We start from the raw sequence: 72,089 nt of genomic DNA, 5'->3' as shown, positions 1-72,089 counted from the left end.
TTCAAAATTCCTAGTTTCAAAATTCAATATTAATCAGGGGAGGGAAGTAAGCAAAATAACCACACGCACAAAAAGGAAAGAAAAAGGCAAGGCATTCACTGACAAAGAACTGGCCGTAAAGTACACGAAACTATAAAGGCGGGGGGGGGGGGAGGGGAGAATGCAGAACATAGGATTATACAGGAAGGGGTGCAAGCAATGTAATTGCCAGTCTTACACACCGACAACAAACCACTTCCTTTTACTTCCTGCAATTGCTCGATTGATGGTCCCCTTTATGCAATAAAGGAATGGCCATTTGTTGGAAATACACCTTCACCACCATCTCCTCCTCCTCCTCCTTCTCCTCCTCCTCCTCCTCCTCCTCCTCCTCCTCCTCCTCCTCCTCCTCCTCCTCCTCCTTCTTCTTCTTCTTCTTCTTCTTCTTCTTCTTCTCTGTTGTTCTCCTACATAGCAAGAGGAGGCTTTGTTGCTAGCCACCCTAACCCTCTAAGCTACCTCAGGGCAGATCTAAGCCAGGAAAGGGCCGCAGCTCAGTGGAAGGACACAGACTTTGAATGCAAAAAGTCCCAGGTTCAACCCAGAGAGGACTGTAAAGAGCCTTGTCTGAAACACTGGAGAGCCATTGCCAGTCAATGCATAGACAATTCTGAGCTAGAATGACCGACTTGGAATAAGGCACTCTCCCATGTCCCCAAACACACCACTGGCTCTTACGCTGGCTTTTGCCACAGCAAACATACACGTCTTTATACATGTCTTTAAACCAGGGGTGTTTAACCTCTTCCAGCCTGAGGGCCAAATTCCATTTTGGAGACATTTTCAGGGTGCACATTCCAGTGGTGTGCAAGGTTGAAGGCAAAGGGGGGGGGAGCAAAAGGGGTTGAGCCAAAAATAGCTCCTCCCCAAAAAAAATAGCACATTGTAACTTCTTCTCTTTTTTTTTGGTAACTTAAAGCTCTTACTAACTGTAAGAAGTGGGGGAAATACCAAAAAATAGAAGCATATGTTAGGTTAAAGCTCTTACTGACAGTAACTAAGCCTTAGGAGAGTCATGTCAACTTTATAGAAGGGAGGTGGGAGAATGGCAAAAGCTGGGAAAGTGGCAAACTATTGGTGGTCAGGGGGGATGGGGCGGGGCCTGGAAAAGGGTGTGTGGTCATCGGGGGGAATCCCAGAAGGCTGGATTTAGGTCCCAGGCCTGAGGTTCTCCACCCCTCTTTCAAATGTATTTGGAAACCCTTACCTAGTTATATTTACAGTTTCTGCATATTTTCTGCAGGGCCAGATCTACACCAAGCAGGATATGACGCTTTGAAAACAGTTTGAAATCTGTATATGGAGTGTGTCCTGGGCCCCAGCAGTTGTCACTACAGTTATAAACTGTTTCAATGCAGTAGTGTAGATCCTGCCCAAGAAACATCAGTATACAGTCAACACCTTTGCCATGTAAAGTCTGTGCTGCTCCTAAAAGCAGAGATGGCCTTAGGATAAATTGCACCCTGGGCGAGGCCTGCTGCTGGTGCCCCCCGCAGCACAGCTTAGCTTGGTTCCCCCTCAGCTCCTCCTGGCATCCTACCCTCAGCTCAGCACCCAGGCAACCACCCAGCTCACCCACCCCTAAGGCCTAAAAGTGTTCTTTATAAGCAAGACTTCTACTCTACTAGCCACCCTCATTCTGGCCTGATCATCTTATATCATGTAGCACAGAGTTCCAACTCCTCAGGATGCACCTGGTATTGCAACTGCTTCTTTATCTTATGTGGGAATCTTCATGTTGAATCTCAGAAGATAAACAATATGCTGGCTCTTCATTCTCTAAAGCTGTATAGGTCCCAGGCTATAGAGGCTATAGAGGGCAAATGGCAAAACCTGAGGTTTTGCCATTTGTTCTGCAAAAGATACTTTGGGAGGGGGAAATCTGGAACACAGAAACGCAGTCAAGGTGCTGGATTGGATGGCCTTCTCCCCTAAAACTAGCCCACCATGTGGCGAGCTCCTCCCTGCCCACCTGGCACACCATCCACACATCTTCCGCTATCCCCACAGGCACATGTGCGGACAGAATGTCTGAATGTGTACAGTTCAATGCATATAGGTGAAAACCATGTGGCTAATTAGTTCACCAACTATGCTGTTTTTACCTGTACACATGTGGGTGGCATTCAGATCTTCTCATACTGAGCATCCAGACAGGGCTGGTTGATATGGGGCTGATGTGCTGAGTGGGTAGGGAAGAACTGAGCATAATTCCTCCTCTCCATGGTCTGAGTCAGATTGGGGGAGACATCTAATCTGATAAGGCCCCAGGAAGAGTAAGTATGCCCACTCTCACCATTTCTCCAAACCAAACTACCCCTTATATTTTAGGGCAGCAAAGATCACCTGGCTTCAATTACACACGGGGTCAGCTTTTACCCAGGAGCTTCACATAAATAGGAATGGTGCAAAACATCTAAACAAGCTAACAACGACAATGTCTGATGGCAAAAACAATGGGACACCTGCTCTGCAGACTGCAGTCCTGCCGTGGTCTACACACTTAGTCATATGCAGTGTTTTCCTCAGGAATCAAAATGGCAGGGGGGAGTTGAATTTTCAGGAGGGGTGAGACTTGTCTCCCTTGGTAAATGTAGATTTGGACTGTCTAACACAATACAGGGCTGGTGATAAGGGTAGGCATGGTTGGATACTTGCCCAGGGCCCACATCCCAGTAAAGGGCCTACTGACAAGAGCCTTCTGGAGTTGCGCCTATTCATCACCATGGCAACCTGCTTGTCCACCTGCCAGTCGCTTTGGCCCAAACTGCGGTAGTGAGGAGGGGTAGCCTACAGGCTCAATGGCTCTCTGCCTGTAAAAAAACTAGGGGTAGCAATGATGGGTAAAAGGGTCAGGAGCAAAAGCAGCTGGTGACAATGGTGGTGAGAAGGAAGATTCACTGAGGGAGGGGACCAAGCACCCTCAAAAGCCTGGAGCTGTCACTGATCACATAGCAATAAAAAATGGGGGGTAATTATGACCATTGCATTTTATTTAATTTCAGTGTTGATAAAAGTTACTTCTATATTTACATCCGTCTTGTAATGTTGCATGATGCACAACTCTGTTAATGAACTTCTCAAATGCAGTATGTTTATTCTGAACATCTTCTTGGGTGTCCAGCAGCTCTAGTCTTTCAACTGATATACTGATTACTTGGTTCACATGATCAGGCAGATGTCAGTGTCTTTCAGAACATCTGCTTCTCTTCAAATCATGGGGGAAAAAGAACTCTGAACTGAAATTGTGCTTGGAAATAACCAGAGATTAGTTCCTTCTTAACTCATTCCAAGAAACATAGTAGTACAAGTGGGTTGGAACAACAACAAATTCAGCTAGAAAATGACAACACTGCATCTGACGAGTTGATCTCAGGCTTAAGGAGAGGAGGTCAGAAAATTCAGGAGGGGTATAAGGAATTCCTTGAACATGTGTACAGGTGGGGAGCCCGTGTTGGTCACAACCCCGGTACATGCATAGTCTTTACAAGGGGGCATGCAGGACAAATACCTGGCACTGCATTTTATTATATATAATTCTTTCTTCCAAAAAGCAAACATTAAAAAACAAATCATGTTTAGTATACTCATCTAGAGTATCTAAGTATTATGAAATCTGCTCAATAAGGCCAAAGCTAGTAAAAGGAAAACCAACACTGCCATGTGCACAGTATTTGCTTCCATCGATCAAAGGGCTTTTCTCACCAGAAGTCTGGGGGATTCTCAGCAGGACACCACATGATGAGCTTGGAAGAGGAACTTGGACTTCCTCACATCCACCCACATGAAAGATGACTGAGGGCTGTGGCATTTCCACGGGCATTGGTGTTTGCCTTACTCATGCAGATATCAGCCTCTAATTCTCACCCTGTCTGACAGTTACCCACAGTGGCATGACCACGTTTTGTAATCTAAAAATTACAAAGAAGAGTTTGAGATAGAGGTTTTCATAAATGTACCTAAATGTCACTACCTCTGAGGGAAAGGGGTGGGTGCAAACATCAACCTCACTTCAACTAATTTCTCGGTTTTGAACCCACAAAATCCATTCTCTGGCGTGTGTAATATGAAGCCAATAGTCTTTCCTTTAGAACAGTTTGCACTGAAGATAGACTGTTTGGGCCATCCATTTGTATGGCCATTGTTTAGTTCTGTCAGTTCTTCACAGAACAACACCAGTGATTGGGAAAGTCAGGATGTTGCCAGGGCCCAGACCTATTGAGAGGCCCCAGAACTGAGAACTAACACAACCCATTCTCATCAGGTTGGTGGGAGAGCTCCCTGGGTCTGACCTGTCCAGGCACTGCAGCTGGCACCAGAGACTAACCCTCAGAATCCCTTGCCAAGGGTGCAAGACACTGTGGGACCATTTCTCAGTTCATACGTCACACTCCTTTTATCTTCCCACCCCCAGAGAGTGAAACAGGCCTAAACCCCTCCCCCAAATAAGTTTCCTTTTTTTCATGGGACCCAGAAATAGGGATGGTGAGGAGAGGAAGAAGTCTGAGTCACTTACCCTTCTTTTCCCACTGCATCTATGGACGTAGCTCCCTCCAGTTGCTCTATAAAGCAATTATCAGGCAGATTTTGAGCTCTCGTCCTTGAGTAGATGTGGACAACGCCCAAATCCAAGCTGCCAAAGTTGAGACCACTGTCGCTCCTTTTTTCACCAACTGCCTTCATTTTCCTACTGGCAGCAGAGGCCACTGGCAAGAAGTCTGAATGCTGCAAGGGAGGAGCACAAGGCCAGCCCTGTCACAGCGTGAAGCCAACCAAGTGCCTGCAGTGCCAAATTCCAGAGATGCCTGCCCCAGCCATGTGAGCAGTTAGGAGAGAGCAACCACCTGGAGGCATTTGGAGGCAGCAGACAGAGGCGGCATAGCAGTTTAACAACAGGGCATTCCAGGGGACACAACTGAAAGCCTTCTGTCCTCCACCGGTCCATCAGGACATAGACGCAATAGCAGAGGGTAAGAAATAAAGAAGTTGCAGGCCTTAGAAAGGGCAGTGAGAAAATAGCATCTTGGGCCTAATCTGCACCAAGCAGGATATTACACTGTGAAACGGTATGAAAGCAGTATATGGTAGGTGTCAATGGGCCCCAACAGTAGGGTGACCAACTGTCAGGATTTCCCCGGATTTGTCCTGGTTTTTGTTCTTTCCATAGTGTCAGGGGGGATTTTTTATAATTTTCAATAATGTCCTGGAATGACACACCTTCCCCTTTAAGGCTGCCATTAGCATGGCAGGAGGGAATGACATGCTTTCTTGAGGCACATCATTCCCCCACCCCGAGCTCCAATTGAGGTCTTAAAGGGGAAAGTGGGTCATTCGTGGACATTATAGAAAAGGCCCCAATTGGAGTGGATGGTGGTGGTGCAGAATGAAATCCTTTCCCCTCCTCCACTCCAATCGGGTTCTTTAAGGTGGCGGGGGAATAAAGTACTTTCTGCAGGACTCAGAAAGCTGCTTCCCCACACACACACACTCGGTGTCCTCTTTTTTGGTTTCCCAAATATGGTCACCCTACCCAACAGTTGTCAGTGCACTTCCATACTGCTACATACTGCTATAAAGCAGTAGTGTGGCTCCTGCCTTTTATATACTGCTTTCATAGTGCAATATCCTGCTTGGTGTAGATTAGGCCTAGTCAACGTTTGTTCAAGCAATGCGCTACTGTTGAGTTGCCAGCATATGATAAGACAGAAGAGGAACGGAATAACAAAAGGTTAATTCAACTAAGGCAGAAGCAACAATCATAACAGCAGCAACAGCAAACGAAAACCTCTGGCTAGGCCTGGAGAAGCATTCACGGTCTAGCACTTGAGCCTGGGCAAGTGCCTAATCTGGGCACCAGGTTAGACTCCAGCTAAGAAAGACTCCAGCTAAGAAAGATACTATGGGTGTCATGGAGTGTTGTCATGGACTCAGGGTGCACAGGGATGCAGCACGGTCCCTTTTTGTTATTAACAGGGACAGTGATGTCATCACCCAGCCCCTTCAGCGTGAGGAACTGGATGTGGCAAATGAGTCAGTTCTGGAGAAAAAGGGATGGCATTTGCAGTCTAAAATTCACCTGACAACAAGGCCAGGAAGCTTCAGGTAGCTCAATTTGTAGCCCTCCTGTGTTTTCCTCACCTCTTCCATCTTTCTTCTTACTGGAAAAAATCTGTTAACGAGGGGAAAGATAATAATAGCTGCACAATACCTCTTGGTGGCTAGGGCTAGGAGCCCCCCATCTGGAAGCACCCGTTTTTAAATGTTTGGATTTGAACCCAAGAAATAACAACTCCCCTGCCTTCTCGTTCTCAGAAACAAAACAGGCATTGCCACTAATTGAAAGGGCAGAGAAGTGACTCATTCCAAACCAAACAGTGCTTTGCATAAATTAAGGAAATAATTATCCAGTTACCCACTGAACTAATACCGTTGCACATTTCCCTTTGGAGAGTGACACGGAAGGCTAAATGCCAGCTGTCATTTGATGATATATTCTAACACCTTTATGTAAAATGTCACTCACTGTATTTTTATTAAGCAAGAGAGAGAGAGAGAGAACTCACAAAGATAATTATAATAGTAGGCATGGAACAGGGGTAAATCATGAGGACAAACAAGGAGTAATCTGTTGCCAAGGATGAACTATACCATTAGTGAAAGAAAATCTGACTTCCTTCTCCCAGAAACAAATGTATCACATGATAGGCATAGGAGAAAGGGTTTGAAGGAAATGCATGTTGATCTTTTAAATTTCCTTGACCTGAGATGCGATCGGAGCAAAAGAATATGGAGCATGGCATAGGTCTGGCACAGCCTGTGTACTACCTGTGGGCGCAGCTAGTACAAGTGGAGGTGGATCAAATCACTACATGGGGCGTTTTGCTCCCCTGTCACTTTGCCTTTCATACCAAGCTGGTCTCAGAGGGTTCCCACCCCACAGCAGGTGGGAGTGACCATGAGGAGAAGTGAGGTGGACTGGAGCAGGTAGGGTGGATAGGGCCTTCCCTAAGACATCCACAACCAGTGCCTGCTCCAGGTTTGGGGGTAGAGTGGCCATCTGTCCTACTTTTCAGAGGATAGTTCTCTATTTGAAGGCATCCTTTATTTCAGTCTTCCCCAACCTAACGTTCTCCAGATGTTCTGGGTGACAACTCCCATCAGCCTCAGGCAGCCATGGCCAATTATCAGGGATTATGGGTGTGGAAGACAAAAACATCTGGAGTTCACACAGATGAAGTTCACTGGAGTTGGTGAAGGCTGCTCTATTTGAAGGGCTGCATCCATGCTCAGTTCAAAGAGAAAGAGCCACCAGAAAGGAGAGCCTTGAAGTTGCCTGCCAAACAACCAAGCCATCATTTCAAGTAGTGGTCAATGAACAGCCCGACAAGTAAAAGAAACACATAAAACACTTAGATTAAATTAGAACATACAGTGGGATATGTATGGCAGGCCTACCCAGTGAAATTTTAGAATGTTTTAAGGATGTTTTAAAGATGTTTTCATCATGTGTGATATGTTTTTAATCACTTTTTAACGTGTATTTTATATCATGTTTTTATACTGTTTGTTTTATACTTTGAATGGTTGTAGTTTTTGTGAAACTAAACCAGGGAGCTTCTGCTATTGCGCGGTATAAAAATACAAATACAAATAATAATAATAATAATAATAATAATAATAATAACAACAACAACAACAACAACAACAACAACAACATGGAGAGAAAAATAGGCCAACAATAAAGTTTATGATCATATTGCGAACTTCCAAGAAGAATAACAGAGTCTCTGAGGTAAGTTCCTGGCAAAGTTTACATGCTGCAGATTTGGAAACACTAAGAGTGGTGGATGCATTTTTCTCCCTCTCTCATAATACTAGTACCTGGGGTCATCCCATGAAACTGGTTGATGGGAGATTCAGGACAAATAAAAGGAAGTACTTCACACACACAGTGCATAGTTAAACCATGGAATTCACTACCACAAGATGTGGTGATGGCCACCAATTTAGATGGCTTTAAAGGGGGAGGTTGGATAAATTCGTGGAGAAGACCATCAATAGCTATTAGCCCTGATGGTTATGTGCTACCTCCAGTATCAGAGACAGTAAGCCTATGTATACCAGTTGTTAGGGAACATGGGTGGGAGGGTGCTGTTGCACCATGAACTGCTTGTGGATCCCTGGACAACAGCTTGTTGGCCACTGTGTGAACAGAGTTCTGGACTATATTTATTTATTTATTTATTTATTACATTTTTATACCGCCCAATAGCCGAAGCTCTCTGTGCGGTTCACAAAAATCAAAACCATAATAAAACAACCAACAGGTTAAAAGCACAAACACGAAATACAGTATAAAAAGCACATTTATTTATTTATTATTATTATTATTATTATTATTTATTTATATAGCACCATCAATGTACATTTATTTATTTATTTATTTATAATAAATAATTATATTTATTTATTGCATTTTTATACCACCCAATAGCCGAAGCTCTCTGGGTGGTTCACAAAAATTAAAACCATTCAAAGTATAAAACAATAGTATAAAAACATAATATAAAATACAATATAAAAGTACAACCAGGATAACATGGCGAGCGCGGAGCTCTTCTGTCTGAGGCGGCGGCAGTGAGGTGAGGGTGATGACAACAACACCGTGTGTGTGTGTGTGTGTATGTGCGACTAGATGGACCTGTGGTCTGATCCAGCATGACTTTTCTTACGTTCTCATGCTAATGAGAAAAAAATGAGAAGGCATAAGCATCTGATTGGGCCTGGTGGTTTTAATAAAAGAGATTCAATTAAAAAAATGTGTAAGTCGTGATAGTCGTTCAGAAGAACATGAGTCTCCAATTCTACCTTTCCAGAGTCACTGGGGCACTTGCATTCATAGTAGGGTTTTTTGCAATATCTTCTCCTCCAGAACTGCTGAGTGGAGAACATTGAAGTGTGCTGGCATAAATGCTCATCAACAGCAGCATCTAGACAGCAGACTAAGCAAGGCCCACAGGTCACCTGGTCAGCCTATGCGGCAGGGTCTTGCTATTTACTGTTTTACTCTGTTACAGCACCATGTACATTGATGGTGCTATATAAATAAATAATAATAATAATAATAATAATAGTCTCCCCTACTATGATGAAATGTGTTGCATTATTATTTAAATTATTGTAATGACTTCCCAATTTACATCTATACATACAAATCCTTTTATGCAAAACCATGTCCTCTTTTGTCCCCCTTTTGTGGGCCATCCAATTTGGGGTCACCCTGGGCAAGACACTGTCAGTGAGGGCAGGGGGGTTCCTTCCAAAGGGTGCCAACCTCCACCTTGCAACTGTTGCTACTGCCCTTTTTTTTTTTGGTTCTCTTTCTGGGCCCAACTTGCACCATCTCTAGGAGGGACAGGTGTGAAGAGGTTCCTGCTCATCATTGTTCCTCTCGCTGATCCCTTGCTTCAAAAGGATTTTTGGCCTTCAACTCCCAACATCTCTCACCATTGGCTATGATGGCTAGGACTTATGGGAGTTGTAGGCCAAAAGATATGGAGGGTTGCAAGTTGTCTACTCCTGACCTAGGTGGACCAATAATCCAGGGACAATTCTCAATAAGTTGCACTTCTTGTTTCTTTCCCTCCAATCTCAGTTTTCAGGCCTGGATTTTCACAGCCAGTTGTAATAATAAATAGTCTGACTTTTGGAAGATATCTGGTGTGTGCTGTTGCTCTCTACAGTAATGACTTTTCCCCCAATGAACAATACTTGGACATTGAATCCTTCCAGTACATAGCTGTGGGGAGTTGTATCATTGAACAAACATGTGAAGGAGCTTCTTAGAAATAGGTTTTCATAAACAATTCGTAAACAATTCAAGCTGTGAAAGAGCATGTCACTGTATGAGTAGAAATGCCAGAGCCACATTTTTAAATGGTTACAAAACGCTAAGAACTACAATGCCCCATGTTAAAGAGATGCCTGGCCTGTCATATATGTAGAGGTCACTTGCTGAAAGATAACCTTCCCCAATCTCGTGACCTTCAGATGTATTGGACTACAACTCCCATTATCCCGAAGACATTGAGCTGCCTGAAGCAAAGAACAAGATGGCGCACCCTCTCCCATTCCATGTATGAAAGCTGAAAGGCCTGCTAGATGAATCTGCCTTCAACACTGACGATCGCACTGCAACTTCTAATTGTACATGTTTTAATCTTTAACTGTAGAGGACTGGGGAAAAGGCAGGACTGAGTCATCTCGGGGGGCTCAAATCTCGCCTCGGCTTTGGTGCCGAGGTGAAGCAGGCAACCCCCAAAGCACCCCGAGGTGAATCGGGGCCGTTTTGGGTGCTCTGAATCGGCCTCCAAGGCGAACCGGGGTGACCATGGACAGCCCTATTATTAATCATCATCAACATCATCATCTTCCACTGCCTCTGAAGGAACCAGGCTTACTTAAGGGGTACAGAACAGGCTGCATGGCACACAGGGTTTTCCTCCAACACTCTGTTGCCACCTCCCAAGCTCTGCTGCCTGAGGCGATTGCCTCAGTCTGCCTAATGGTATGGCCATCCCTGTCCCCAGCCAGACATCTGTAAGAGGTATGCCCCTTGCTTTACCATTACCTTTATTTTATCAGTACTGAAGGAAAGGTGATCATTGCATTCACATTTCCTAGCTTTCACCATGATGTTGAAACATAGGTTAAGGCCCAGGGCTCTACTGAATCCTTCAGCTGTGTTAGAAATGCTAAACCTAAACATGCCGCATTCATCTTGACCTCCCACTGTGATGTAGGAAAAAAGGATGTGAGGGGAGAAAGCCCACTATTATTAAGACTTCCACTAATGAATGTTTGATGTAACAATGATTCTGGATTTCATTAAGGAAGTTTAGGAAGTGACCTGAGGCCAAACTCTTGGGCTTATTGATGCAAGTATGGGGAATAAATAGGTCAAATCACCCACTGTCTCAGGATGCTGTGTAAAACTGAAACACAGGAAGTGAGACAAAAATGTGCAGTACAATGTTGCCTCATGGCCAAAAGGCACCTTACGTGAAGTGTGTTGTTTGCGCTCCTATTGATGTGTCACCATCACATGAGTTCAGTGTGTCACTGCAGCTCCCACAGGTGGGCATGAATGCCAGCTTTTTTTTTCAACCAACCCTTGCTCCTATGCTTCTAATAGCAGCTTGATCTGCAGATATTGGATAATGCTCATTTCCATGCCATGAAAAGCATCACCTGCTAATTTCACTTCTCTGGCTGCTGTTAACTGCACAAGAGCAGAACAGGGCAGGGCTTTTTCAGGGTGAATTAACACAATGGCTGGGTTCAGACAACAAGGTAACCAACGGTGGTTTATATAGTCAATGGATGGTTACTTAACCCACCGTGGGTTGTCGTGTTGTGCAGCGGGAGTTTTTTAACCAACGGTTGATTGTTTGGACGAAATAACCAGCACAAATAACCAACACTATGTGGAGTTGGCTATTTGAACCACAATTGTTTATCGTGTGGTGTGGAGGGCACCGTTGGTTAGGGTGACCATATGAAAAGGAGGGCAGGGCTCCTGTATCTTTAACAGTAAAGTGGAAAAGAGAATTTCAGCAGGTGTCAATTGAAGAGGGTGAAATTCCCTCTTCATCACAGCAGTTAAAGCTACACTCTCTCATCTCACACTATTGCCCCACTCGTGCTCTTCGCTCCTCTGATGCCATGTTTCTCGCCTGCCCAAGGGCCTCTACTTCCCTTGCTCGGCTTCGTCCATTTTCTTCTGCTGCCCCTTACGCCTGGAACGCTCTTCCAGAACATTTGAGAACTACAAGTTCAATCGCAGCTTTTAAAGCTCAACTAAAAACTTTTCTTTTTCCTAAAGCTTTTAAAACTTGATGTTGTGCGGACTTTATACTGTTAGTTTTACCCTACCCTGTGCCTGCTTACCCTACCCTGTGCCTGTTGGCATTCTCTTCCCCTCCTTATTGTTTTACTATGATTTTATTTGATTGTAAGCCTATGCGGCAGGGCCTTGCTATTTACTGTTTTACTCTGTACAGCACCATGTACACTGATGGTGCTATATAAATTAATAATAATAATAATAATAATAATAATAACTAGCTATAGTAGAGTGGCCAGATACAAAAGAGGGCAGGGCTTCTGCAGCTTTAACTGTTGTGATGAAGAGGGAATTTCACCCTCTTCGATTGACACCTGCTGAAATTCCCTTTTCTATATTACTGTTAAAGATACAGGAGCCCTGTCCTCCTTTTCATATGGTCACCCTGCCATTGGTTATTTCCTTGGCCACTGTTGGTTATTTTGTCAGCCACAGAATCACAAGGCAAGAGTGCTCTAGTCCAGCTGGCAGGATAGATTTTTGATTCAAAAAAGAGGGAAAAGAGCAGCACCGAACTCAGGGGGGGGGGAAAGGGAGCCAAGGATCAACCAGAGACAAGACCATTAAGGTTGCTGGCTGTTTGTGGATAAACTTAAATTGCTCCCAAGTGACCTTGGCTTCCGAGCAGAAGGAGGAGAGCTTTTTGAGATACTACAGAGCTTGGCAGGGACACCCAACAAGCCAAGAACTGCTTTTTTTGCATATAGGTTTTATTGTTTTAATATTGTGTTAAGGTTTTTGAAATCACAGTCAAGTGCTTTTTTCCTCAAGTTAGTTCATTCGTTGTGTTTCTAGGTGAATAGGTAAAATGTTTAGTTCTAGTGTTTGATTTTAAAAGGGATTTTTAAAAGGTCATTCATTATCTCATATGGGTGTTGTTCAGTGTTTAATCTTAAGCTGTTTAACGTTTTATCTTTAAGTTGTTGCTTGTCTAATTTGTAGTTATACTTGATTTACATGTAGCTCCTGATGAAGGATGTGTTTCCGAAACACGTAGAGCAGACTGAAAAAATCATTAAAGAAAAAGATATTTTCATAGCACCAGAGATTGGCTCTCTTTTTTCCCTAGGATAGATTTTCAGCAGCAATGGCTGATGGGATACTAGCAGGAGGACTAAAGGGGAGAGAGAGCAGGGGATAAGTGAGTCAATTCAGCATGGACTAATAGTCAACTCAATGCTGATCCTAATCCACACCACAGCTGGTTATTATCATATTGTGTGGGGAGTACCCCCTAGATAAACAACTGTCGAGTTGATTATGACCCCACCGTTGTCTATCATGTTGTCTGAATGCAGCCAACATAATCTAGGTTAGTGGTTGCACTCTGTTGGGTATGTGTTTAGCATCCTGACACAGTCATGGACTACCAACTCACTTTCCATGAGTAGAAGGGAAAACAGGCAATATTTCTTTGCCTTTTGATTCCTGTGGCCCTTTCCACTGCCGCTATGCCAAAAAAGCCAAAGAGATGGAACAAAAGATGTTGTTTATTATAAAACCTGATGCATTTCAGACCCTTGGGTCCTTCCTCAGGGTGATTAGCCAAAATGCAAGCTATCGCTTCTATTTCATGCCCCTCTGTCTCCTTTGCTTTGAGAGGCATGCAATAAAAGTGATAACTTGCATTTTGACTAATCACCATGAGGAAGGACCCAGGGACTGAAATGCATCGGATTTTATAATAAACAACATCTTTTGTTCCATCTCTTTGGCTTTGGCTTTTTTTTTTTTTTCTTTTTTGGCAGTTCCCTCTTTTTTCTTTTTTTTGGCTTTTGTCTTTCTTTCCACTGCAACCAGGTAGAAATCATTTTCTTCCCTGTCTGCCTCTGCAAAACCATCTTTAAAACTCTCTGAGTTTTAGGCATCTACTTTAGCTACAGTTGGGGTGGCTATTAGACAAGGGCTGAGTGACCCAAAAGGAAAGACACCCCAAAGTTTCAAGTAACAACATTTAATTTTTTTACTGAAGGAACTAGTTAATAGGAAAACATTTTCCTATTAATAGGAAAACAGACACAAGCAATACTGTAATAAAATCATCAGGGATAAACACATCCAGCTAACGTAGCTAGATTGTGTTCCCAGTTTATCTAGTTGCTTTATTCAAGCAATATCTTGCTGTCTTAAGTCCAGCTTTCACCATGTTCTCCAACTCCACCAATTCTGCCTCTTTATGGCCTTCTCCCTTTCTTTTCCCCCTATCTCTGCTCTAGGCTTTTAATCTTAAAATTAATTATATTCCATCCCCCGCTCCAAGCAGGGTGGTTTTTTGTTCACTTTTGCCCGATGCTCATAACCATGGCTTGTCGTGGTGGCAGGAGCAGCTAGAGTTAGCAGCTAGGGTTATTGGAGCATCTAGAGAACCGCACAGCAAGAGCAGCAAAAAAAAACCCTGCCAATTCTCATGCTCTCACTAGTACTGCTCATGCCTTCTCAGTGCCCTCCATCCTGTATTCCTAAAAAGTGGAGTGCATTGACAAGAGGTGTTCTGCTGCAAAGGCACCTGGGATACATGCTGGGGCCACGTGGGAGGACTGCGGGGGGAAACAAGCCACCATAAGCCAGAACGCTCAATCGTTTGTTGGGTTAGTGAGTGAATAATCAAGCCATGGTGACTTATTTTCAGGCTGGCTAAGCATGATGTGCAAAACCGATAGCCATCACGACTCCTAATATCTAACTAAGCTTTTGATCTCTTGGCTGAATCTGAGCAGTAGACACTAAAAAGATTTAGCCCTGTAATATTCAAAATCAAATGACAGACAAAAATAGAAAACAGTTCTGTCCCTCTATGCGCGCGCACACACACACACACACACCCCACTCTGTGGGGTTGTCCATCTGGACCTCAGTTTCCACAGGTGATTTTAAGGATGTGTCGGAACATGAGAGGGAAATTTATCAATAAAACATGAAGTATCACATGTGTTGTTCAGCATGCTTTAAAAAAAATGGAGGAAAGGTGAAGCAATTCAGGGCAAGAGGACTTGTTTACAAATAAGTTATCAGGTTTCCCCACATTTTTCAAACATCAGTATTGTTTCTCCAAGGGAACGACCAGGCATGAGATCCTGGGCAGCAACCGCCAGGTAGAGCAGAACAGGGTCTGACTGCATTTAAAATGAGAGGGACTATGGTTTCGTGATAGAGCACATGCTTTTCACAAAGAAGGCTCTACCCAGGTTCAATCCCCGTATCTCCAAGTAGGGCTGCCAAAGGAAGTGAGGCAGGTGGCTACTAGGAGGAGGGCTTTCTCCGCTGTTGCACCCCGGTTGTGGAATGAGCTCCCCAGAGAGGTCCGCCTGGCGCCTACATTGTACTCCTTTCGTCGCCAGCTGAAGACCTTTTTATTCACTCAGTATTTTAATACTTAATTTTAACTTAAATTTAAATTATACTGTTTTAACTCTGTATTTTAACCTTATATCAATTTTGCTGCGTGGTTTTATCCTGGTTGTGCTTTTTATACTGTATTTTGTATTTGTGTTTTTAACCTGTTGGTTGTTTTATGATGGTTTTAATTTTTGTGAACCGCCCAGAGAGCTTCAGCTATTGGGCGGTATAAAAATGTAATAAATAAATAAATAAATAAATAAATAAAAAACCGCTGCCTGAAACCCTGAAGAGCCACTGCCAGGCAGTGGGCCGGTTCACACCATCACAGCTTGGGAAATAAGCCATGGTGGCTTATTTCCCCACCCCGCATGCTAGTCACATGCCAGGGAATTAGCATAATTTTATTTATTTTTTTTATTTTTTTTATTTATCATACCCTTAGCAGCGCAGTTAGTCATGTTACGTAAACCCAGCCAGGGTGGCTTGTTGCTGTGAATAACAAGCCGCCCAGAACCCTACAACAGTCCATGGGTTCTTTGTGGCTTGTTACCCAGAGCAACAAGCCACCCTGGCTGGGGTGGCTTGTGGCTATCTTAACCTCCCCTGGCATGCACAGGGCAGTTAAGCCAGTGTGGTTTATTAACCACCCTGCAATCATGCAAACCAGGTCAATGTCAACAATGCTGGTTTAGATGAACCAAAGGTTGAAATAAGAACTGTAGCAAAGCTGCTACCAAATGCAATTGCCTTGGTTAAATTTTGACCAAGATGATCCATTGAGTAGCAACTTTATGAGATAACACACTAAGTTCAAATCATATCAAAAGATCTGAAAATAAAAGCTCTAGTACGGTTGTTATGATTTTAAAGCTGATCACATCAGATGCTAAATCATGGTGGAGTGGGGGCGGGGGGTATGCCTATAAAGCAGGCTCCATACTACCAATGTGCCCATGCAAAGACACGTGATAAGTGTCATGGGCCTGCTCTCCCAGTCATGCCACTTGTGTGGAGTATAACACCCCGCTAGAGTTCAATTTGTAGATAGACTCTCTTGTATCTTTTGGCTTCACTAGATTTTCTGTCTTATGCTGTTGCCCTTCTTCCATTTGTAGTTCTGCCTTCTCTAGGTCTAGCATATTATGGCTGCATACCTGTTTTAAATTATTTCTTGAAAATCAGTCCCTGGCATCTTTCATCAATGCGTGCTGCCCCCTGCCTTCACGTACCAAGAGCCAGGCCTGTCTGGTTCTCCAGTACATCTAAATTTGTGTACGCAGGTTTTAACATCCAAACCCCTTCCTTAAAGATCCCCTAAAGGCAACATGTGTTCCAACAGTGTCCATATGTCTTGAATTTACACATTTCTCTGAAATGAGCCCTCTGAAAATCCTAAAACCAAATTTCATACAGATGGGAAAGGATGATTTATTGCCAGGTCTCCCTTATGCTCCTTAGACCCTTTCATCTTTTCCGGCCTCCTACGTAAACGATTCTCTGCGTAAATTAACTAATCCCACATGGTTTCAGACCCTGCCATGTTCACGTCTGTTCACTTCATTCCTTATTACACATCAGAAATAAAGAATGTCTGACAGGAATTTGGGATGCAATGAAAGAAAGAAATGACAAGCATTTGGCATTTTGTCGAATTCATTGATTATTCTCGTTTCTAAGTATAAATAATAGCAGCTAATTCAGATTTCTTTAAAATGTTGATTCTAAATAGCTAACCAACCATAGGCCCAACTTCCCCCCATGGCTGGAGCCAATAAAGGAGTTACCTCAGTAGCTACAGTGAAAGGAAGATATATGCGACACTGCATTATCACTGCCGGGAGGGGGGGAGTCCAGAGGGAATATCCTGGCCCAGTGCTCTTTATAGTTCTTTTTTAATACTGTGATGCTTCAAAACTTTGCTGAGAGGGATGTTCTGACTGGAGCAAGGCAACTGAGTTCTTACTATGCCGCTATGGGCAGCTCTATTCATACCAACCAGCCATACCTGCCTACTCTCCCACGCTCTTTGTTTTTTAATATGTGGCCCTTTTCAGGGCCAGAGCCCAGTGGGCCCTCCACATAGTGTAGGGTTACCATATGTCCTGGGTTTTGGGGGACAAATCCGGGAGGAGGAGGGGGAATCCGGATTTTTCCAATCTTCCTCAGCCAGCTCTAATGGGAATTAACAAAAATGCTTATAACTCCGTCATTTTTAATGATAGACATGAAACTTGGCACAATGATAGCTCTTAGGTAGGGCTTTAGTCATACCAAATTTGAAACATCCGTTCATCCATTAATTTTTTTAAGGATTTTTTTTTAAATTGAGGTTTTAAAATTATTATTTTTTAAATCGTCATTTTTAAAGATAAAAAGATGAAACTTCACACCATGATAGGTTTTAGGTAGAGCTTTAGCCACACCAAACTTGAAACAGATCCGTTCATCCATTGATTTTTTAGGAATTTTTTAAAAATTGAGGTTTTAAAATTATTATTTTTAAAATCATCATTTTTAAAGATAAAGAACTTAAAGTTGGCACCATGATAGCTTTTAGGTAGAGCTTTAGCCATACCAAATTTGAAACTGATCCATTCATCCATTGATTTTTAGGAATTTTTTAAAATTTGAGGATTTAAAATTATTATTTTTTAAAAAATGTTATTTTTAAAGATAAAGAGATGAAAATTGGCACCATGATTGCTCTTAACAAGGAATTTAGCTATGCCAAGTTTGAAACAGATCTGTTCATCCATTGAGTTTTAGATTTTTTAAAAAAGTATGTTTTAAAATTATTATTTTTAAAAAATTACATTTTTAAAGATAACGTGCTGAAATTTGGCACCATGATAGCTCTTCAGGAAAGATTTAGCCATGCCAAGTTTGAATCAGATCTGTTCATCCATTTTTTTTTAGGATTTTTTAAAAAGTTCAAAGTTTTAAAATTATTGTGTTTTAAAACTGCTGGAGCAATATCCTTCAAACTCAGGTTGTCAAACCTCCTCTTTGGGGTGTTGCACATTGAGCAGTTTCAGCCCTTGACATTAAGGGGATCTCTAGTTTTTAGGTAAGAAGTCCTGGGCAAGCAGGGCATCTTTCCTGTTGCAGATTTGATGTGTGGTCGGGTACCTGGAGCTCAGCAGAGGCAAGGCATCCACAAATCAAAATGTGGGAAAGGAGAGGTCAGTCAAAGCTGCCCACAGGGCAAAACAGAATGGGCCAGAGGCCTTTTTCTCAAATTTCCACATCATGGGCAATGAAGAGAAAAACTCCCACGACCAACAGTAAGGTGCCAGTCGAGAGAGAGGCTCTCTTCTTTGTGGATGCCCTGTTGCTGCGAATGTTGGAACCTGGCATATCATTGCTTTGCTTCGCTACCACTTCCCTTCCACTTCACTTTGTACACTTGTGAGCTAGGCTCAGACTGCACTGCTGGGATGCAATGCAGAACATTTGAAGTGCATACCAGAGAAAAATAGATAGATTTGTGGCTTTGGCTGGCTGGCATATCTCTTAGAGACAGAGTTAGACTGAAGACACAACTCAGAGATGGCTGTAGCTGAGCCCTGAGAGGCTGCTGTACCATACAGAGCTTTTTTAAGAGTGTCTCAGAGTCCAGTTTTGGTGCAGAGGCGGCTGCTGATGGAGTTTTTTTAAAAAAACAAGGGTCACCGGATGCAACCAAGCTATAAGCTGTTGCCCTACTCCCAGCCACAGGCTACAAGTGCACAGCCTGGCTGGACCATTGGAAGACTTTGGCAGAGAGAGAGGGGGGTGGGGGATTATTTGAGGCTGGAAATGTTGGCAGGGTGGCATAAGGCAGAGAGAGGCTGAAGGCAACCCAGATGCACCTGTAGCTTGGCCCTGAGGCTGGCTTGCCATGCAGAGTGTTTTAAGAGTGCATCAAAGTTGTGCAGGAGGAAAGGAGGTGACTGGTGGCAGAGGTTTTTAAAGTATTGGGCAAAAGGCAGGAAAATAATGAAAATAATAATAATAATATAATAATAATAATGATGTAAGAGTCACCAGACATGACCAAGCAATAACCTGCAATAAGCAATATCCCAAGCCACAAGTGTGCAGCCTAGCTGGACCATTGGGAGGCTTTGGGGGAGGGAGGGAGGGAGAGAGAGATTGTTTGAGGCTGGAGGCTTTGGTTTTTCTGCAATGACTTAGAGTGAGAGACAACAGAGGCTGCACAGACAACCCAGAGACATCTATTGTAACTTAGCCCCATGGTGCTGGCATGAAACGCAGGGCATTAGGAAGAGGGTCTCAGAGTCGCATGTTTGTGCAGGAAGTATACACAAGTCCAAAATCTGGATGTGCAAAGTGGTGCCAACACACAAGCCTTGAGAAGGTAATGTATATAAGTGAGAAGTGTGAATGGGCAAAGTAGTGTTCACTGCTACAACACCCACCCTAATGTTAGAATATAGAAACTTGTGACAATTATACACAAGCTTTTTTAAAAAAATGAAATTTAAAAAAGCCACCCGTCTGGCCAGCCAGTAGCAAACCTTGTTAACAACAACAGCAGCTTGCAATGAGTGAAGATACAGTCAGAAAAAATATTTGAGGGAAGGGGAGAATGTATCACACAGAGCATAGCAAAAGCTTCAAAGTACAGCAAAACCTACAAAAGTAGGAGTGAGTGAAGTTAATTTCAGATACATTACACTTGTTCTTTATTTCAGTGATTTTAACATTAAGATATTATGTAGAACAGATTTGTCTTAAATGTATGCTGTAAAATCAGACATGTGACCAAGGCTATGTTCGGGTGGGCACACCCCCTTGGTGCTGGACACGCCCCCTTGGGGGGCCGACCATGTTGTCCTCCTTTTTGGTTTCCAAAATATGGTCACCCTAGCATAGTGCTGCTAATCAACCCTTGGCTTTGCTGTTGCTCTCCCAATCCCCTGCTGCCACCCCCATCCTCACATCACTCACTTTAGCCATCAGCTGCATAACCCCCTGCTCACCTCTGCAGTGGCAAATAAAAAAACCTGTCTGCCAGTTGCCAGAGCTCAAGCCAGCTGCCAAACTCTGCCCATTGGTTGCCCAAGTCACTCTCCCACCCATAAGCTGTTAAAATTGCCTCCCCAGGCAGCCAGCAAAGGAAGCAGTTGGTGGCAATTACCGCTGTAGCCTCAGGAGTAAGGATGGGCCTTTCTGAGCCTCTGGGCCCTTGGCTTCTGCCCACCTATGCTGACCCCTAACTCCTGGCCTGATCTTTACCAACCAACTAGCCAAACCAATGCCTCCCACTTCTCATTTAAATTGCCAGTGCTCTTGCATGTTCTTCTGCTGACCATTCGTACAAGTCAGGAAGGTGTAGCACATTTCATTAGGGTGTGCACTCTGGGATTATTATTATTTTTAAAGGCGATCATTTATTGAATACTGTCACAAAGGACATTATTTTTATTCATTTATTTATTCAATACTGTAGACACTGAAGCCCTACTCCACGTTTGGCTTGCCTGACTGTGGGAGGGGCATTGCAGATGAAGGGGGGGAATAAGGAGACGCTCCTCAAGCTCCAGCATTGGTGAGGCTTTGTGGTGACACTGGCCAGAGGAAGGACTTATGAGGTGATATTAGCCTTCAGTGCCCCTCTTCCTTGCCTTTGTGGCTCCCAGCAGAGTGATTCCTTTTTCCTTCTGCTTCCAGGGGCAACGGTGCACTGTCAGGAGCAGCAGCAGTGGAGCAGCCATAGGGCAGCTGGAGGACCATTCCCACTGTGTCTGGATCCCCCTCTGGATCCCTACTCAATGACCCTCTCAATTTGGGCTTATTACTTGAGACATTAGGGTGTGCCTGGGCACACCCTGCATACCACTTGTGCATGCCTATGGTACAAGTCACAGATGGCTTTTTCTCTTCCTCTCAAATCATTCCCACACTGTCATTTCTCCCCTTGCAATACTTTGCCACAGCCAGAAATTATTGGTAACTTTTAGGACCTCTACATGTTAAATCCTTCCTACACTTATCTGTCATTACCCTCTTTCCATTGTTATCTCCTATTTTTAACTCTAACTGCCACCAGGGGAATCCTTCCTTCTCCAAATGCCTCTCTTCTAACCTTTCTACCGCTCTCATTTATGGCTGCCATGCTCCCCTTTCTCTTCTATTGATTACTCCATTATGTGGGGGAAAGGTCCTAATTATGATAAAGCGCCTCCCTGCATATCACCAAGTCATACATCCTAACCTAAACATTCTTGTGTGAGGCTCAGAAGGTTTGGCTCATCTCCACTCAGAAGTAAGTCCCATGGACCTATTCCCACACAAATGTGTATAGGACTGTAGCCTATGTACATTTCTGGGATAAAATTTAATTCAAATATAAAGAAATAGATATTTGGGTAGCGCAGTTGCAAGGGCCACCATTTGACCAAAGATCAGGATAGTGCGGTTGTCTTCCAGTTATGGTGTGCCGACACCTTTAAATGTTCCGAGGCACTGAGCTATTCCATCTCCTGATTCACTTGATCTGTCCTTTATCCTGCTAACTGCACATGCAGCAACACAAACAGAGCAGGATTTTTGACCCAGGTTGGGGTGAAGGGTGTACAGGGCTCATCCACATGGGCGCTTTGCCCCTGGATTGCTTCAGAGTGGCAGCACGTGATCTACATGATGCAGCCACCACTCCGAATCAATCCGGGGTAAAGCCCCAAAGCTCCGCACTAAAGAAGTTGGGGACTTACCCTGACTTTTTTAGATTGGAGGAAGGCTCTGTGCCTCTGTGGAGCCTTGTTAAGGAAAAATAAATAAAATTTAAAGGGGGGTTGGAAATCCCTCCAGGGAGGGTGCACCCTGTTCCTCCCCCTTGTTCCCCAAAAATGTGATCCTTCACATTTACAGCTAACCAAAAAACAAACATGTCCGCCCAAAAAAACAAACAAACATGTCTGCCTCGTTAAAAACCCCACTAATCAGCATGGATGCTCCCAGGCTCCCCCGGACCAGCCTCGTGAGCACTCGGGTGGGTGGGCGCAGCAGTGCCTGGAAACCCTCAACTGCGCTCCTTCCCATGTAGATGCTGGGAAGGAGCATCAATGTGGCTGTGCCCCGGCTTGCGCCGCTGGGTGCAGCATTATCGAAGTCGTATAGACGAGAGCCAGGAGAACTGGTGGAGGAACAAGAGCATACAGCAGCTGCAGCCTACGAATCTGTAACATAGTCTCACCGAATTAAAAACTGGCCTTGGACACATTTCATTAGAAGCAAGTCCCACAAAATTCAACAGACGTATGCTGAGGACTTCAGCCACAGAAACAATGCATGCCATCTCTAATTACAGACGCCCAGCTGTACAGTAAACCTGAGAATTGCTTGAGGTTTAGGTTCCTGTCCATGGCAGGAGTTCCTCAGTAATAAAAAATGTAACAACACATAGGCAAAACACAACAAATAAAACTAAATGTTGACAAAAATCTATACAAAAGCCCTTCTGTTAAATCATTCCTGGGATGCCCGTGGGTTTTACAAAAAGACATTTTACGAATGGAACAAATAGCAACCATACACAGTGGGATTTCTTATATGCTCTTTACACATTACAGGTGCTTTCCAATAGGCTCATTCTATGGCACTGCTATAATGTTTCAAAGCTCACCAGGGCTAGATCTACACTACTGCTTTAAAGCGCTTTATAACAGTTATAAAGCGCTTTAACTGCTTTAAAGCGCTATAAAACTGTTATAAAGCGCTTTAAAGCAATAGTGTCGATCCAGCCCAGAACTACACAGGTAAGTCTGATAACACAGCTCTTTCCCATGCAACTGGCAACCCACTAGGTGGGACTGATTCTGTACAAAAGATCTAGCCTACCATCCCTACCCTTCAAATGTTTACAGCAGCACCATGGGATGAAACCGTGGAAAACCAGCTCCCTCCACATGTACTGTAACCAATAAATGGCACTGGAGTTGATTCAGAAAGAAGATCAAATTGATTACAGAAGACATTTTGCTGCATATATTCTCATCTTCCCCTGAGGCCGCTGTGTAAGGAGTTTGCTCTGCAAAAACTTGACCCTGAGAATACTGTTGATGAAGTCAAGGTGGGGGGGGGGCAGATTACTGGCATGTGAGAACTATTCGCGGAAGTAACAATTTGCAATGGAAAAAGCGTTCCAGTTGCTGAAGAGCCAGAAAGGGTTCTGCTACATTCTTGTCTTTTTTTCATCAATGCAAAGAATGGATGCTCTTCATTCTGAGGAGGAGGAAGAAAAAGAGACACGAAACTGGTGAAATATAGACATGCACTTCTGACTCTATCAACAAGTAAGGGTTGCCAACTTCTTTTTTTACAACCCCATGTTTGTGTGACTAACAGCAGCTTGACCTGCCAAAATTTAGCAGGCAGGAATAGTCATAATTTATTTGCTTGTGTAAGTTTTATTTATTTGAAAATTATATGTCATAATTTTCTGGTAAAAAGAAGAAGAAGAAGAAATCAATGAAAGGTCATTTATCATTTAAACATGTGAACAGAGAACAACTTTTTGACATATACACACTGCCACAAAAGCAAAGGAGGCCACCTTTTCAGTAACATCCCTAACAGTGCTCATAAGCAGGAAACTGCTTTGTCCGATGGGAAATTCCCCATAAGAAATGCTCCAGATATGCACGTCTTCCCTCCTTATGATGGAACAGCTCAGCAGGTAGTGAGGAAGACCTTAAATGACCTCCTCCCTGCAGACACAATGCCTCTGGCTTACACAGAATTGGCATCCCAGATAGCTGAATGCATGATGCAACTGTGGGAGATCAAGTTACTCCTATTTCGAAAGGCAGGTAATAACATTGTAATTGCGGTTAACAAGAGTGTGTTACCCACAAGCTGAGTTTACTTCATGAGAACATAAGAAGAGCCATGCTGGCTTCAACCAAAAGCCAGTCTAGTCCAGCATTCTCTTCCCACAGTGGCCAACAGATGCCAGTGAGAAGCCAACAAACAGAACATGAGTACGACTACGACAGCATCTTTCCTTGAGCTTGGCCAAATTGAATTGCTCCAGAATATATTGTCGTCTGTTTTTAAACAACGCTTCAGCTTCGTCTGATCCCATACCAGTTAAACAGGGCTGAAAGACTACCAGGAGTGGGCATGCAGGGTCTACTTTGTAGTTGTTTTTACTAGAACCAGAATATCTACCAGCTGCAGCCTGGTACAATAGTCATAACACTTACAATTAAAGAATTCTGAGCCCAGGGATTTATTTTGCATTCCAGAAATCAATGGAACTCACAGTCTTTCTATGTAAAACAAACCCATCTCTCCTGGTTATCCAAAGCTTTCTTCATTCATTCTTAATTTCTGCAGTATTGTTTAACACAGGGGGGAGTCGTATTTTTGTTGCTATTGCTAAACAATTTGGAATCAAAAAAGCTTGTTGTTCTATTGCAAATCAACCAGGGATCCACCTTGAAATCCACATCTACCTCTTGTTCACTTCTGGTATAAGTTATTCAGTACTTATACCAGGTAGCAACTTCTGAGTGACTAGTGAAGGTTCATTCTAAGAAGCAGAGTTAAGCTACATTAAACAGATAATTGGAAATATGTGAATATTTCCATCCCTGCTTCTGAGCAATGAAAGACAGTAGGAATACCCTTAAAGGTACCCAGTAGAGTTCTATTCGGCCGTCTTTCCAATCCAATGGTGAAATGATGTCTCCATATTTGGGGACTAGGAGGTCCCATTTTGCTGCCCCAATCACCTTATGGATAGGACAAATTTGTATGTCACTATTAGGCCTCCTTGACATCAGAATGATACTGAACATTAGTCACAGTAAGACTAATCATGCTTATTCCCATGCCCTGCAAAGTTTCACCTGCTAATTTTAGCAGATCAAGCTGCTTGGTAAAGGTAGAGGAACAAGCCAAGTTATATGTTTTTCTGGTCAGGTCTGGCAATTCTAGCAACAACTTAGTTAAAGTGATTCTTTCATAAACCAAACTGTGTATAAAACAGTAGAATCACATAATCATTGTCCCAAGCACAAATTCACCTGTTCAGTTAATGTAAGTAATATACAAGGGCAGGCTTGGGCATCAACGCATCTGTTGTAAAGAGACTGGCAGGGGGCAGGAACATCTGATTGCTACAAAACAGAAACTTTCAAATACTTTCAGTGCAACTCTAAGCCTGTCCACTCAGAAATAAGACTCCCTAAGTTCAATGGGACTTCTCAGATAAGTAGTGCATTGCAACCCTAGTGATCTACGGCATGGGTGCACAATTAGCTGTAACAGCTTTTCTATTTATGTACTTCTACACTTTCACCAACTCAAGAAGATCACACATTTCAATGAACCACAGGAAAGCATTTTTAAATCACATATTTAACCCAGGCACTTGTGCAGTTCAATTCTATGCAGAAGTAAGCCCCCTAAGTTCAATGGGACTTCACTCCCAAGTAAGTGTGAGGATTGTAACTGTAATGAGATCGAGACAGGGCTTTGTGCACAAAATCCTGCAGTCGAGATAAAAGGTCATTATCTAAATCGTCTTCTGACCCTATTTGCGAGAGCCTTTTTAGGCTGACATTTCTAGGTCAAAGGTTGGAGCAATTGGCTGGAGGTAATTGGTTATTTATTTAACAAGTTTTACTAAATCAGTTTTCTCACAGAGAAACAGAAAGACTCTAATTATCTTCCTTAAACATAATTAAAATTAAGTCTTGTCTTCCCAACTTAAGCAATAAGTCATGGACTTTGAAATGACTTAAGCTATCAATTAATTATCTCTTAAAACCAACCACAACAAATGTCCAACATGTGACATTTTGGTGAGGCAAGGGCTGGTGGAAAGATATACGCCTCAAATCTATCTTCAGAACAGTGTTAACCAAAAATGAACAGAGGCCTTACATTATTCTACATGGAGAAAATAAATTTATAGCAGGAGGTGATTACAAATCCTAATTTTGATACATTTATTTAGAGGTTACTTAGTCCACTCATACAATGAAATTACCAAAAGCATTTCTAACTTGACTGAAAATCAATAATTTAGAACTTGTCTGCAGATTATACTTTTTGAAATCTCTATTAATCATATCCATATGTTGGTTATATTTTTGCCTTTGTGAATTTGACTGCAGATAGTTTTCGTTCCTGTGGAGTACTATAAGTACATTCAGCCAAATGCAGTTACAGCCTTTCTTCAGACCTCCCCTGTCAACATGGGGAGATCAGGGGCAGACATGGTGGGGCCAGAGTGTGCCTCCCCTTCTCCTCTATACACTTCCATTTGGTGAACATCTGAAGAGGGCCGATGTTATGTCGACATCTAAATCAGTAATTTGGCTTCAAAGCAAAGAGTCTTCAGAATGTCAGGAGACCATAGAAAAAGAACACATGCCCACCTCTGTGATTTTATATGTGCTGCACTTTTCTCTTCATGTTTCTTTCTATGATAAACTGAAAAATACATGTTATCAGTTAATATCTGCTTCAGTAATTTAATTCTTCATCATATTGATATCTTGACCCTCCCTCAATAACAGCCACCATGGCAGTGTACGTAGCTTTCTCCCCTGGCGGTTTTACCTTCCCAACAACCTCCCACGGTAGTTAGGCTGAAAGATGATGACTGGGCACAGGTCACCCAGTGAGCTTCATGACTGAAGGTGACAGGAACCTGGGTTTCCTCAGTCCTAATACAACACTCTCTAAACCACACACCCTGCTTCACTCATGTTGTCTTCTGTCTGACACACAGCTACATGCCCAATCCAGTGTGCCTTCAGGACATATTGATATAAGTTTTATTATATTGTTATTTTGTTCTTTTTTATAGAGAAATTTGCTGTGCTTTTATTACACCCTATTTTTTTTTAAAAAAAAAATGCCTGGCAGTACAAATGAATGTTATCTTTGTTCTTTTTATTTATTTATTTTATTTATTGCATTTATATCCCACCTTTTTTCCTCCAAGGGACCCAAGGTGGCATACATAATCCTCCTCTCCTTTTCAAACCCACAAGAATAACCTTTTGAAGTAGGTTGGGCTGAGAGTCTGTGGCCTTAGCTAGACCTACCTGTTATCCCACGACGGATGAGGGAAGATCTCGCATTGTGTTTAATGCGAGACCCCTCCTCTGTTTACATGTGATGATCTCAGAAGGAGAAGCATCGCGCCCGCCATTTTTTTTAAAGGAACAGCAGCGCATGAACGCTCGTGCGCAAAAGGTAAGCATTTTTTTTTAAAAAAAAATCCCCGCTCCATCCCCACCTTACCCCCAATGGGCGCAGCACTCCTCCCGGCTCCTCATCAGGAATCGCACGGAGCCAGGTCAACCCATGGCACCCGGGACTGCGGAAAAACCAGGGCCAAAAGTGAGGGTGAGATCCTGGGGCAAGGGAGGGATCATCCCTCCCTGATCCTGGGATCCCCTGTGCATCATGTGGACACACAGGGATGATCCCGGGGTTCACCCCGGGATAAAGCCCCATCTAGCTATGGCCTGTGACTGGCCCAAAGACACCCAGTGAGCTTCCATGGCTGAGTGGGGACTAGAACCCAGATCTCCCGACTCTCAGTCCAACACTCTGACTACCATACTGCACTGCCTCTCTCTTTTCTGATCAGATAAGGTGGCCAGGTTTTGTACACCTGCTAGTGCTGGACACAAACCTTTAGTAAAATAGTACTATTCCGGCTATTTTTGTGAACCGCCCAGAGAGCTTCGGCTAATGGGCGATATAGAAATGAAATAAATAAATAATACTGGGCTTCTTTATATGAGCGATCTATAGCACACTCGTGACTGGCTACTCACAGAGTTTTGTGGGGCATTTTGATGACATTGTGAGCCCTCCTACACATCTCCTGCTCCTTCCCCCAGTTATCCTGTTTTAAAAAATACCTTTGATATCCAGATTATTCTGATATATCTCTGGATTCCCTACTGTGTGCAGCCAATGTTGCACTACAAATCACCCTCTAGAGGCTGCTGTCCTATTCAAGTATATAAGCAGGGAAGTTTTTGATTACAGACCATGTGGTCGCCCCTCTCCTTCCATGTAATTCATCTCATTACAATTGCGGAAGGGAAGCAGGAAGCAAAACGCCAGTAAGAAAACATGATTTCCCTTTAATCTAAAGAAGTCCACTCTGAGATCATATCAAAGTATGTGAGTTTTGAGTTTCTGTATATTCTGTGTGTTGTGTGTAAGTTGATGTACATGTAAGGTGCTGATCAATGAAATCTATCTATCTACAGTGGATTGAGCTACATGCTGAGATTCACTCAACTTGGCTTGTAGAAGCTGTGTGAAAATACAGAGTGATTTCATTCATCCATGTACATCATCCACAGGCTGCAACATCTAAAGGTGGCTTGGATGGGTGGAACAGCCTTTGCAGATCAAACAAAATAAACATGGCTTAAGTATTACCACTCATCACTTCAAACCCAAATGTGTTGGCATATGTGTTTTTTTAATGGAGGAAACTTGGAATTCAGCTGTACTTCATGTGATAAATCAAGTAATGACTTCCTGGAGGCAGTTAACACATATGTGAATCAGCCCATTATTTCTAATTGTGACTGGATGTGTTCTAATTAAGTGACGAAATCCAGTAGGGTATCAGGAATGCTCTTTCACTGTTCTATGTTTGACGGAACAAGTTTTACTCACTTCATTTTTTAGTGGTTTTGTAATGTGAGAAGAAGGTATTTGCATACCTTCTTTACAAGGAGATGAGGTTACAGCTTGCACATCTCCTTCCCAGAAATGCAACAACAGACGCAGGAATCAATTCTGTTGTTCCTCTACCATGCAAAGCTGCCCTGTGTACTCTGCTAGACCTTGTTTGGAAATGTAACTGTCAGAGCAATGATCACAGTGAATTTATTATTGAAGTAATGTGTTTTAAAATAGCATAACCGCTGACCCAAATAATTAATATGGGGGCAGACTGCAATACCATCAGTCTGTATAATTTTTGTTTACGATTGGCATAAAATATATGAAGGAGAAGTCACTATGGTGTTCTCTAACATGTATTATCACACCAACAAGACTTGGAGCACTGTTGTCTCAAGCCCTCTAGAGTAAGCCTATCTATTAGTGGATGCCTTAGTGTTGAAATTCTTGTTGAGTGAGCAACGAAGAGGGAGGGAAAACAAAATAGGGGAATGTAAGAGTATGGGGCTAAATTATATCGGATACAAAAGCCCTGAGACTGCCGCCAACAACAACAACAACAACAATTTGCCCTGACTCTCTAAGTTGGACATTTCTAGTTTGCTGAAAGGCTTACAATGTTCTGTCAAAGTCTGTTGTTTAATCCAAATCTATTATTTTAATTAACTCTGGAGGTTGCATCACAAAGACAAGATTTTATTGTCTGTTGAAGAGAGATTGTTCTAGATGTTCTACATTGCTCTTGGTATGATTAATTCGGGCTGTAGGAGAATGGGATTTTGTTTTAATGATAAAACTATGTTTTAACTTAAAGATAGCTTGATCAACATTATGTACATTATGTACATTATGTAATTTAAAAGTAGATTTCTTACTTTTAAAAAAGTGTCCAGCAAAGAAAATACATGCAAGTTGCAAAACCTCCTGATTTCGAAGTCTTCTATTAACCCAATGGGGAAATGAAGCGTACACAAGGAATTCAATAGTTAGGCAAATCTGAGTTCACTTGTCACATCTCCTCAAGACTGTCACTCAGCCCAGAGATGACGGCCCTCTTCACATGAAGCTTTTATCGTGTTCTCGTGGTCGGTCACTCACAGAGGTTTATCAGTACTTTTCACATCATTGTCAACCTCCAGTGCCTCTCTTGTAATTTTAAAGCTTTATCTGGCCAGTTTTAACTCACCAAAAATGCAGTAATATTTCCAGTATCATGCAATATCACAGCATCATCTAGTGGCTGTATAAATAGAACACATGGAACTCTCACAACAAGCAAACAACACACATACCCCCAAAGTGGGGGAAACGTGTGTATTGTGCTGATCGTAATCCCGCAAAGACTCCAGAAGAAAAAGCCCTATGATCGGAAATTTTGGGTGCAGCATTTTTGCTTCAATGTGGAGATCTCCTATGACCAGCCATCATGAACTCATCTCTGGACTGTCTCCTTTCAGCTACTTAGAATCATAGAATCATAGAATAGCAGAGTTGGAAGGGGCCTACAAGGCCATCGAGTCCAACCCCCTGCTCAATGCAGGGGGTTGTACATGCCTATGTGCTCGCTTAACTACCTCAACAAAATGAAAGCTGTATTTATCCGTGGAAGAGGGGCTGGGCATATTTGTTATACAACATGAATTACTAAGGTTGCAGAACAGCCATGGAGTGCAGATGAAGGCAATTATTATTGTCTGATACTTCCTCTGTTTAAATGGACATTTATAGCAAGGAGATGCATGTCATCCTTTTACTGTTACAACCCTTGCCCTGTACTTCCTCTTAATTCATAAGCAACCAATTTTACTGCTACTGGAACAGAATCAAACATGCTATAAATAGGCTTCACACAAAACCCATTATAAGTGCAGAACAATCAGAACAAAGAGCACTTTGTACAGGGAACAGCTCGGGAAGTTATGAGATGCTCCAGCAGGTGCATGAGTAAGTGCCTTGTGCTATCATTGTAATGTCCAAAGGGAAACTTGCTTAGCCGAGACGCAAACACTACTGATTTTCACAAAGCTTGTGCATTTCTGCTATGGCAGTTCTTCTCTGGACATCAGTGTGTAAAAACACAAAGGACTGAAGGATGCACTGCTCCATCCATGTGCCAAGGCTTGTAATAATATCCAAATCACTCTAAGGGCTTATCTACACCAAACAGGATATTCCACTATGAAAGCGGTATGAAAGCGGTATATAAAAGGAAGGAGCCACACTACTGCTTTATAGCGGTATTGAAGTGCCCTCACAACTGTTGGGGCCCATTGACACATACCATATACCTCTGTCATACTGCTTTCATAGTGTTATATCCTGCTTGGTGTAGATGTGTCCTGGCCCCCAACAGTTGTCAGTGCACTTCAGTACCACTATAAAGCAGTCGTGTGGCTCCTGCCTTTTATATATTGCTTTCATACCACTTTCATAGTAGAATATCCTGCTTGGTGTAGATGAGCCCCAAGCCAGGGCTGAAAATCCTCAGAACTTGCATAACCAGAAACTCTCAACCAGGAACTTGTATCCTACTATAGTTATTATTATTATTATTATTATTATTATTATTATTATTATTATTATTATCTCTATGTACTGCAATAAACAAGCATGTATTTCTTACTCTCTCCTGCAACGTGAATTCATTCTTAGATTTTATGTTTTCTTCTTTACATGGATGAGTACCTGGCAAAAGTTTGTGTCCAAGGAGAGCCATCATGGTTACAAGTATGACAAGTAATGCTACTATAGATAGGATACTTAAGGACTTTTCATACTGTTCTTGACTCTGAGTAGAAGAGGCTAGAAAAGAAAAATGTCCTCATTTAGTATTCAGTATCCACCTTTGAAAATAAGGAGTGTCTTAATATCCGAGTTCTTTCCATTAGAACATTTCATGTAATGATTGCCTTAATCCTTAACAATAGCAAAGAAATGGCTGAAAATAAAAATTTAGGCTAACAGTTTCACTCAACAGAGCCTGCATCAGCAACTGGTACCCCCAGGCAGTGGCTGGGATTTCAGTGCCCCAATGGGGCTCACTGCTGTCACGAGCCATGCTGCCCCACCCCACCCCACTATCACTAGCCTTTGGATCTTCAAGCCACTCACCATTTTAATTACCCACAATGCCTCAGAGTGACACTAGATTTGGGGCATTGTGGATAAATAAAATGGCGAGTGGCTTCTTGTAAGTGTCCCCCACAAATTGTAATGCTGCTGCCATTGTAGAAAAAAGCCCACTAGAGATGGCACTTTACCAGAAGTTCCCTCAAACCATGAGCTGTCCAGTCAACAAATAACACTAAATGGTTCTTATCAAGCCACCTGCTCTCATTTTCATTTCTTTTGTTTTCCCTCACTCTTTCCAAGTGTCCATTAGCATTACTCCTCCTTAATCTGCTAGAATGGGGGTGTGGGGTGGAAGGCTGGAGGGGGGTATGCACTGTAGGATTTTGGGGTCAAACTGACCTAACAAGGGTCCTCCACACACACCCCAAAAACATTTGCACCTTTTCCCCTCAGTTCATCTGGCCAACAGATAGGATACCACATAACAGCACCATGAGTCTTTTAAAGCCTGGAAGGCCTTGCACTCAGTATTGTAATTCATTTCACAGTGGGACACTTTGTTGGTTATGTTAATTCCAACATTTTATATCCTTCAATGGCCAATTCCAATTGGCATTCTTGCCAGGCCTGCTATCGTGTTTGTAGCCAGAACATGCTTGTTTGTGTGAAGGTGCCATTTGTTTGAACCAACGCCTCTTCCAGGCTGATTTATACATGCTCACAGAGATTTTTGTGATGGCAGCAACACTATTTCCAGCTTCTACCACTGTGAAGATCCCAGCAGCTACATATATACTATTCATGGGAGGCATCACCTCATAGGGCATCTTCTGCTAAGACCCCAGTGCTGCCCCCTCACACTTCAGGTGTGAACACGTGGTCACACTGCATCTGTCAACTGGACCCAAGAGTAGGCTTAAAAAGGAAACCTGCAGACCAAAAGATGGTCACAGTACTGTGATGGCCATGAGAATCACTTCTGCTGTGCAGACCCAAGGTTTATATTATTCATTTTTATGTTACAGCCATATTATTATCAGCACTTACTGCATGGAAGATTACAAATGTATGAAGGAATAGAATAGTCCACATCTGTCCTCCAACCCTTAAAAAAGAAAAGAGGGAAAGGTTATTTTCCTCTAAATAGACCATTACAGAATTAAAAATGAGGACTTTTTAAAGCATGTATCCACAGATGATATAGATATAGATATTTTAAAAAAGAATAGTACAGCCCATTAGGAAACGGTTTGTTTAAATTAATTATAGTTGTGTTAAAAAGCACTGGTCCCAGCACAGATCACTGTTGCCAACCAAGATATAGGCCAACTGATTCAAAATCTCCTTTCGTCTGATCAACTTCTTTGATTAAGAGAAACTGCTGCTACAGTTACCATGAACATAAATACTGAAGTTGCTCCCTAAAAACTAAACCTCATTTGTGTTGTTCTGCTACAGACTTGGGATTACCTTAGGGGAGGCACAAATATGTTCACTCCAACTCAGGGACAAATTTGAATCTCCATTCAGACATCCAAAGCTTCCACGCCTCCCACTGACTATCACTGGAAATCAACAATGGATTTTTTTTGTTTTGTTTGACAGAATTGGATGGCATTTCCAGGCATGTGAGGAGATGAGACAAATGTAAGAAAAATAAATGCACAGAGGTTCCTTTGTGCTAAACACCTTTAAATTTTGTTTTATTTTTAAGCAAACTGCAAACAACGTCTTTCTTCCTTGGCAAAATTGGATGAAAATTGCAGGTATAAGGGACCCTCCTGAGGGGAACAGGCCTGCCAGGTTTCTGAAGAATAGTTGTCGCAGGTGTGTGGGGGTGGGGTGTGCACACGTGCGCACAAGGATAACCTTTACAGTAGAGGTGGACAACATGTGAGCCTTCAGTCTTTGACTGCAGCTCCTGTCACTCCTGCTGCTCCTGAAATTCAACAGTGTGGTGGCAAAAAAACCACCCAGGCCTGGTTCAGACAACACTCTGGGCTTTGTGGTTAGTTTAACAATGTTCAGCTGTGGTTAATGCTAACCACATGTGGAATGCTTTCAGACAACATTTAACCCTTTTGTGGTTAAATTTTCGTTAACCACGCTGCATAATGTGGTTAGTGGTAATGGGGCAGATGGTTAGGGAAAATGTATGTCAGATGACACCATAAACCATGGTTAAGCACTCTGTTAACCATTTTGTGGTTTAGCAGCATGGTTTAGCGTGTTGTCTGAAGGGGGTCCCAGCGGTTTGGCCACAGAGACACAAAAGGACTAAATTTAGCTTGTATTCAAGCTAAATTTGGTCGTTTTGAATCCCCGTAGTTGCTTGCTGCCAAATACCATCCCCCGTCCCCACGTGCACACTGTGGGTGGAGCAGCAGCAGGAGTGCAGTCTCTGGGAATCTGTGGACTGAAAACTGGCCTCCAGATTGGCTGAAGCTGCTCACCCCTACTATAAAGTTTTGGAGTTTCCAAAAAGGGATATGCTTAATCCTCCATGTTCCTTGCTGACAACTTTATGAAAATGGTATACAACACAGAAACCTTTGCGAAGGACAAGTGCAGGGACTAGGGAGTTATTATGAATAAAAAGCAGCTTGAGGCTTTTTGTTGTTGCTGCTTTCTGCTCAGTTGGCACCAAAGTCACAGAAAGTGCAATAGGACTGGGATGGGCAATGGATAAGGAGCATTCAAGCAAGCACCGAATGCTATACCTTCCCCCCACCCTCGGTCCAAGAGACTCCACAAAAACCTTGTTTTTAACATTTCTGCTCCAGAACTAGCAAAGTACACTGAACACTGGATCAGTCTTGCAACATATTACTTCAATATCCCTCCCCCAAATCACTGGGACTGAAGAGCCCTGATAAAAACTGTCTACTGTGAATAGAAGCTAAAGCCACCAGTCACAAAACTGCACCCCGTCCTCCTCCTCCTCCCCACCCTGGTGTTTTCTTTCTACGGAGAGCTTTGGGAGAAATTTATCCATTTCTGAAGACACACTGACTGGGTCCGGATGACATGATAACCCACGATGGGTTATTTAACATTCTCTGGCAGGATTTTTTTTAACCCACAGTGGGTTATTTTGTCAAAATAACCATGTAAATAACCAACAATATGCAGAGTGGGTTATTTAAACCACCATTGGTTATCGTGTCATACGGAGGGTACCATTGGTTATTTTCATTGGCTACAGAGTCGCTAGGCAAGAGCGGTCAAAGTGGCAGCTGCCAATACTGCTCTACTCAAGCTGGCAGAATTCTCTTTTCAGCAGGAAGGGATGATGGGATATAAGCAGGAGGATTGAGAGGAGGAGGGAGGGTGGGGGACAAGTTAGTCAACACACTGTGAATTAATAATTCAGCCACAGTTGCCTATAACCAACTCATGGTTGGTTGTCTAGCTCTCTGTGTCCCTCCCAATCCAAATTGCTAACAATGCTTTGGAAGGGTTCAACTTTGGGGGAGCCTTGTTTTGATGTGGATATCGCCCAACTCTTTCCCACTTTGGTTCAGAATTTAGCCAAATCCAAAGCACACCCCTACTACTGACTATAAGAAAGCACAGGCGGCAGCAGCAGCTTGAATCCCTTGCGCTAACTAGATTTTGACCCTTAAAATATCCACCGTTTCCATGTCCTCTCTTTGTGATCTTCCAGCTTGCTTAGTTTCTGTCGGCTCAAGACTTTTAAAATGCGTTTTAAAAAATGATGCGTTTTTAAAATGCGTTTTAAAAATGATGTCAATGGATTATTCTTTCAAACACCCTTTTCATTGGAGCTGCAAACATTTGGTGGAAAGATTCTAAAGAACAGATTAAACATGGTGTTTGGGCATTCACAGGCTGTTTCCTAGGGGGCTCTTTTTTCTTTTTCCAAGACCACAAATAATTTATTAAAGCACCGTTTGGGTGCAGCGGGAGCACATTTTAACTATTCATCATGTTCTTTGCACGCCTCAGCTATACTACAGTCAGAAGCAGCAGGGAAGGAGGAAGAAATGATGCTTACCCTGCTGGCTGTTATTTGCATGTTGAGTCTTAAAAACAGAAGGCATACCTGAATGCAGATGTTTGAGCCACATGTTTCCCCTGAAATGTTGACAGATGTTGAATTTAAGCCACCCTAGAAAAAGACAAAGGCAAATCAGCCTCAAGGCAAGAGATATAAGTGAAATCTTGCTCCTTTTCCTCTTTTGGCCGTGCCACTCATTGTTGTGTCTTAGAAAACACAACAGTGTACATTATGTGGCTTGTTCAATGAAGCAGCTTCCTGCAGAGTAGTGTCAAGCGGGGACTAAGGGAGGTGTCCTAGAGAGAGGCAAGTATCGTTTGTTTCTTGGCGGACAGTTCTCCATTTACTATGGGATGTTGGCTGTGTGGGTTGGGCAGCTGCTGCTAATTTGTGTCACTTCTTCTAAGCCATGTGGACTGTCGAGGGACACAAATAGGCTGAAACACCCACCCAACAAGAGAATGACTCAAGAGCGGCCTAACCACTTTTGTTAGAGTCGTCTGAAGACCAGTTCCCACAAGCATGCTAATAACTTGATCACTTAAGTGTAAATGCATTGCAAAATGTTTGGTTTCCTCATTCTTGGAAACTGATCTTGCAATTTATAAAGGCCACTAAGTGGGCACGTTGGTATTGCAGTAAATCATGGGACGCTGTTTCTCAGGGATAAAACAAACATTAGTTTAAGGACATACAGTAGCAAGCTGCTGGAGTAGGCACAGAGGGGCCTGATCCAGATTGGGACACTAATGTAGGGGCCTTAGCCATTTTTTCTCTCTCCTCCCACCCACCATGCTATGAGCCTGAAGACAGATTGTGGGGGGACGGGACACCTGCAATTTCTATTGCAAAATACTAATCCAAAATAATGCCTCTTCTGGCCCTCAGCCACTAGACCAACTTTTCCCAACCAGGTACCCGCCAGATGTATTGGACTACAAATCCCATCACTCATCATGCGATATAGTCAGACACATCTGGAGCACCCAGTTGTGGAAGGCAGTGCTAGATTGTCCCAAGACAGGTAAGAGAGAACATAATCACTTCTGGAAGATCTGATTGCAATGTTGTCATCGTGACGGTCTCCTTCTCCAAATTAAGAAGCTTTTCTGAGGTAAAAAGTTAGCAGTGAATCACAGTTTTATCCATATTAATTTGGAGTTGGGTCTCAGTGGCCAATACTCGTTTTGTACTTCCTTTTAAAACCACATTGGAAACCCAAGTGTAGCAATCTATGGTCAGTCAAGCATTTAGGGAGACATGTGGGCGGCTTTAAGAAACACACCACAACCTAGAACTATTATTAGGAAACCCATTCTTCCTGAGCTCTCTGTGTGGAAACAATTGTTCATTATAAAGTCCCTGTGAGAGGATGCGAAGGAAACTATTTGAAAACCAAACCTGGGAACTCATTGTCCCAAGATCTATACAATTTCCCAACCTCATGGAGTTGTGTAGAACACACCAGTTCCATAATGACAAGCTGAGGATTTTAAAGGAGGGAGGGTGGGATAAATGGCCCATTTCATGGTAAAGCCTGGTTATAATAATCCAGTAGTATTTACTGTAGCAGCTTGTTATTTCAATATTTTGGGCAATTAAGAAGTTGCTTTAGGTTTTGGTGTAGTCATAGGTAGTAGTGAACCCAGGGCTCTCAGGGACACTTTTTTACTAGCAGGGATGCTGATGTCTTTTGCCACCCCCACCCACCCCAGATGTCCTTGTTCCCTCTGTGTTTAGTCCTCAGAGTAGCTGAGGGGAAATGAATTTTCTCAACAACAATGTATTATTCCCTGTTGTAATGCAAAGTATTGTGGGGGGGGGGGGCTTGGTCTTGAATGGGCATTTAAGAGCTTACCAAAAAAAAACTGTTCCTGGTGGAGAAGAAAACTGCTGGAACTGGTTTCCTGATATGGAGCATCACAAGTACCTGAAAGTTTGGACTCTCCTTGGAGGTATGGCTATAGGAACCTGTGCTTCAGCATTTACTGCTCATATGAAGTGTGTAGATGCTTTCTACTGAGATACATGGAAGGGGCCTACAAGGCCATCGAGTCCAGCCCCCTGCTCAATGCAGGAATCCACCTTAAAGCATCCCTGACAGATGGCTGTCCAGCTGCCTCTTAAATGCCTCTACTGTGGGAGAGCCCACAACCCCTCTAGGTAACTGGTTCCATTGTCATACTGCTCTAACAGTCAGGAAGTTCTCAACATTTTGGCATTAAGAGGATGTGACACTGACAGGCATATATTGAACATACTGGGTTCACTTAGGAGCTTTTGAGAAACAAAACGCCGCACAAACCGTTGAGACTGACTGGTGTATCCCAGTAGGGTTGCATGAAGACGACTCAGTCCTGTTACACACAAGGACTGAGAACTGTGCTTTGGTGTGTGATGTGAAGGAAACTTCTATCTGTTCTTCCATCACAGCATGTCTCATTTCCCAAGCTGGAACAGAAGGGGGAAATCCATTTGTGACATTGATATGTGAACTGCAGATGTTTGCATCGTCATCATTTGATACTGTTTTGATTTACAGCACCTTCATCACTAACGCTCAGAGCTGATAACAAAATGTCCATAGTTCATCAATGCTCACAAGAGCGATGTTACGGTGGATCATTATTACTCTATTTTTACAAGTAGGAGACTGAAGCTAATCGCTTCCACAATGTTACACCATGAATCAATGCTTGAGACGGAATCTGAACACAGGCCTTGCAGCTCCAGATCCAACACTCCATTCCATTTAGAGCTTCATTTCTAAACCAAAGAGCTGCATCCCCTGATTTCTGAATTTCCAACACCTAAAAGCCACTCCTTCTAATTTAAGAACTACCCATGGAAGTGCATTTGCAAATGTCATGTAGGAACTTGAACTTCAATCATGAATGTAGATGAAATCTTTGCCCAGACCTCTGTGACATTTTGCTGGTACTCGAAACCCGCTAGCTCCTTCCTATCCACTTTAGTGAATGCCAAAAGATCATGCAATTCACCCTTCCTGACAGCCCCTCCTATCATTATTCCCACTCCTCCTACCTTACCTGTCCTGTTCCTCACCAGCTTAACTCTCAAACAGTGCTTAGGAGAGCCAAGACTCATATCTTTCTAGAAATCTGAATGTTTGCAAAGGTTTCAGCCTGCCCTAAAAATGTCCCCCCAAAACCCGGTCTTTAGTAATAATTCTACCTAATCAACAGCTGCTTCAGCACTATTTGTTTTTCAGAGAAGGGCATCTTCACATTGACGACATCTCAACAGCCCAATGGCTTAGCCACTGACTTATCAAGTAGTCAGTGTGATGGAATCATGGTGGCATGTAGCTGATCAGATTTGGCAGCATGATCAACCGCCCAAAGCAAATTCAGAGTGAGGGTGGTGTTTTCTGCCCTCCGGCTGCTGAATTGGCTTTGTGGTAACACAATGTAGCCAATTCAGGTTGAGGGCAGGAAATATTGTCATCGTTCTGAATGACAAAATAATTTTAGTTGTAAGACTCTTCCCCCAATCACCTAATGGAGTGGCATTTTTTTCAAGTTTGAAAGCTTTCACAAATCACACCCCTAATTCAGTTCAGCCCTAAAGCCCATATCCTATGAGAGCCTTCTTCCTGGTTGAACGGGCATAGGGTCTGGTTGTGGTTACTCTGCACATCTAAAAAGAACTGTTTTTTTGAATATTCACATGCCTGGGAAATCGGTAGGGATGTGCTCCGCTTCTAATCGGACCGGAGAAGCAGTAGCGGAGCGGGGGGCTTCGCCTGCCCTTAAGGCGGAGGCGAAGAGGATTGGGGGGTCGGCAGAGCGTGGCGAAGAGGATCGAGGTGAAGGCGGATCCGGAGCTCCGCCGGAAAGGTAAGTGGGGTTTACCAGGCCCTGCCGCTGTCACTGTCGCCCATGTGGCGACCGCAGCAGGGCCCGGTAACGCCCCCTGCCCTCCTCTCCCTTACCTGCCTCCATCCGCGGTCCGTCAGCGTCTCCAATTGAGCCCGTGGTTCCACCAGGAAGTCTGGGCCGCACTTGCGGCCCAGACTTCCTGGTGGAACCACGGGCTCAATTGAAGACGGTGACGGACCGCGGACGGAGGCAGGTAAGGCCCCCCTCCCCCTTGGTCCCTTACCGGGCTCTGCCGCCGTCGCCGCATGGGCGGCGATGGCGGCAGGGCCTGGTAACCCCCCCTATGGGGGGGGACCGGAGCTCCGATCCGGATCCGGAGCTCCGAGCGGAGCGGAGTGGGCACAGGCGGAGTGGGGGCGGGGCGGAGTGGGCAGATCCGAAAATGGCGGATCTTAAAGTGAAGCGGAGTGGGGGGGTCCGTGCACACCCCTAGAAATCGGCACTAAAACTAGTATAACCATATGAAAAGGAGGACAGGGCTCCTGCATCTTTAACAGTTGAATAGAAAAGGGAATTTCAGCAGGTGTCATTTGTATGTATGCAGCACCTGGTGAAACTCCCTCTTCATCACAACAGTTAAAGTTGCAGGAGCCCTACCCTCTTTTCTATCTGGTCACTCTAGCTATACTCCTGCAGCTTGAATTGTTGTGATGATGAAAAAGGAATTTCACCAGGTGCTGCATGCATACAACGGGCACCTGCTGAAATTACCTTTTCAATACAACTATTAAAGATACAGGAGCCCTGTCCTCCTTTTAATTTGGTCACCCTACTAAAACAAAACATGGGGCTATACCCCAATGAAGCCTGCCTAGGAAGAAAACTGACCCCACACACGCATAATTGTGACCATTGCAGTCATGCCTTACTTGTCGTTTTCCCATTGACAGCTGATTGGCCGTTGTGTGAACAGAATGCTGGACTAGATGGACCTTTGGTCTGATCCAGAATGACTCTTTTTATGTTCTTATATTCTGAAGTATCATTTCATAAACTGCCCTGCTTGGGAAATGCTTGATTTATTCTTGAAGAAAGGTTTCACACCATGGAAAATATTGTATTTCAAAGGATACATTTTCCCTGTTATTCATAGCCCTTCACATCTATTCTTTTTTTAATCCCTTCTATATCTATAGACTAAGCTGTTTAATATGCTATGACTAGTGCTAATCCAATTAATCAATTATGAACCTAAGAAGGTACTTATAAATATAACTAACTTTTTACCTTGAGAATTTCCATTCGCAAACGGGCATCTAACCCAAGAGCTGTGGTTAGTTGTAAACTAAAACGGGTTTTAAAAGAAAACGTGATTAGTTACACTGATTTTTTAAAAATCAATTTGAAATTTTAATTGCACTGGAGTGATGCAAGAAGCTGAATGAGCTGGAGCTTTATCTCTGCAGGAATAGTTCTGCCAGCCAGAATGATAGTGTGGTATGTACGATTAATCCAGCCACTTAAATAATAGGGTGCAATCCTAAATCCTAAATGCTCAACTAGAGAGTAAGACCATTGAACACAATGAGACTTGTGTCCAAGCAAACATCCACAGGAGTAATTATTTGCATTGATATACCAGCCAATACCCAAACCACTTTAGGTGGTTCCCAAAACAAAGCTTAAAACCCTAACATACCACAACATAGTGTTGTGATTGTGGCGAGAAGATCCTTTTGGTTATTTTAATGCACGAATGCAGCAGAAGGCTCCACCCCGAACCTATCTGCATTTATTATAACTTCTTAAATAGTCACCACACATGCAGTTGTATGCATGCGGGAGCTTTACAGATAAGAGCTTTCTGCATACAGCCAGAACCAAGAACCCAAACACATTGGCCTGGTTCAGAAGACACCTTAAAACATGGCTTTAACCACGGTGGTTAAGCCAGAAAGCCAGGCTGTGTTCAGAAGACACCTTAAACCACGTCTAACCACAGTGACTAAGGCAAAAAGCCTTAGTCACCATGGTAAAAGCTGTGGTTTAAGGTGTCTTCTGAACACAGCCCAGCTTTCTGGCTTAAGCACCATGGTTAAAGTCATGGTTTAAGGTGTCTTCTGAACAGGGCCACTCAGTGCAATCCTAAACAAGGTTACTCAGACCCTCTGTTTTCAATCGGAGTATGTAAGTATGTTTAGGTTTGCAGCCATGGGACTAGGTAGTTGTTCCTGGCAAGCTAAATAATTCAGATGGAACTAATATACTATTCACTTCCTCAGTTGCTTCTCAAACTATCTGTCAGGGCTTTCCTAATGATGACATTCCTGTTTGTTTAACAGAGCATTGAGGGGACAGGGAAACAGAGGAAGAATACCTTGGCTTGCCTTTGCATAGGGCATAGCCATATGCTTAAAACGGTCTTCTTTTCTACCCTGTCCATTAGCAAATTAGTGGTGAAGAGAAGGATCACTGCGGGCACGGGGAATTATTTTCTGCCAGCATGTTGTATAAGAAATCATAATCCATCACCTAGAATGGGACATCCTTAATAAGTAGCAAAGCTGGATTATTTATTATGAAATAATATACCTTCATGCAAAGTCTTGGGTGTGCATCAACTCGAGAATATTTCACCTGATTGAAAAAATTGATCAAATAATTACTTATTGACATCCTCTGAAAAGACAGACATCAGCACCCCTAGCTTTTGCAGGATTTTAAAATGGAATGAATCAAGGGGGTGCCACTTGTGTCCCCAGCCCAGATTTCGATGGATTGCAATTTCCATCAGCCCTCACCAACATAGCCAATAGTGAGGGATGATGGGAGCTGCAGTCCAACAATATCTGGATGGCCACAAGTGACACACCCCTAGTACAAAAGCTACCAAACAAACTGAAAAGTGATCTGAACCAAACCCACTGGGTTTACTTGATGAACACCAAATCCCTGTGCAGATGACATGTCCTGTGCAATGATTGCATGGAGGAGGAGTCACTGCCTGCTGGTCCTCCATCAAAACTGTGTGTGCATCTGCCCTCTGGATACACCCTATGCACATTCCAACTGTTTTGTAACTGATTGGAGCCTACATTGTTTTAAGAGTTGGAAAGGATCTTGGAGCTCATCTAGGCCATCAGCATCCCTGACAGATGGCCATCTAGCTTCTGCTTAAATACCCCCAGTGAAGGAGAGCCTGTTCCACTGTTGAACAGCTCTTACCATTAGGAAATTGCTCTTAACATTTAGCCAAAATCCACTTCCCTGTGATTTCCACGCATTAGTTCACACCCTGCCTCCAAGACCAACAGAGAACGAGTCTACTCTATTGTCTATGTAATAATGGTTCTGTTCATAAAATACAGTGCTTGGGCATGGGGAGGCAGGTGTAATCCTGACCCCACCCCTTGACATGTTCAGGGTACACAGAGCATGTCATCTGCACAGAGCTCAAATGTGCAACCCATGAAAAGCTCACGGGTATGAATATCACGCGTGAGAGACTACAAGCAAGTTTCACAGGAATTCCACACAGGAATTCTTTTTAATAAGTGAAGCAGGTCTAAACTGACTGAAATCTAAGCTTTGTTTGCATGTTGTTGTTTTACTTAAGTGGGTAGTCCACTGGAATGTAAAAGAACTTTTTAGATGGCTAGTCATAGTGGTATAAATAGAACTACAATAAAATTTCACTCAAACTTCAAAGACTTTCAGAATGACAGCCAATGGTGGTGACAAAATCTGGTCAACAAGCCCACCCACACAAATGCTATGCCCAGTGTACATCCACGCTCTTCAGTGCTTACTTTCTCTGCAGCAGGATTTGAAGTGTTCTCTAGATCAACACACTGATCATTAGTCTTCATCAGCCGACAAAGGCTGACAGTGACGTGAACAGGACAGGCAGCTTCCCATGCCAGCGTTTGTGTGACAGGATTATAAATAATGTTATCCCACAAGGCCTTGGTATCTAAAAGCAACATATGAGGGAAATGAAGAAACAGTATAAACACACAATATATTCCCCTGACATTCAAGATGATGGTGATCTGAGTTCATTTGTTCTCCGATTGTAGCAAAGTGCCAATCATTTTGTTGGATGGGGTGAAGGGTGTCCCCGTTGTTCTCCACTGTGGGGAAAGAGAAGAGCCATGCTCAGTTCTTGTGTTCAACACCACTCTTTGTGTGCCCAGTGGTGGCTAGCGATGGGCAGACATACCCTGAGTGAATTCATTATTTACTTTGGAAAGGAATGAATTTGTCCATGGGAGCTCAGATGAGAATTCTCCATTAAATACAAAATCTTGTTCCATGTATACAAGTTTTTTGCATGCACAACATCAAGGTGCATCTTGGGAGCTGTAGTTTGGAATTTCATAGTGCGGCATGATGTCATAAACCACTATGTTAAGTGCCCCCTTTCAAATTGGTTGAGGCCTGCCCGCATAATGATATCATATGAAGTTTACTGTTAAAGAGAACCTTGCTCTTTAACATTGTTTGTAATTAAAAAAAAAATACATTTTTGAAGGGGGCAGGAGTGGAGAGCTTTGCAGGCGCTGTTCACACCACATTGGGGACCCCTGCCATAGAAGAACCAATGCTGAAAACCCAGCATGACCAACCACTTGTAATGTGGGGCTTTACTGTCCGCCATAGAAGTGAACAGTTACCATTCACTCTTAGGGAGAAAAGCAAGAGCTGCTTTCAGAAACACCATGAGGACAGAGACTAAACCTGCTGGTCCCTGCCACAGTTCACCTGAGCCTTTGACCACAGACCCTAGCGTTAACTGCCCGAATTGGGTCACCTTTCAGTACGACTCATATATTTGCAGCTTTGGCTGGAAAAAATAGCCAAACAAATATTATGAAGCTATCAGCCCCATGTTTGAGACCCAAATCTGGCGAAGTTTCAGAGGTGATGCAATTTCTCATCATGCCTGGCTTCACAAAGTTACGGAGTCTATTTTCTGGCCTCTTCCCTCTATATATGAGGAGGGGAACGAAGTATAGGAAGCAGCTTTCACTTTATCACCATGCACAGCTGTACTTTTCCAAATGGTGCCATTTCTGAAGGTTGGCTTCTCATGAACCCACCACATTGGCAGTGGTGGGTGTGGAGAAAGAGGCACACAGGGCTCGAATACTACAAATGCTGGGTCAAGAGGCAGGCCTGACAAGTGGATTCCCCAATAAGATAAACTTGCATGGATGGGTAGGTGACCCATCCTAAATTATTACCCATCCATAGCAAAGCACAATCTGGTTTTCTTCCCATATTAATACCAGCCACTTCTACTAGTAGTAGTACTACCACACATTTTGTAGTATCAGCAGTGTGCTAGACATCAGCCTTAGCAAGCCTATACAGATAAATAGAATGTATGTACCCATGACAAAGAAAGCCAAGGAGCCCAGATATTTATTTTCACGTTTCCCATTAACTCACATGTACCAATCCAACCTGCTCCCGCACAAATAGTGCACTCTGTTCTCCCTTTATAAGCACACAGAGACCACTGCACTAGAGATAAGAATGTATCTGGAAAGAAAGGAAAGGAACCTCTCGTGCAAGCACTGAGTCATTACTGACTCTTGGAGGGATGCCAGCTTTCGCTGACGTTTTCTTGGCAGGCCTTATAGCGGGGTGGTTTGCCGTTGCCTTCCCCGGCCGTTATTACCTTTCCCCCAGCTAACTAGGTACTCATTTTACCGACTTCAGGAGGTTGGAAGGCTGAGTCGACCCGAGCCAGCTGCCTGAAATCAGCTTCCGCTGGGATCGAACTCAGGCCATGGGGAGAGTTTCAGCTGCAGAAACTGCTGCTTTACCGCTCTGCGCCACACGAAGCTAGTAAGATACATTCTGTGTGTAACAGAATGTATCTGTTACACCCTAAATTCATTTAGGCAAGTGGCTCTTGAAAGCTCGTAATAAACATCAAAGAAGCTGAAAAGAGCAATCCTCAAAACACCATTGTTTCTGAATCATTTCTGTTCTATTGTCTTCACTGAATTTGCACAAAAGGAGCATTTAATTAATTGTACCAGATTTTTGCAGTAGGGGAGGGTGTAGTGTTGGAAGGGATTGTAAATTGTGTTTGGATCACAAAGCACAGTATTTGAATCATTTTTTGCAAACACTGCTGTGGGATTGGCCTAGTAAAGCTAAATATCTTTAAATATGGCATTCCCATCATCTCCTTTTCTATTCAAATATGGCTGCTCGGTGTAGTCCAAACAAAAATTGAGATAAAGGCAGAATTTGCATCTGATTCCTTCTCTTCAACAAGTGATGATGGGACCTGGTTGCACTTACAGTTCTCGGAATTGCAGTTTCCAGGTTCAATCCCCAAAAAGAACACTTATTCCCTTGCCACTGTGTACACATGGGAAAAGTCCAATACCGAACATGTTTTATCAGGAAAGATCTCCCATTCTGTGCATTACGACTAGCTTCACGGTAAGAAGGTTTCAGATTCTGTCCTCTCGCTGACTTGAATGAGATGTCAACATTTACATTTTACACATTTTCATTTTATACATATTTTATACATATTCTTATCACTGTGATATGACACAGCAAACACAAACGTTTCTAGATACGTGTCTCACGGGACTTGTACAAGGACCTGGATTTGACTGTGGCTCCTTGCCATCTATATAAATAAAAATGAAAAAGACCGTTCGTTACTGTCGTTATATCTACGAAAGTTCTTCACCGATTGCTTTGAAATTTTGACACAGCGTTGCATTCGAATACGCGAGCGTTGTTATGTAACTATGTTCTCTATGGGGTCAAAGGTTTGTCTTAAAATCGAAGAAATAGGCCTCCTCAAAACCAGTCCTGCTGATCATTGTGACATCACCAACCAGTAGGCCAATCCACTGACTCTGCCTCCTCTCCTATTTGCATATTCTCTCGCAATTGGCTGAGTGAATATAGATGTCACACCTGTGACAGTTACACGTTCAGAAGAAAGGTAACTGCCAGGAGTTTCCAGTAACCTCCTCACCGTAAAAACATGCTTTTATATCTCCGAAAGTTCTTCACCGATTGCTTTGAAATTTTGACACAGCATTGCGTTCGAATACGCGAGCGTTGTTATGTAACTATGTTCTCTATGGGGTCAAAGGTTTGTCTTAAAAATCGAAGAAATAGGCCTCCTCAAAACCAGTCCTGCTGATCATTGTGACATCACCAACAAGTAGGCCAATCCACTGCCTCTGCCTCCTTTCCTATTTGCATGTTCTCTCCTATTTGCTCTTATAGGTCATTGTGACATTGCCAACCAGTAGACCAATCCACTGCCTCTGCCTTCTCTCCTATTTGCATGTTCTCTCCTATTTGCTCTTATAAGTCATTGTGACATCACCAACCAGTAGGCCAATCCACTGCCTCTGCCTTCTCTCCTATTTGCATGTTCTCTCCTATTTGCTCTTATAGGTCATTGTGATATCGCCAACCAGTAGGCCAATCCACTGCCTCTGCCTCCTCTCCTATTTGCATATTCTCTCACAATTGGCTGAGTGAATATAGATGTCACACCTGTGACAGTTACACGTTCTGAAGAAAGGTAACTGCCAGGAGTTTCCACTAACCTCCTCACCGTAAAAACATCCTTTTTTAAAAACCAAACAATCTGCTTTACTTCATCCAAATAATGCCTTGCAGAAGATCACACTTAGGTCGTCATACTTGCAGAGCGGAAGCACTGCGACGAGAAATTGCAAATCAGACTGAGGAAGAACGGGCATCAGCAAACGAGAAAAAAAGAAAAAGAATGCCTCAAATACGTGCCAAGGAACCAGCCAAGCAACGTTCAGCCAGACTTGAGGATGCACGGTTGCGAGCACAGCAATCGCATTCTACAACTTCAGATCTGCTTTGTTCTCAACAGAATGAACGCGACAGGCTGAGAGTGGCTGAAAGACGTCAACGAGAAACAGCACATCAGTGTCAAACACGACTCCATGGTAAACAATCACACGATTACAATCGCCTTGCATTCCGGTACAACCCAGCTGATGATTATAGTTTGAGGTGGCATGTTCTCATCGGCACTATGACTGAAGTGTGTCCTTATTGCAAGGCTCTTAAATTTAATGGAGAAACAAAAGGAATGTGTTGCGCTGCTGGAAAAATTAAACTGCCTCAACTTGGAGAACCACCAGAGCCATTACAAACTTTGCTTGCCGGATATACCGCAGAATCAAAGCATTTCCTATCTAACATCAGGAAATACAACTCATGCTTCCAAATGACGTCGTTCGGCGCAGAAATCATCACAGCTCCATTTATGCCAACTTTCAAAGTCAAAGGACAAATTTATCATAAAGCCGGCTCCTTCCTTCCGTTTCAAGATAGTCAACAGCGTGCATTCAATTCAATGATGAATTGAATGCACGCTGCGGAATTTATACCGGCATAAAAAGGTCCATCATTTCAAAACTGCAACAGCTACTTCACGAAAAAAACAATTTAGTACATTTGTTCAAAACAGCGATTGACATGATGCCATCTGATACAAACAAGATTGATATTCATGCTGACAAAACGCCTGCTGGAGAACATGTGCGAAGATTCAATGCTCCAACTATAGACGAAGTGGCAATTGTTATAGTCAGAGATCAATCTTGACAGGACCTTTCAAAGGTGAAGATGTCCTCATTCCTCGCATTCCTATGATTCCAACAGATATGCCATTTCAGTTTAAGAGATTGCAATTCCCAATTCGATTGGCATTTGCAATCACCATCAACAAAGCTCAGGGCCAATCTTTAGAATTGTGCGGTTTAGATCTAGACACAGATTGCTTCTCACATGGACAATTATATGTTGCATGTTCTAGAGTCGGCAAACCAGACAATCTCTATATCTACACAGACAATGGAACAACTAAAAATATTGTATATCCACAAGCATTGTGAAATTAAACATATTAGAAACATCCGCTTTGTCTTTTCTTTCTTTTCAATTTAACCAGACTGAGCCACAGCAACGCGTGGCAGGGTACAGCTAGTTAACTATAAAAAAAGAGGCAAAAATAAATTTGCCCCAAAGGGTATGAAAACAGTTGCTTGGGGCCAAGCCAGCACAACCATAATTTCCCTGATAGAAGCAGTTCCATCAGTGAACTGAAAAGGGACGATTTTCCCTCCTCCTCCTCGGTAGATCCTCAAAATCTACTCTAAAGGGCTGGGAACCCCTCCAATCCAATGCAAAGAGTTGGAGTAAGGAGGAGAGAGGGAGAAAGTTCCATCATGGCGTCACGCTCGTGGAGTTCTGCTAGTGTGACATTGGATTTAATCCATTATATGGAATTCCAGGAAAGTTTATCGGGGCCAATAGTACATAACGAAGATCTGGGCAAGATCTGCACTACTGTATTATCACGGTATTGAAATGCACTGACAACTGTTGGGACCATGAAACATTCTATATACTGTTCAAACCGCTTGCATAGGCCTACACCTAAATATTATCCCAGGAGAATGGAGGGATCGTCCCTGCCTGCTCCCGGGATCTCTTGTATGTCATTTGCATGCACAGGGATGATCCCGCAATGATCCCAGGGGAAAAGGCAGGTGTAGAAACGGCCATAGTTATTATATCCTATTTGGTATAGATCTGGCCCAGAATTTTTTCTTTTTTTTACCATCTAAACTCTAAATTTCTTACTTCTTATGCAGAACTAGTATTATAGGTAAAATTCAGATATACGTCTGTGGAAAATTCAGACTGAGAACCTGCTGAAATAACGTATGTTTCTTAAAGTAAATAATGTGTTATTAACCTCCCCACCCCCTCAGCACACTTTTCTGAAATAGTGCAGCAACCATTCAAAAAAGCAAGAAGCACATTTCACTTGCCGTTCTTAAATGGGCAAAACTGCATTCTCCGTGCATCTGAAATCGCTGGCCATGCCTGGAAAACAAACATGTATCCATTAGCTCAAATGAACTGTTAGTTTTAAATCTCTTTTCAAATAAATTATTTTCCACAGGTCCTCTCTTTACTAAATATTGGACCATTTGGGAACAACCTTTACAGTCAGGGTGAGGAATCATAGAATCATAGAGTAGGAGAGTTGGAAGGGGCCTATAAGGCCATCGAGTCCAACCCCCCACTCATTGCAGGAATCCACCCTAAAGGATCCCTGACAGATGGTTGTCCAGCTGCCTCAAGTGTGGAAGAGCCCACGACCTCCCTAGGCAATTGGTTCCATTCTCGTACTGTTCCAGTAGTCAGGAAGTTTTTCCTGATGTCCAGCTGGAATCTGGCTTCCTGTAACGTGATCCCATTATTCCATGTCCTGCACTCTGGGTGGATTGAGAAGAGATCCTGGCCCTCCTCTGTTTGACAAGCTTTCAAGTATTTGAAGAGTACTATCATGTCTCCCCTCCATCTTCTCTTCTCCAGGCTAAACATGCCCAGTTCTTTCAGTCTCTCCTCATAGGGCTTTGTTTCCAGACCCCTGATCATCCACGTTGCCCTCCTCTGAACACACTCCAGCTTGTCTGCATCCTTCTTGAAGTGTGGTGCCCAGAACTGGACGCAATACTCAAGGTGAGGCTTAACCAGTGCCGAATAGAGGAGAACCAGTACCAGAACCAGTACTCTCCCTAAAGGATCATGCTCACAGTTTGGGGGTGCTTCTAAATCCTGTTACAGGAACCACAGATGACCTTGGTGACATGAAGGCTGATACACCAATTGTGAACATACTATAACCTTGACGCTAGTGCGACCAATCTGTAGTCCAGCTTCTGTACCCACCAATCCTGTGTTTTTGTGCTGGCTGGGAATTATGGGAGTCAGGGGCATCAAGTTGGGGAAGGCTGCTCTATGCATCTTGTTGCAGACCCACTTTGTAATCTGTTTATATATAAAAGCACAGGAGCGGCAGACGCAAAAGCTGGGCCACAGGCTGGCAGAACACGTGCCAAGGTTATAGCAGTCTGAAAGCCCAACATGATAGCACTCTTCAAATACTTAAAAGGTTGTCACACAGAGGAGGGCCAAGATCTCTTCTTGATCATCCCAGAGTGCAGGACATGGAATAATGGACTCAAGTTACAGGAAGCCAGATTCCGGCTGGACATCAGGAAAAACTTCCTGACTGTTACAGCAGTACAACAATGGAACCAATTAACTAGGGAGGTTGTGGGCTCTCCCACACTAGAGGCATTCAAGAAGCAGCTGGACAACCATCTGTCAGGTATGCTTTAGGATGGATTCCTGCATTGAGCAGGGGGTTGGACTTATAGGCCCCTTCCAACCCTACTATTCTATGATTCTATGATTTAGCACCACCATCTCCTTCCAGATAAACCCAAACGGCTCTTTTTTCTGATCTCCTTGTACATATTCATTAGATTCCAAGTAGACAAATACATTTTCATCTTCTTCTTTCAGGGTGGCTTGTTTAGACAAATAGCAGCCACATAATCCATTAAGCAAGTAATGGATTATGTGGTTTACCATCAACTACCTGGTTATACAAAGGCCTAAAGAGAGATGCATAAATTCATTTTAAGTCATAGAACACTCTGACTTTAACAGTCCAAAGCTTCATATTTCTACAGACACTCCCAAAGATGTGCATACATTTTTTTTAGAATGTAAAACATACCTAAAAACATAATTTAGGATTTAAAAAAATTAAACTGATTGGGCTTGTAGATATTGTGCCTTCTAACCTGGAAACTCTTCCTCCTAATCCTAGATGTGTGGGGATGGGCTATGGAAGGACACCGTGCATTAACTTTGGTCTGAGAAACGTTTACATTTGATTTTGTATTTGTTAATCAGTTTCTACCCTGACAGTTTCTTTCTGTCATGGTAGCTTACAGAATAATTCAACAAGATAAATATGAAATAATATATATAAAGTAGATTGAATATAACTCCCAAAATAAAGCAGCAGTTAACACACAGTTTAAAACAGGAGCACAACTTACAATAAAATTAAAATATATCTAACATAAAATAAAAAAAAATGTCTTCACTGCCTATGTAAAAGCAGTCAGTGAAGTGGCTAGCCATACTTCTGTGGAGGCCATTCCAAATTCTCTTTATGATTACCTCACAATGTGGGGCTGGTGCTGAAATTGAAAATCGGATCTGCACTAACACTAAACACAGGTTTTGAAAGAATTCTACATGCATGATATAGTTCTTTGGGTTCTCTGGGTCCCCATTTAGGGATATTGCTCTCTGTCTAAAATAATGGTCCTTTAGTTACTGTGATGCCACATTTTAAGCTAGGTTACATAATCAAACCATGTTGAAAACATTTACCTCAATGCACAGACATGGCAGCAGCTGAGTGTACAGTAAGGAAATGGATTTCACCAAGTCCTTACCTTGAACCTAAAATGGGAAAACAGCAGGTGATAAGTCTAGCATTTCTGCATACCAAGTGGTGTTTCATAACTCTGCGTGTCTTGAGTCTCATGGCTGTCCCAAGACATTTCATTGCCTGAAACAAAGGACAAGATGGTGCTCTCCCATTCCATGTACAAAAGCCAACTGGACAGGCAGTTGAATCTTACTTCAGTACTGGTGATGGGACAGCCTTCTCTAGCATGTCTGAGGCCAGCAGCAGGTTAACTTAGGGTGCACAGGGGGCAGGACACAGGGCACCCACAGATTTCTCCTTCAAAAGAAGGGAATGGCTGGGGGGCTCGGGACAAACAGCCAAGGCATTGCTGCTGTCACACACAGATATGCCATCTGCTGCCTCCTGAAATGGTTGCTTCACTCTGTCTAATGATAGGGCTGGCCCGATCGAATCTACAGGCACTTTGCAACACAAGAATACTTCAAACTGGTTCAAGATGGTTGCCTGAGTGCCATTTTCATAGTGCTGTTACAGCTTTCTAAGCTTACTGTTTCAAAAGCCCGTGGTTGGCTCAGAGGCTCAGATCTATGGCAAAGCAATAGGACTGGGGCTGTCTTCTGGTTGACTCGGAGAAGCCTGCCTATGACTATCCATTTGGTCCAAATGAGGACAAGGATCTTGTAGTTGTGTAGAAGAGGGCGCTTTCGCAAATGCCACCTATCATGCCAGGGAGAGAACAGCCACACTTGCTGAAATCCTCCTTTCTGTCCAACCATTAAAGGAACATTAACTTGTGTTGACTTCCCTTATTGGGATGGTATAAAGAAGAGTAAAAACAGGAAATAGAGAGTCCAACAGTTAACGGAGGCCAACATTTATTGACATAAGAACATAAAAACAGAAGAAGAGCCCTGCTGAAGCATTTTCAGATTCTTCCGAGTACTTACCAAGGTAACTGGCCCTTCATCCTCGCACACAAACCATTGATGGCATAACCGTACATAATAATCTGTGCCTTGAGCAACATCCAAAATATTCACAGAAATGGTTTTTCTTGTTCTGTCCACATCAAATGCCATTTTGCCAGCTGAATGGTTTTTTAAAAAACCAAAAAAACCAAAATGTAATTATATAAAGAAAGATTTCTGCTTGCATTTTACATGAACAAGGAGCATTTTGTTGATAAGGGTCAATACGATTATATTATTTTTTCTGTGTTTTTGTTTTTAAACTTACAATAAATAATAATAATAATAATAATAATAATAATAATAATAATAATAATAATTTAAAGACTTGAAATTCCATACCCACTGTGAATGTTGAGTGGGTATGAGAGTTGGTTTCAGTTAGCATTAAGGTCACAGAAGTTGCAATTCTATACAAAGTTACCTAGAAGTAAGCCCTGTTGAGCCCAGTGCAACTTACTTGTGAGTAAATATGCCTAAGCTTGCATTGCCAATTGTCATCTTCCTTTCCGATGTGTATTGTCCATGAAATTGTAGATGAAACGTACCTGACAGAACAACCCTGTGCATTGCTCAGAAGAAAGCTCCAAGTTATTCAATGGGGCTTACTCTCTAGTAAGCATGCTGAGGTTTGCATCCTTTGGCAGCTGCACAACTGCCATATTGCTTCACGAAATCATGCCATCTTGCAAAGAATCTAAAATATTTCTGGGTGTTTTAGGAGTTTCCTGTTTTAATGTGGGTTTCGTTCCTCATGGGGTTGTCTTCATGGTATTGAGTGGGTGCCTCTCCACCACCAAACCTGGCGATATCTCTGCTGTGGGGTGGCAGAAAGTTATTTACATGAAGGGAGGCAGCATGGGCTTTCCAGCGGCCATTAGGCTTGCCGGGCCCTTCCTCTCCCCTGGCTTCCAGCGACCAATGAGAGGTCGCCTTATGCCCCAAGCAAAGACAAATGGGGAAGCGCCACACTGACTTCGCTCAGCCAAGGAAGTTGGGGTAAGTCCCCGACTTTTCTGCTGTGGGCCTTCGGCTCTTTGCCCTGGGGTGGCTTCAAATCAGTGGCTGTGTCATATAACCAATGCAACGCAGATTCGGAGCCACCCCAGGGAAAGACTATGTGCAGAAAGCTCCCAGGTAACCTGGGAAGCCAAATTGTAACATTTAATATTTCTGGGTCAGCTGGGGAGCGGAGGTGGCCTTCAAACACTGTCAATATGGGTTGTACCCAGAAAGTGGAACACTACTAGACGTCTCTCTAAAACAGAAGTAGGGTTTGATTTTACAAATAATGGAATCAGAATATTTTGGATAAACAAGGGGTATGAAAACAACATCAAATTTAGTTCCCCAAATCATACATTCCTATTTTAAACTAGTTGAAAGCTGCAGTTAACCATATGATAAGTAGAATTCAGAAACAATGGCAGTGTTCTACACGTAGTGCATGTAATTTAGACTGCCTGTACCTCAGGCTTACCAAAACAGACTGGAATATTTTTCTCCACATCACGATTTCTGCAGTCTGCAAAATACAAAACAGATTTTTCAGCCTGTTTATTTTCTTGAGACGCCTGTCTGTCTATCCCCTTGAAGCCTGACCACGTGCCAATAGAAATCCTTTCAGGGCAGACAGATTAGCGTTCAGAATGGGATAGGCAACCTGGTGCTCTCCAGATGTTTAGGACTACAACTCCCATAGGCCCCAGCCAGTTTTGTACTCCAAAACATCTCAAGGGCCCCAGGGGTTGGATCAAATGTTAGTCTAACTTGTGTCCCATTTATTTCAATGGGTCTTCTGTAAGCAGGACAAACCTTAGATACAACCCCAGTTTGCCTATTTATGGTTCCAATCTGAATTATATGGATGTGATACAGATTGATACAAATGTGGGTGGAGCTTGAGGTATAAATAGTGGACTTTCTTCTTCAGTCTGACTGAAACCAGGAAGGGCGAATATTTTTCCCATCCTGATTGTGTGCCTCCAGTGTATGTGTGTGTGAGTGTGTGTGTGTGAAAGAGAATTTAATTGCCTTGCCTAGTAGCAGCACATTGAATCCCTTTGTGAAATGCATTGTTCATCTTTGATGACAATCAACATCTATGCAGATAAATCTGTTTTTTGTTTCATTTCGTTTGGAAATGGATTTTTGCTATTAGGCATCTTTGAAATGATTCCCTTCATATTTCTTATGGAAGTCAGTGAGGGCTGGTAGCTTCGATTTCAGTGGGAGTGAAAATCTATTCTTGCTTTCAGTCAGAACCAGCCAGAACTCTAAAGGAGCTATCTAAGCCCCAAAATGGATTCACAGTCCCAGCAAAATCAGAGCCATCAGCCTCCACTGATGGAAGCCTCCATTATTTCCAAGACTATTTCTAATTCAATGTACTTTTATAAGACCTCACTGACTACGGTTCATCAGTTCTGATTTAAATGCTGATCCTACGCACAGGGCATCCCATTCTATTAATGAACCATGGAAAATGCATGTGCAATGGCAAAAATGTGCTCTAGGAAATCTGTAGGCAGTGCAATACATATACATAGTACACATAGTGGCATTTTAAAGGTACTTTCTCACCCTTGACTACATGGGGCTGCAGTCACTTAGATTAGTGGCATAGGGCATATCTCAATAAAATGTATTGCCCCAAATTTGCCACTTAAGGTGATGCTGATTGGATTTGGAAAATCTATGCATATTTCAGAATCTGGATGATATTAGTCAGTTAATTGTACATACATCAAGCTTGGCACAAAAGAAATGACCAAGTTCCCAGTCAATATGAATCTCAATTTTAGCAATAATGATTCCACCCCATCCCACTGCCAAGACCATGATTTTTCTAAACAGAGATTCCTACCTTCAACATAATATTCTTCAGTCAATTGAACTCCACAGTAATTTGGAATCATCCTCATGGTCACATGGAGCTGTTGGCCTGCACTGACTTCAAAGCAATTAAACTGCACTTTCACCTGTTTGGAATACATACAGAAAGTTGAGGGGCTTGTAGGTGATTTCCAGATAATGCAGGAAGCTAACAAAAAGAGAACAAGGTTAGATAGATAGTAGTGGTTTTGACTCATTCTACAAGATTGCTTTGTTCAAACTTGTAAAATGTTATATGCTTTCTATTGCTTTCTCACTGCGTAAAAAATATTCAAATGAGAGGCAGACTGGCAGATTTTCAGGAGTTTCCAAGGATGCATTTGCCTAAGTTCCCTGATTTCAAATGCTGCCCCACTTCAAGAAATGCATGAATAAGATGCCAACTTCAGAAACGTTGATAAAAGTTTTGACAAATGTGGCGATGCAATGATCCTTTGTGAACGCAGGGCCTCCCACCCAGTCAGACCATTTGCCCATCGACAAGGCGTCTTAGAATGAGAATGCAGTTCTAACCCCTCCATTGACGTGAATGGAAGCGCCCACTCTGAATTCACATCACGGAAAGCTCAGAGATTTCGCGTATGATAAATGAATATTATTCGCTGAAGTAGACTGTAGATCTCCTATTCATACTAATAGATCAGAAATACAACAGATGAGGATACCATTAGAGTAGGGGCAAGGAACCTCTTTCAGCCTGGCTAAGTTCCATTTTGGAGAAGCTCTCAGGAGCCATCTTCCAGTGATGGATTGGGCAAAAGGCAAAACGGGGAAGGGCCAAGATATCATAACTACCAGCATATTTTAACTTAAAGCTGTTAAGGCCAATAACTAAGTATTATGAGAGGCATTTCAGCCTTTTAGAATTGGGTGGGGGTGCAAAACCTAGGAAACCACCAAATTATTGCCAATCAGGAAGAAGGGGTGTGGTCAGAAAAGGGGGTGTGGCCAACTGAGGAGAGCCAGATTGGAACTATAGGAGGGGCAGATTTGGGCCCATGGGCCTGAAGTTTCCAATTCCTATATTAGGATTTCTGAAGTTTGGACTGTGACCCTATGCACAATTGCCTAGAAGTAAGCCTCACAGAACACACTGAGATTCCAAGTCAACATGCTTAGGTAGGGTGACCATATGAAAAGCAGGACAGAGCTCCTATATCTTTAATAGGGTGACCATATGAAAAGGAGGACAGGGCTCCTGTATCTTTAACAGTTGCATAGAAAAGGGAATTTCAGCAGGTGTCTTTTGTATGCATGCAGCACCTGGTGAAATACCCTCTTCATCACAACAGTTAAAGCTGCAGGTGCCCTGCCCAATTTCTTACCCACCTCTCCCTTTGCTCCTGCAGCTTTAACTATTGTGATGAAGAGGAAATTTCACCAGTTGCAACAACATGCATACAAATGACACAAGCTGAAATTCCATTTCCTATGCTACTGTTAAAGATAGCATAGCATTTCCTCCTTTTCATATGGTCACCCTATCTTTAACAGTTGCATAGAAAAGGGAATTTCAGCAGGTGTCTTTTGTATGCATGCAGCACCTGGTGAAATTTCCTCTTCATCACAACAATGAAAGCTGCAGGAGCCCTGCCCTCTTGATCAGATACAAAAGAGGTCAGGGCTCCTCTATCTTTAACTGTTGTGATGAAGAGGGAATTTCACCAGGTGCTGCATGCATACAAAGGACACCTGCTGAAATTCCCTTTTCTATACAGCTATTAGAGATACAGGAGCCCAGTCCTCCTTTCCATACGGTCACCCCATACGGCTGCGCTGCCTATGAAGAGAGACTGAAAGAATTAGGCATGTTTAGCCTGGAGAAGAGAAGATTGAGGGGAGACATGATAGCACTCTTCAAATACTTGAAAGGTTGTCACACAGAGGAGGGCCAGGATCTCTTCTCGATCCTCCCAAAGTGCAGGACACGGAATAACGGGCTCAAGTTAAAGGAAGCCAGATTCCGGCTGGACATCAGGAAAAACTTCCTGACTGTTAGAGCAGTGCAACGGTGGAATCAGTTACCTAGGGAGGTTGTGGGCTCTCCCACACTAGAGGCCTTCAAAAGGCAGCTGGACAACCATCTGTCAGGGATGCTTTAGGGTGGATTCCTGCATTGAGCAGGGGGTTGGACTCGATGGCCTTGTAGGCCCCTTCCAACTCTGCTATTCTATGATTCTATGATGCTATGAGCATTGTTCACAGGAAACTGGCTGCAGGTCACCCCTGTTGGCTCTGGCTGTGGATGCACTTCCCCACGTGTACCACGCAATGCATCCAGCCAATTTGGTGGAGCCCAGATGAGCCTCACGTTGCGCATGGCTGTATCCACATTAGCTATATGTGTGTGCATGTACAGAAGGCTTCTTCTATGTGTGAATCACCTTGCCTGACTGGGGCAATGATCAAAACTCTAGCCACAAATCTGCACAACGATCAGGTCGCTCAAAAGAGACACCAGCTTTTTAGCAAAACACTTCCGATAAACATATTCACTAAAAATATAAATAGATGGTTGCTAAAAGAACATTGCCAGATCCAAATTTCAAGAAATGAGAGATTTGTTGGAACTGCCACGGCACCGTGACTAAGGGACATTCATGATGATCTGCAGAAGTGTGAAGTAAGCAGTGTGGTGCGTAATTAGTTTTTCATCGCCCCCAGTGTGTGTTTTTAGGATAGCTTTCTAAATGAAGGCATCTGGGACTAATGGCATGAAAGAACCCAAGCCCACACACACGCAAACAGAGTCATTATGGTGGTTTCATAACACTGATGCATACACAAACCACAACCTCATTCTGAGACAGACATTAATCAGTCCACAAATGTGGTTACAATTAGAATCAAAAGCTCGCTCCTCTTTTATCGCTGTTGTGGATCACATTTTAAATCACTGCAGTTTCATGTGTGAGCCTGCAGCTATTTGCCGATACCGTTATGGCTTTGGCAAACAACCCAGACGCAGGAACTGCCCAAGGTGGCCAAATTGCAGTCAAACCCAGAAATAGCCTGCAAGGCTTACTATCATCCATCATTCCCCCAAGAATGCCCCATCCCTCCTTTCCCAAACCATATATTCGGGGGCAGAGTTGCATTGGAAGCGAGGGATCAGCAAGCAGTAAGGGAAGTGCTTAGCTGTCTGCAATCCTTCTGCTTTGGCCTTCCCACCACCACTATCACGGGGTTTATTTGTGGTTTCAGGACCAGGTTTTGGGAGGGGGTAGAAGTGGGGGAACAACTGGTTGTGAGGGAGAATCCACAAATGGGGAAGGGTAGGATCATATGAAAAGGAGGACAGGGCTCCTGTATCTTTAACAGTTGTATTGAAAAGGGAATTTCAGCAGGTGTCCTTTGTATGCATGCAGCACCTGGTGAAATTCCCTCTTCATCACAGCAGTTAAAGCTCCAGGAGCCCCGCCTTCTTTAACTACAGTAACCAGATACAAAAGGGGACAAGGCTCCTGGAGCTTTAACTGTTGTGATGAAGAGGGAATTTCACCAGGTGCTGCAGACATACCAAGGACACCTGCTGAAATTCACTTTCCTATGCAACTGTTAAAGACACAGGCGCCCAGTCCTCCTTTCCATATGGTCACCCTAGGGAAGGGAAAAGCACCCCTCCCAATTTTCTCCTGCAAATACCACCACAGCATTAAAAAGCTATAGCTCCTATAGAGTTCTGACTGGTTCTGACTGAAACCCAGAGTGGATTCACCACCCCACTGACCCCAGAGCCACCAGCCACCACTGCTGTTGTTTTTCCCTAAGCTGCCTAAAGGAAAACACAATTGAACCTGGGGCCTTAGCTAGACCTGAGGTTTATCCCGGGATCATCCCAGGGTTGTCCCTGCCTGATCCCAGGATCCCCTGTGTGTCATTTACATGCACAGGGATAACCCCAGGACGATCCCGGGATAAACCTTAGGTCTAGCTAAGGCCTGGGTCTCTCATATCTAGGCCCTACACCAGCCTTCCCCAATTTGATGCCCACCAGATGTTTTGGACTACAACTCCCATCATTCCCAGCCAGCATGGCCATTGGCAATTATGGAGGTTGCAGTCCAACTACACTGATAGCCACTATATCATGTTGTCTCTGTCTAACTAGAGGTTTGCTTCTCCCTAAAATCTGAAAACTGTAATGATTTAAAATAACAGAATGAAACATTTACCTTCTTTACAGCAAGTTTTACAGGCACCTGCCTAGAAATCTTCAAGCTCACACACTTTGTGTTCTGGGTATCCACAGAGAGAATACAAATTTCCATTCCAGGGATATTTCCTACAAATAATTGAGAAACAGGTCCTGTATCATGCGATCATTTTAAAGACACAAGTACAGTTGCATCTGGGGGAATAAATTAGCCACATCTAATAAAATATTGCAAAAGACAAAGAAAGAATGAACCACAGAGATTTTTTTAAAAAAAGAGCCAACTGTGAAGAATAGCATAATACAAGTTGGGCATGTCCATTTAAGAATCTCCAATCTGTTAACAGACTAGCTATTCCATTTCCCAGTAACAACGGTGTAGTAAGCATCCCTCAAAATACACAACTTCTATAGCACAGGTAAAACATCCCATCAACACTTTTAAATTCTACTTCCCTGGACTGAAAATGTGTTAATAGCTGATTTCTATGCCTATCTCTTGAACCTGGCCAACTCATCAGGATCAAATCTGATTGGAGGATTTCCATTCAGAACCAATCAATGGAGGATTATCAATCCCCTCCTGTCAATCCTCTCCCCACTGACTCCACAGAATAAAGGCAGAGCTAATTCTCCTAAGAAATTGTTTTCACTGGACTTTTGAGAGGAACTCTGCTACTTGTATGTAACTTGGGAACCCAGCTTTCAGTATAGACTATGGCCATAGCTAGACGGGCTGATATCCCGGGGATTGTCCTGGGATCGTCTCTGTGCATCCACATGATGCACAGGGGATCCTGGGAGTAGGTAGGGATGATCCCTTCCTTTTCCTGGGATATCACCCTAGCCTTTTTTCGTGTTTTTCCACGGTCTCGGGATGATCCTGAGACCGTAGAAAGTGTGGCCCGCCATCACAGTTTGTCACAGCTCCTCATGAGTAACCACAAGAAGCCGGGCATGGGGCACAGAGCTCCTCAGGAGCTCTGTGCCCATTGGGTGGGGTGAGCGGGGAAATTATTTTTTTAAAAAAAAAAACCCTCACCTTTTCCACACGAGCGCTCCATCCCCTTTAAAAATAAAAAACAAAATGGCGGGCACGATGTCACGCACCGCGTGTAAACAGGGGCGACAATCTCGCGATCATAAAATTGCGAGATCGTCGCCCTTTTACCCCCATTGTCTAGCCATGGCCTATGTGGAGGCTCCCTTGTTTATTTTCTTTTATAATAATGCTACCTTACTTGATTTCTCTAGTCCCTTTCTCCTCTACTTTAAATAAAAGTTTCTTAATTAGAATTTGTGGTTCAGCTGCATACTGTAAGCACTCCAGGAATATTCTTCCACAGTAATGAGATGAAGCTTGCTCAGCACTCTCTGAGGATCCAGCCAGCAGCACCTCCCCTCCAATTGGTTTGGGGCTACCTTCACCCTGCAGGCCAGAGGGTAACCGAAGGATGGTGGGAGTTGCTAAGTCAAGAGGGAGTGTGACATTTTCACACACAGAGATAGAGGTGCACAATTTAAATAGAAAAGACAGCACAGGGAAGTTATTCTCTCCATGCGCCTTCCTCCCCATCCAAATCACACTCGGGTCCATCCATCAAACAGCCGTGTGGTGGGCTGATGAGGCACAAGTAGCAGGAGAGGAAAGTGCGTGAGGGGAATCACCCTTGTGTGCTTTCCTCCCCAGCTAAATTGTGTTCTCATCTGCCCACCACGCAGCTGTTTGGCTTGCAGGCCAGAGCACAAATGGGATGGGGAGGGAGGTGGGATGACTCTCTCCGTGCACCTCCTCCTCACCACAGACCAATCCCCTTCAGGCCACCAAATAGCTGAGTGGGCGAATTCAAGCTGCCCACCTGTGGTCTACATGGACTGGAAGTGACCCCTTCAGCTGTCACACAGAATTTTTTCCCTGGCCTACCTGGTGATGCTGGGGATTGAACCCAGGACCTCCTGCACATGCTTGACCATTGAGCGTTACCCAGATTCCATCTTCTGACTTACCACCAAGATGCAGGGTCCCCTTAACACTTAAGTGAAGAGAACATTCATTTTGTGCAATGCACTTCATTACAGTCCAGAGGTTCATACTTCTCAGGGTGGTTGGAGAAAGCGAGGCAGGAGCATTACGGCAGAAACTGTTTAAAATACCAGCTGTGAGTGTCCAAAAAAGGAAGAAGAAAAGTAGATGTAAATGTGAAAAATAAAACTCAGATTGCCACACAGTATTTGAAAGCACTTAAGAGAATAGAGGTGTTAATACAAAAAAAAAAACCCTCACGCATTGATCACGGGAGCAGGGGTGAAGCACTTAGCAATCATACACCCGGCTGCTGAAACACGCACCAGTCATGCCCCCTACCAGCTGTGCATTCAGCCAGTGCTTGAACGAGGCGTACACACGTACAGTGCCTTCACGAGAGGTGGGAGTCTGGACCAATCAGGACCCACTCTCGCTGGTAGGCACTCTACATGCATACGCCAGTATGTGCTTAGAGCTGCTTCACATGCTGGTTGAACATGAAGCTAACAGGAGGCGTAGCTAGTGAGCATATGGGGGGTCGGGAAATGAGGCCTGGCTGTTGGGCATGCCCCTGCTTCCCTCCCCATCCATGAACACAGGAGGGGTGTCCGAATGACTGCTTCCTTATATTTTACAGAATCACAGAACTGGCTGGGGATCCCAAGGTCCTCAGATTCAACTCTTGCCACAAGCCCAGGATAGATAAGCCACACAGACTAGAAAATATTTTTTCCCCTCAGCAAAGAACAGGTGCACTGAGAAAGCACTAACAGCAGGCATAAAGAAGCAAGCAGTACAGCTCCAGGTTCCTGAGGTTCTTTGGGCAACACACCCTCAGTGGGCCTCCTCCCTCAGTCTACCTTCTAAAGACCATTGCCAGCTGCTGCTCTTGCTTCTCCTCCTCTTTCTCATCATTGCTACCACTTGCTTGATGAGCAGAGAGCCAGGGAGCAAGTAGGCAGAGGCATTTCCTGCTCCTCCTTCTCACCATCAATGTTGTTAGGGCCACAGCAAGGGGCAGGTAAATGGTGAAGAGGAGAAGCAACTCCAAGGCGCTTTCATTGCTACGGGCCTTTGGCAGAGGCCTAACCATGCCTACCCTTGACACCAGCCCTGACAGCAAAGTAAACCACATTCTAAAAGGTTGAAGAAGAAAACTCTTTGGGCAAACCTGCATATGCTCAAACCAAAGCTGTTGAAAACAGCAATCCCATGTTGAGTTTGCCCTTCAGAGCTAAATGTTGAGATATAACTTATTCATATAATCATGATGTCATCACCTTGTGCTTTTTCCTGCCCCCGCTTAACATCATTGGCTGCTGGTGGAAATTGAACAAGGTGATGACATCTCAACATGGGGGAGAGGGCCTAAACTTTATAGATAAGGAGAGGACAACAGAACATGGTTCTGCCATTTTGGGCATCAACCACAGTCAACCGTGGGGTGGTTTTTGCCCGACAGCCAACACAATAACCAACCGTTGACTATTTAACCAAAGGTTGACAACTTAACCCACAATTGACTATTGTGTCGTCCGAATGCTGCCATTCTCTCTCTCTCTCTCTCTCTCTCTCAGATCTGATATGTGAATAGTGAGTTTTAGCTATCTCTTGGAGTGTTCAACTTGTACCTCCACCTATGTTTAATCTGTATATTTTTAACTAAATGCAAATTTTACAAAATGCCAATAAGCACTGCAGCCCAGGAACTTCTCACTGTTCAGAGAAGTGGGGTGAGTATACACAATAGAGAGAAATGGCAAATAGGATATCAAGAGAAATTACTCCTGATAAATGAAGAATGGGTGCCCAGGGCTAGACTGTTTGCTACACTGGTGTTTATTATGCTTTGAAACATCACAAAATCATCTCAGGAAATAAGATTTTAACTAACTTTGCATTACCTTCAAGCACAATTTCATTGTGATTTGCTTGACTGATTACAGTTAAATAAGACTTATTTAACTGTAATCAGTCGATGGCAAATTGCTCAGCTTGCAACAGAAGATTGTATTCATCCACCACTACTGCTAAATGATATTTAATGGAGATATATTCATAGTGTGTTATTTTTGTTAGCTCCAATCCATTCTTTCTGCCATGTCAGCGTGGAACTAGACCCAGGTGGCTCTAGAGGAACTGAGCCAGGGGCTGTCTAAACATCGTCTAGGCCCTGGGGTGGCTTCCAATCCACACTGTGTCGGTTATATGACACAACCGCCAATTCAGAGCCACCCTGGGGCACAGAGCCTAAAAACTAAAGCTGAAAAGTTGGGGACTTATCCCAATTTTTCCTGCCCAAGCAAGGTCAGCATGGCTATTCCACCATTTGTCCTCACTCCAGCACTGCACCGGGCGTTCCCGAGTGGAAAGAGGCCTCCCATTGGTTGCCGGAAGCCATGGGAGGGGGTAAGCCCAGCAAGCCTGCACTGCCTCCCTCAGAAGGGATTATTTGCCACCATCCCGCAGCAGTGAGACTGCAAGGTTTGGTGGTGGAGTGGCACCAGCTCCTAGTCTGGCTATCTTGTGGGGGACCTAACTTGATAGTACAATTAGGGCACAGTCCTATGCATGTTTACACAGAAAAAGTCCCAGCATTCCCCAGCCAGCTCTAGGAGCCTTCCGTCTGCAGAAAGAGCTTGTGTGTGGCTGTTTAACTGCCTTCATTTTCACATGAGGCTGGTCAGTGCCAGCTCTATGTTTCAGAGGGCCCAAGGGCAAGACACCCTCAATGGAACTTCTTCCTCAGGGGGGAGGGGGCTTTCTTTTTACTACCACTGTCATCAGCTGCTTGCTCCTCCTTTTCTCAGCATTGCTACCCCTTGCTTGCTTGACAGGCAGAGAGTCAGTGAACAAGCAGGTTATGGCATCTAAAGCTTCCTATTCTCCCCACCTCTATTGTTTGGCCAGAGCAAGAGGCAGTGGAACAAGTCCATTGCAACGCTGAAGAGGAGAAGCAACTCTGGGAGGTCCTTGTCAGTGGGCTGCTGAGGTGTGGGCCACGTCAGACAAGCTACTCTTTAAAAGAGTTACTGAAAGTGATCACAGCTGAGAACAGTTGCAGGAAGTGAGCTGTCAAAGGATCTTTTGAATCAGGTTGGTTATTTGGATATTTTGCTTTCTAGAACTTAAGAACAATGAAAAGGTTATACTTACGAGAAGTTTGGGTTTTGCAAACAAATCCCTGGAGGAAAAAATATATAAGAGCTATTAGTTCTAATGTTGCATCTAAGGAATACATGTGGTTCTAAAACAAACAAAAAAGTGACTCTGCGTTATATATTTACAGTGTTCATACATTAACTTCAAAGAAGTTCACCCTAATGTACAAGTACTATAAAATATACTAGAATGATAAGTTGTTCAGTTGAAGTCGGTGGCTTGAACCCAAAACACAATATAGGGTGACCATATGGAAAGGAGGACTGGGCTCCTGTATCTTTAACAGTTGTATAGAAAAGGGAATTTCAGCAGGTGCCATTTGTATGAATGCAGCACCTGGTGAAATTCCCTCTTCATAACAGTTAAAGCTGCAGGAGCTCTGCCCTCTATTGCATCTGGTCAAGAGAGCATTTACAAACAGTATTCATACAACAAAACCTCCTCCCCCCGCACCTCACAACTTTTCCTGCTGCCTCTGCCTTGCACCCCTTCCCAGTCACGGAACTTTCACAAGACCTCAGCCAACTGACCGGAGCCCCATGACAACAAAGCTACAGGGAAGGGGGCATACAACTTGAGGGAAACAGAGCAGGTGGCTGCTCCAGAGAGCTCTGCCAGCTGCTGTCTCACTGTGGCAAATGCCATGCTGGGAGAGCAGCTGGTGGGCTCTCCAGAGCTCCTGCTGCAGATGGTGGCAAACCCTCCTGGTAGGTATAGGGAGAGTGGCACAATTCGCCGCTGCTCCGGCTCCACCACCTAATGCAGGAGCCTCAGTCTGCCTCACGATGGGGCTGGCCCAGAGAGACGGTATGCCAAGGAAACATGAATGGCAGGGTGCTGTTGCACTCATGTCCTACTTGTGGGCTTCGCGTGGGGAGTTGGTTGGCCTCTGTGAACAGAATGCTGGACTACATGGACCCTTGAACAGATTCTGCATGGCTCTTCTTATCTTCTTAAGGTAGGCAAGATAAGGAAATTCCATGACGTTGACACGGAGGCAAGAGCTAATGACTGGGAACAGATGGAGAGAATACTGTTTCATAAACAAAATTAGGTATTAGGCTTATTTGGGTCTGACCAAAATTGTGAATACATTTCTAAGGCATATCACCAACAAAATAGTCACATCATGAGTACGATATAAAATTGCCCTGGGCAACTCCTCCTTCTACATCTAGAATAGTTCCTTTAATCTAACTGGAACATCTGCTTTTAACTTTAATCTACCCCTACTCTTGCCTTCTCTCAGAAAACAAATCAAAACAAGACTTTGACTATAATTCTACACTGGATTCAATAAGGGAAAGGCAGCCTTTATTTTTAATAGGTAAACACAGCTAGTTATTTACTCTCTTTACTAGTCTCCTTGGGAATTACTGTTCCTCCAAAAGAGCTTTTTTGCTTTACAAAGTATTTGTTCTTTTTATTTTAAGTGATGTTGCATCTGAATGGTTTTGAAAGAAGGAAGGAACTTGAGCTACTTGAATTATTTGCCCTGACCCACTGTCCTACATTCAAAGGAAGAATTAGACTAATCATGAGTCATAACTTAGCCAGGAAGTATTTTCCTTCTACCATTATTATTTGTTCAAATACACTGTGCACACAAACACAGTAATAATGAAAGATGTCAGCCCAAATCCTGAATTTCTTTGGAGAGAATAAAAGAGTAGGTATAGATAGGAGTTAAAAACAAATGTTCCAGTCTGATCAAAGGAACTATTCTGGACGTAGAAGAAAGAGCTGCCCACCGTATTTATATATCATTCTCATGATGTGACCATTTATTCTGTTGGTGGTATGTCTTCGAAATGCATTCACAATTTTGATTAGATCTGTAAGGTTGGTAAAACCAAAACAAGTCTAATTTGGGTTGTGGTCTAAATACCTGAATTTGTTTATGAAACAGGATTCTCTCCATCTGTTTCCAGTCAAAATAGAATAGCATATTTATATGCAGAAATCTGTTTTCAGATATGGAGTTAAATCCAGTTCTAGTCATGCTTAGAGACACTGAAATCAATAGAACAAATTTCCCATTGATATTAATGGGTCTACTCTAAGCATGATTAAGTCTGGATCCAACACATGGATTGTATTTATTAGTCTGGGGCCCAGGATTTTTTAAAAAAAATTATCACTATCATTATTATAATTATTTAAATATATCCCGTATTATAAAATAATTCAAAATTGTTAACACAAAAAATAATTCAAAATTGCTAACATACAAAATAATTCAAGCTTTAAAATAAACATGTTTATTTTTGGGGATTATAATTCAAATTGTAGCCAAGGGGAGTGAAAGAGAAATAAATTGTTCTCTTACAGGATTCATACTAAAAGGCAAAGCAAAAGGTGAGGGATTCATTCCAATTTCATCACACACACGCTTACATTGAAGCCATGACACTACCATAGAAAAATGGCAGAAGAAAACTCATCCACTTCTCATAAAAGTAGAATGCTGGATATGCAGCCTTTTGGACTGATGAACTATAAGAAATCTATAAGGAATCTAGTGGACCTGGTAGTGCTATTCTTATCATGACCAAACCCAATGTTATCAGTCAACAGAACTATCTAAAATGAGGAATAAGGAGAGAATGGTCAAGTCACACAGTTATATCACTGCATGGCTATCATCAGAAAACACATGGGTCATGCTGAGTTCAGTCAACACATGCTTGTGGGAAAGGAATCATGTGACTGTCATTGCCATGTGCTGATCTCTGGGTGCACCAGTTTTTACCATGCCATCACAATCCACATGCTGAAAGCCAAGCTTCAAGTGGGCACCAAGAACCGTCCTATGATTTCCTCTGCTGCCAGAGTTGAAACTCATCGGGTCTGTTCGGCTGACACGCTAAGCCATGGTTAGTCCACTAACCCTTTTACAGCAAAAGGTTAGTGAGTGTGTTTAAACTGTGGTTATGTAGCCACCATGGTTAGGAATGATTCACACGACACACTAAGCCATAATGTTTAGCTCAAAGTGCTTAACCACTGTGGTTTACCGTGTCTTCTGAACAGGGTCAAAAAAAAGTCAGTTACAATTAGACACAGCTCAATTAAATACATAATTATTTTAAAAATACCGTCATTTATTTTTACATTCCCCTTATTATAAAAAGCAGGGATATGGATGGTTTCAGCAATAGTGATAGAGGGAGAGAAAACAGTACCATCCAGTAAGTTCAAAAAATGCACAATTCAAAGGTTGCACCTATGCACCTTTTTTTATTTGTTTTCACTTTTGTTCCTCTTCCTCCCATCCCAAAGCCAACAAACTCTGAAGTACAATGTTCTCCTCCATGAACTTGAATATTAAGATTAAAGAAACAAGTACAGGATTGGGGTGGGGGTAGGGGTGGGGTGGGGAGACTTGACTTGGCAGCAGTACCTGTGAAAAGGCCTAAGTGTCTTAGGACTCAATGCTATGCATGCTTAGACAGAAAAGGAAGTCCTATAACTCCCAGAATCCCCAAGCCAGCTATGTTGGCTGGAGGATGCTGGGAGTTGTAGGATTTCTTTCTGTCTAAATGTCCATAGGATTGCACATGTTCACAAGCTGAACATGAGCCAGCAGTGCGATGCAGCTGCTAAAACAAGCAAATGCAATCTTAGGATGGACACAGTGTCCAGATCACGAGCGGTACTAGTTCCACTCTATTCTGCACAGGTCAGACTGTATCAGGAATACTGTGTCCACTTCTGGGTGTCACCTTTTAAAAAGGACATTGACAAGGTGGACTGTGCATCTGGAGGAGGGCAACTGTGATGGTGGGAAGTTCTAAGACATTTTGCTGCCTGAAGCATCTTTTAGATCTATTTTTGTTTTCTTTTGTTTGTGTTTTCAGTTTTTTAATGCTGTTACATTTGCTGCTTCTCTACTGTTTTTACTGGTTTAAATTTTCTTGTGAGTCACTCTAGGGAGATCTTTGGACTGAAGAGGCAGGATAAAAAAATATATCGGAATGAGCAGACACATTTTGACTTCTCTTTAGGGTGGCCAGATATAAATTGCCAAAAAAGAGGACAAAAGAGGATGCCTATTTGCATAAAATATACATATGCTAATTTATACATGCAGATATAAATTTGGACATAATCATGATAATTTAAATAGAAATATAGTACATGCCAGGATATTTATTTATTTATTTATTTATTACATTTTTATACCGCCCAATAGCCGAAGCTCTCTGGGCGGTTCACAAAAATTAAAACCACAGTAAAACACCCAACAGGTTAAAACACAATTACGAAATACAATATAAAAAGCGCAACCAGGATAAAACCACACAGCAAAGTTGATATAAGATTAAAATACAGAGTTAAAACAGTATAATTTAAATTTAAGTTAAAATTAAGTTTTAAAATACTGAGTGAATAAAAAGGTCTTCAGCTGGCGACGAAAGCAGTACAGTGTAGGTGCCAGGCGGACCTCTCTGGGGAGCTCGTTCCACAGCCGGGGTGCCACAGCGGAGAAAGCCCTCCTCCTAGTAGCCACCTGCCTCACTTCCTTTGGCAGGGGCTCACGGAGAAGGGCCCCTGTAGATGATCTTAAGGTCCGGGTAGGTACATATGGGAGGAGGCGTTCCTTCAGATAACCTGGCCCCAAACCGTTTAGGGCTCTAAATGTCAATACCAGCACTTTGAATTGGGCCCGGACCTGGACTGGCAGCCAATGAAGTTGTAAAAGGACTGGCGTAATGTGATCTCGCCGGCCAGTCCCTGTTACCTTACTGCCCTGTTTTGCACCAGTTGAAGTTTCCGGACCGTTTTCAAAGGCAGCCCCACGTATAACGCATTGCAGTAATCCAAACGAGAGGTTATCAGAGCATGGATAACTGTAGCTAGGCTATCTCTGTCCAGATAAGGGCGCAGCTGGTATATCAGCCTAAGCTGATAAAAGGTGCTCTTTGCCACTGAGTTCACCTGTGCCTCAAGTGACAGTTCTGGATCCAAGAGCACCCCCAAACTACGGACCCGATCCTTTAGGGGGAGTGCAACCCCGTCCAGGACAGGGCAAACATCACTTCCATATTGTGGAAGACTGTGATCAGGTACCCTGTGTGTCTTTCTCAGTCCTCTGTCGTGGCGCTGTTGTTGGGGAAATTCAAGGCAAATTCAAGCTCTTCCTTCTGGTCATTTGTTATCATTAAACTAGATTTGGACTGGACAACTCTTTGAATAGAGGGCACCTTCAAAGAAAGGACTCTTCTTTGTAAAAGAGGACACATGGCCACCATACGTCTCTTTTCCTTTTTGTAAAATAGATGGAGTTCGCTGGGTGAATTTTTTTAAAAAAAAAATACACAAAAGTCTTGGATGGTTGCTAAAGGGATAATAAATTGGGTTCTGTAGGGCATACTGCCTGGTTTTCAATATCAGATTCTATTTCCTTGTACAAGGGGAACAAGATTGCTTAGTCATTATTCTCTAAGTAATAAAGAAGTTTCCTTATTAGCAAAGCTGGGTGATATTTGCAATTCGTATTTCAAACATCATTTCATTTGCTTTTCATATTTAAATTACATACACACACACACACACACACACACACACACACACACAAAACACACACAGTCTCTCATATAGTTTTCTGTTGTTTTGCTTTTCTTTCTTCCTTTCTCAGAATCAGCCTTCTAACTGTGTACCCATTTTAACCCATTCATAAGGAAACAAATGAAATAGTAAGTATAGAAGAATTGGGCAGAACACAGATCTGAATTTACTGATAAATCTCTGGGTAGACTGCAGAAATTCAGCAAGGATCCCTGAGTCAGAAAGCAATCCCCTGGCTCCTAGACAGTGTCTGATGGGCCATAGGATAGTTCGGATTCCTGCTGATTCCGACCTCGGACCCAGGGGTCTGAGCTCCCCACCTGCTCCACTACTTTGTAGCTGAACCGGAGACTACCACACTGGCTGCCTCTCCAAGATCACAAAAGTGACTTCAGAGGGAAGGTAAAGGGGGCGTTCTGGTGGGCGAGGGGATTGTGGGAGCCAGCTTACGAGGAATCCTCTGTTCTCCCTAGCCTCCTTCCCTCCCTCTCCCCCTCCCCAATGCCTCAGCTAGACAGGCAAAGAAACGGGAGGAGTACGAAGTTCACCACCTTCGCTCCTCCGGTCTGCACTGGATGGTCATAAGCTGCCAAGTTCAGAGGCTCACAGCCATCACCATAGAACTGTGCCCTCAGTTATGGTCAGAATCTAAGTGTGGGCAGAATCCAACCAGGCACTTATGTCCCCGCCGATTCTTTTCCACTAGGGATGTGCTCCGCTCCGATTAGAATCGGAGAATCAGAAGCGAATTGGCCTGCTCCGCCTTGCCCAGAGGCGGAGTAGAAGCGGACCATGGACCCTTAGAAGCACGGCGAAGAGAAGCACCCATAGGCGAAGCGCTTCTCTTTTCGCGGAGTGATCCGCCCGCCATTTTGGAAAATTTTGCCCATAGGATTGCATTGCGGAAAAGAATAGGGGATAACTGTGTTGTTTTTAAAGCTATCTTTCTGAAAGTTCGTGTGCTTAGAGAGTCGTGGCTGGGGGTCATTTTGAGCCTACTATCAGCTCTCTGCGTGATGTGGTTCGCTTGCTATAATTTTTGGAAAAATCGGGTAAAAAAA

At 43.3% G+C, this 72,089-nt stretch overlaps 1 protein-coding gene across 1 annotated transcript; it reads right to left on the bottom strand.

The window, feature by feature from the left end:
* Positions 1–25,057: 25,057 nt before the first annotated feature.
* IL17REL (interleukin 17 receptor E like) lies at positions 25,058–61,333 on the bottom strand. The gene is made up of 14 exons (XM_063135012.1): positions 61,312–61,333; positions 60,289–60,398; positions 56,085–56,199; positions 53,198–53,337; positions 52,208–52,279; positions 49,777–49,831; positions 43,711–43,874; positions 42,494–42,538; positions 41,189–41,246; positions 38,365–38,510; positions 36,105–36,170; positions 33,086–33,143; positions 31,590–31,768; positions 25,058–25,165 (listed from the first exon to the last, which is right to left on the bottom strand). The coding sequence occupies exons 1-14, from the start codon at positions 61,331–61,333 to the stop codon at positions 25,058–25,060; spliced, it is 1,338 nt and encodes a 445-aa protein (XP_062991082.1).
* Between the last annotated feature and the right edge of the window lie 10,756 nt (positions 61,334–72,089).

Source organism: Elgaria multicarinata, chromosome 9 (assembly GCF_023053635.1).
Source record: "Elgaria multicarinata webbii isolate HBS135686 ecotype San Diego chromosome 9, rElgMul1.1.pri, whole genome shotgun sequence".
Classification (NCBI taxonomy): Eukaryota; Metazoa; Chordata; class Lepidosauria; order Squamata; family Anguidae; genus Elgaria; species Elgaria multicarinata.
The sequence above is the reverse complement of the archived record's forward strand: the minus strand, read 5'-3'. Positions and strand labels throughout refer to the sequence as shown.

Excerpts from the sequence above, each read along its gene's own strand:
- IL17REL (XM_063135012.1), bottom strand. The coding sequence starts at position 61,333 with ATGGAGCGCTCGTGTGGAAAAG. Across the intron at positions 52,280-53,197 it reads ATGAAGGGCCAGTTACCTTG|GTTCAAGGTAAGGACTTGGT; the intron begins GTAAGTACTCGG and ends TTCCCATTTTAG. Across the intron at positions 36,171-38,364 it reads TACACCAGTCAGTCTCAACG|GGTGGCTTAAATTCAACATC; the intron begins GTTTGTGCGGCG and ends GTCTTTTTCTAG.